General features: G+C 33.9%; 7 protein-coding genes and 1 pseudogene across 7 annotated transcripts in view; 5 read left to right on the forward strand and 3 right to left on the reverse strand.

Moving 5' to 3' along the window:
* The first annotated feature begins 3,130 nt into the window (after positions 1-3,130).
* LOC110701946 (GDSL esterase/lipase At4g26790-like) lies at positions 3,131-11,143 on the forward strand. The gene is made up of 4 exons (XM_021879565.1): positions 3,131-3,475; positions 6,366-7,084; positions 9,166-9,655; positions 10,579-11,143. Exons 2-4 carry the CDS (start codon positions 6,701-6,703, stop codon positions 10,770-10,772), a joined length of 1,068 nt encoding a protein of 355 aa, XP_021735257.1. The 5' UTR covers positions 3,131-3,475; positions 6,366-6,700; the 3' UTR covers positions 10,773-11,143.
* Positions 11,144-15,645: 4,502 nt separating this feature from the next.
* On the reverse strand, positions 15,646-17,831 carry LOC110701845 (annotated as a pseudogene).
* A 6,277-nt stretch (positions 17,832-24,108) lies between these two features.
* Positions 24,109-30,037, forward strand: LOC110701947 (centromere/kinetochore protein zw10 homolog). The gene is made up of 14 exons (XM_021879566.1): positions 24,109-24,786; positions 24,925-25,062; positions 25,319-25,492; positions 26,076-26,237; positions 26,342-26,575; positions 26,649-26,786; positions 27,173-27,265; positions 28,059-28,154; positions 28,378-28,506; positions 28,614-28,691; positions 28,780-28,938; positions 29,035-29,185; positions 29,458-29,540; positions 29,626-30,037. The coding sequence occupies exons 1-14, from the start codon at positions 24,226-24,228 to the stop codon at positions 29,707-29,709; spliced, it is 2,280 nt and encodes a 759-aa protein (XP_021735258.1). The 5' UTR covers positions 24,109-24,225; the 3' UTR covers positions 29,710-30,037.
* Positions 30,038-31,029: 992 nt separating this feature from the next.
* LOC110701948 (protein disulfide isomerase-like 2-3) lies at positions 31,030-35,848 on the forward strand. Its single transcript, XM_021879567.1, has 9 exons — positions 31,030-31,326; positions 31,683-31,841; positions 32,193-32,306; positions 33,148-33,305; positions 33,712-33,811; positions 34,512-34,688; positions 34,789-34,934; positions 35,193-35,339; positions 35,447-35,848. The coding sequence occupies exons 1-9, from the start codon at positions 31,210-31,212 to the stop codon at positions 35,601-35,603; spliced, it is 1,275 nt and encodes a 424-aa protein (XP_021735259.1). The 5' UTR covers positions 31,030-31,209; the 3' UTR covers positions 35,604-35,848.
* A 2,590-nt stretch (positions 35,849-38,438) lies between these two features.
* Positions 38,439-43,426, forward strand: LOC110701951 (ribosome biogenesis protein BRX1 homolog 1-like). The gene is made up of 8 exons (XM_021879569.1): positions 38,439-38,841; positions 38,962-39,103; positions 40,838-40,916; positions 41,094-41,218; positions 41,882-41,983; positions 42,541-42,609; positions 42,692-42,790; positions 42,956-43,426. The coding sequence occupies exons 1-8, from the start codon at positions 38,603-38,605 to the stop codon at positions 43,085-43,087; spliced, it is 987 nt and encodes a 328-aa protein (XP_021735261.1). The 5' UTR covers positions 38,439-38,602; the 3' UTR covers positions 43,088-43,426.
* Positions 43,427-44,907: 1,481 nt separating this feature from the next.
* LOC110701950 (uncharacterized protein ycf45-like) lies at positions 44,908-49,390 on the forward strand. Its single transcript, XM_021879568.1, has 9 exons — positions 44,908-45,548; positions 46,015-46,229; positions 46,666-46,816; positions 46,920-47,111; positions 47,219-47,381; positions 47,474-47,709; positions 48,091-48,267; positions 48,350-48,511; positions 48,980-49,390. The coding sequence occupies exons 1-9, from the start codon at positions 45,033-45,035 to the stop codon at positions 49,277-49,279; spliced, it is 2,112 nt and encodes a 703-aa protein (XP_021735260.1). The 5' UTR covers positions 44,908-45,032; the 3' UTR covers positions 49,280-49,390.
* Positions 49,391-50,412: 1,022 nt separating this feature from the next.
* On the reverse strand, positions 50,413-57,143 carry LOC110701952 (triacylglycerol lipase 2-like). The gene is made up of 7 exons (XM_021879570.1): positions 56,539-57,143; positions 56,343-56,415; positions 54,355-54,419; positions 51,908-51,948; positions 51,539-51,618; positions 51,333-51,428; positions 50,413-51,103 (listed from the first exon to the last, which is right to left on the reverse strand). The coding sequence occupies exons 1-7, from the start codon at positions 56,662-56,664 to the stop codon at positions 50,775-50,777; spliced, it is 810 nt and encodes a 269-aa protein (XP_021735262.1). The 5' UTR covers positions 56,665-57,143; the 3' UTR covers positions 50,413-50,774.
* A 12,153-nt stretch (positions 57,144-69,296) lies between these two features.
* LOC110701953 (protein argonaute 16-like) overlaps positions 69,297-70,900 on the reverse strand; it is a 10,802-nt gene continuing 9,198 nt past the window's right edge. The window contains exons 21-23 of the mRNA XM_021879572.1: positions 70,237-70,331; positions 70,113-70,144; positions 69,297-69,989 (exon numbers count right to left, since the gene is read on the reverse strand). Of these exons, the coding sequence (XP_021735264.1) occupies positions 69,814-69,989; positions 70,113-70,144; positions 70,237-70,331 (303 nt within the window). The 3' untranslated portion in view covers positions 69,297-69,813. The remainder of the gene's footprint in view (positions 69,990-70,112; positions 70,145-70,236; positions 70,332-70,900) is intronic.

Consider the following 70,900-nt stretch of genomic DNA (forward strand, 5'->3'; position numbering starts at 1 on the left):
CTGCATTTTTTTTGTTGCTGTTGTAGATAGTTAGATACTGCCATAATCAGTCCTATGTTCACGTGACTAACGGTCTAACATGTTGCAAACCAAATAAACATACACCAAACGTTATTCTTTGGAAATTATTATACGGCTAATTAGTTGGAGAATTTACACGTGTTATACTGTATAAGCTTAGCTTGTTGATCATGAATAAGCCTAGTCTAGTCTTCATTGTGAGATCGAGGGTTTTTTTTTACAAGTCATAATAGTTAAGGTTGTAGGTGGGATTCAATTTAAGGGTATGTTTTCTTTAGATTATTTTTAATTCAGTTCAGTTCAGTTCAGTTCTTAATTTCCTTCTCTCATAAAATATTTAGTTCAGTCTAATTCAGTTCAGTTCAGTTAATCAAAACAGGCCTAAGTCTTGGTTCATTGGATGATTTTGCTAGCTAGTCAATTAAGGAATTTGTAATTAATTTCATAAAAAAATATCAATCTTATTGTATTATGTACCTTTAATTTTATTTGTTCTATATAATGTGTGCAAAACTAATACAAAGTAGTTACATATACTATATACTATATCTGTTCTTTTTTTTTTTTTTTTTTTTTGCCCCGCTGTAAATAATTGGATCAAATTTCAAAAATTTGACCATAAATTCTTATTAATCAATACTCCGTAAGAGACAATATAGTTATATGGCGTTTAGTTAAATGCGTCTCATTGTATATTTTATTAATATCAACTTTTATAGTTTTTTTGCGTATGAAAATAAAGTTATATACATTGTAAGATGTGCCTTGGATACCGCGGGAAAAAAAATAGGATAGAGGGAGTATTTAAATTTTTAGAAAAAATTGTGATTGCAAAAAATAATTACATATATCATGATGTATATGAAATAGAAATAGTGATGATTTATAATTGGATTTTCAATCTCTACATAATTATTCTCTTTACAAAACGAGTAATGAGTAGTATACTAGTATGGTATGTTAGTATGTGGCTATGTCAATGTGATTATGATGCCACTAAGTTTCTAACTATCAAGCACTCATGATCACACAATAAGCCAACAAATCTCATATTAATAAGGTAGCAATATAATTATTATCATGTCTATTTCAAAAATATATATATTATTATTATTATTATTATTATTACTATTATTATTATGTCTTTATTAGATATTTGATTTTCGTAATTTGGTAGTAGATAGGTGTATTTATGAAGGAGGTATAATTAAATTAGTAATACCCATTCCTATCAATATTTGACATATATGGAGTACAATTTTATGAGCTAAGTCTACTTTATGGTCAGCTACACAATTTGACCACATTATTTTGCCAATTTTTATTCATTAGTAAGAGTAACATCGTTATTTATAAGAATAATCCTATTTTGTCCATAAATATAACCATATTTATTATATGAGTTATTATTTATTTAAAAAGTAACTCATTTTTTATTACGAGTAGTAACCCTTTATTCTTTTGTTTTTAACTTTTTTTTAACTAATCTGGAGTAATAAAAGGGACCATCAATGAAGTATATGTAGCCCTTATACACTACAAAAGTTTGGCCTTTTAGTCACCCGTATGTAATTTATAAAAATTCATTGATAGACATAGCTAGCTACGGATACATCGATAGACTAAGCTCTGTTGGGTAAAAATCTTGTTGATCGCTAAATAGATTTATAGAAGGAAAAATTGTCGCTAAATTTAGCAATGGAAAAAAAAATCCATCTCTAAATTTAGCAACGAAAAAAAAAAATCCGTCACTCATATCAGCAACCGGACAAAAAATAAAAAATAAAATAAAATCTATCTCATTATCTAGTTTAGCAACGACTTTGAAAATACCGTCTCTAGTTTAGTAACGGAGAAAAAAGTTGTCTCTAGTCTAGCAACGAGAAAAAAAAAACGGTTCTAAAGTAATAGATAATATTAAAAATCCGTCTCTAAATTAAGGAAGGAATTAAAAAAACCGCCGCTCATATCAACAACGGAATTAAAAATCCGATGTTCATATCATCAATGGAAAAAAATCCGTTTCTAAATTTAGCAACAGAAAAAAAATCGTCTCTAAATTTAGCAACGAAAAAAAAATCCCTAAATTAGAGACAGATTTTCAATTCCGTTTCTAATCTAGAGACGAATATTTAATTCCGTCTCCAAATAAATTTAGAGACATATTTTTTTTAATTTCGTCACTAATACTTTGTTTCTATTCGGACATTTTTTGTAGTGTTAGGTCTAAGAATAAAAACTAAGTGTAATATTAATTTAGGAATGTATGATAAAATCATACGCAAATCAATATAAGAAATGTTATGTTTTCAATTTTTTTTTCAATTTCATTTTTAGCTCCTTATATAAAGGTTATGTATAGTATTTCCCATAAATACACTTAGTTATGAAAGTAATCCCATTTTCTCATTGGAGTAACATCACACTCGTCAAGGTAACCTTGTAAAAAAAAAAGTAACTTCATTTGTTTACCCATCGATCACAATAACTCTTTTACTCAATTAATCGTCTTATCGTGAAATGGTCCCAGCAGTTAATTATAAATAAGAAATTTTAAAAAAAAAAATATTTACATGTTTCTTATAATTTAATTTGTATTGGTAGTATCCAAATTAGGGTTGGTAATCCCTGGCCCGACTCAATAACCGGACACGAAGTTACTGAGAGATACCTGCACTCAATCTGACCTGAACCCGAACAACTCGAATTCAAACCGATTTGACCCAAATTTCATATTTCGTAATAATACGAAGTTTTACACTACTTTTGATTGTTTCTAAGCATAACCAGAAATAGACTCGAAATATGATCCGAACCCGACCTGCTGACCCAAATTGCCACCCCTAAATCCCTAATACTAATCTTTATATTACTTTATATACGTCAAAAATGATGAAGAATATAAATTGAAGACATCTCTATCCTATAAGAGAAATCATGACTCATGAGTTGATGTTCAAGATCAGATAAGGGAATTTCTAAAACCCCATTTACTAATCTTAGCTTTAAAAAAGTGAAAAAGAAAGGCATTGACAGAATTAAATCGCTGTCTATTTAACACTAAAACATTGAAAAAAAAGAAGAGGTGATTATGAAATATATCTTGCGTAGATAGTTTATCTTTATCTGTTCTTAACAAATCTAATCACCAAAAATTTATGCGTAATTTATTATATATCATTATTTTTTTTCTAAAACCTCTTAAAACATTCTTTCTCCAAAAAAAAAAAACCTACTCCGTGCAATTGCTGCGTGCAAAAGTATTATATTTCCCTATATATTAATAGCATCTTAAGTTCAAAACAAAAAAAGAATTTACCTTTTCTAAAATCCAATATTCCATACTTGAAAAAAAAAAAAAAAAAGTACAATGACAATGGATAAAAGAGATATAAGCTTAGAATGCTCTTTCTTATTCCATGAAAATCATTAGCGACCTACAAAAAGTTAGAAGGTAATTTTGCTTACATTTACTGCTCCCTCATTTCCTTTTATGAATTACTTGCTTACATTTACAGCTCCCTCAATTCCTTTTATTAATTACGTTTAGATTTTTGACACTATTCATAATATGATAGAATCTTATAATTTATTGTAAAAAAAAAGACATAATATAGTTATGTATGGTTGTTTAAATTTGCTTGATTGGTCTCAACGAGTACTTTATTAATATTTAATCATTGTAATTTTTACAAGTGTGGAATAAAATATAGGAAAATTTACAAGAAAGAACTTTTATAGTGAGTTGTTTGTAAGAAAGGACATATGTATATATATATATACTAGATTTGTGCTCCGGCGATGCCCGGATAGTTTATGGACTTTTAAGATAAAATTATACTATTATGATTCAATTTGATTAAAAATAGATAGAATTCTAAATTAACTATTTTTGCTACAAAGTCAATTTATATTGATACTTGGCGAAAAATTAAAACACTAAATGATGTTATCTTGTGGCCCAATTATAAATTTATTATTTGGTATTTTATCGAAGAAATAACTCTAAACTAATAATCTTATTCTAAAATTCTATCCAAATTTGATTGAAAGTAAAATTCTTACCTAATTTTTTTTATCTTATGAAATCTATCCAAGGTGGCGCGACACTTGACGTTTTTAATCATATGAAGTCAATTTAAATCTATTCAAGGTGGCGCGACACTTGGCGAAAAGTTGGAATGCCAAGTGTCGATATTTCGTGACCTGGCTAAAAGTTTAGCTTTATATATATATATATATACATATATATATGTGTGTGTGTGTGTGGGGGGGGGGGGGAGATTGAGACCTTATTTCAAAAAAAAAAAAAAAAAAAAAAAAAAGAAGTGAGATGGGACCTTTTAACAAAAATCCAGCCATTGACCCTCGAAAACCACCTCCATCTAGTTGAATTTTCACCCTGCCCTCAAAAACCACATCCACCTTGCCTAAATCCCACATCGACCCCCGAAAACCAACTCCACCTCACTCAAATCCCACACCAAACCCCCCGAAAACCATCTACAGGCCACCAAACCGAAATCTCACCTCAACCCTCAAAAACCACCTTTATCTCGCCAAAATCCTACTCAAACCCCAAATAACACATCCACCTCGCTGAAATCCCACATCAACCCCCGAAAACCACCTCCGCCATGCCAAAATCCATCAAAAGGTCCTATATCGCAATGTTTTTTTTTAAATAAGATCACGTCTCACAACTTTTTTTTTTTGAAGTAAAGTCCTAATGTGCCACTTTTTTTTTTTTTTATATATATAAGGTCCTTTTTGACAAACAAATCATTTTAAAAGGTCATTTCTCACAAATTTTCCTAAAATATATTACTCCCTCCGTCCTAGAATAACTTAGACGTTGGACTTTCTTTTTAACCCTTATTCATATATTAAGTTTGACTTTATTTTTTATTAACACAATAAAAATATATTTTGTCATCAAATATGTTGTTGGATAGGTATTAATTAATATAAATTTTATACTCCGTAATATACTTTTACTAGATGAAGCCCGTGCGATGCACGGTTTGTTTGATTTTTTTTTAAATAATTTTTTTTTTTGTATTTATGAGCCTAAAATTTGTTATATATTTAGATAAAATTCCTAATATTAAAAGATAATATATAATATTTAATTAATTTAAACTTAAAAATCTCATTCGCCAATTTTGCTTACATGGCATTTAAATTATTTAATTCTAAAAGAAATTAATAATCTCTTATTTAATTGGCTACTACTAAGATTTATAATCCTACATGGCGCGCTGAGAAAATTAGATCCTACGTGGATCTCTAAAAACTCGGGAAAAAACTCCCCTTTATATATATATATATTAGATTATAATTTTCATCAACCAAAACGATGGGATAAAATTTTATAAGTAACTTTTATTATAATTTTCATTAACGTGTAAGTATAAATATAAGCTAAGGTCAAACTAGTGCATTTGTGTCAATTATTTTGGTACAGAGAAAATAATGGTCAAATAAGTGGATTGACAAACGTATAAAGTCAAAATGTAAACAAAAAGGAACGGAGGGAGTAGTAGGTATTTTTCCTTTGATGTGTGTTGTTTTCTTGTTACCCTGATTAGTTTAATTTACATAAATCAAACGTCCATACATACTATTCTTATAGGTGTACTTCATTAAGCAAATTACCATCCTTTTTCTTATACTTGTACTACTTATTACGCATATTTACATGTTCTAAGAAAATTACACGCATCGCTTGAATATGAATTAAATTATTAGCTAGACTCTTGAATAAAACCAGGATTAGTCTTGGACCATTTGAATTGGATTAATTATACTATTATTCAAGCTATTGTTAATTACTCTCCCGTCCTCAAAAGTTCAACCCTTATAACTAAAATTTAGTCTCAAAATGATCATCATCTTATTTGCATTAAAATATCATCCAATTTGCACTAATATTTGTGTAAAATTAGTTTCTCCTTATAAATTTTATGTTTTTATGTACTTTTATTAATTTCTCTTTCTAATTTTTTTCAAATCCCATGTAAATTTACCTTTTAATGTACTTTTACTACTCCGTACTTATTTAACTTTCTTAATACCCGTGAAAATTGTTCATAAAGGTCGAACTTCTGAGGACGGAGAGAGTAATTTTTATATCATGATAATTAATGAAATTAACCAAATCAATGTTGAACTTATTAAATTTATTTATTTGAATCAGGTTAGTTGTCATTAAATTTGTTATGAGGTTGGGTTTGACTTTGAAAAACAAAATTTTCATTATTACTGTTCGTATTTGTGTTAAGTAATTCAAGTCGAGTAAATATTAATAATAATAATAATTCATTTTCTTGATGTCGATCTAGACGAAATACTCCTCTTGGTACACTCTTCTTCAACGAGAAATTGAATTGCAAAAAAAGTGAAAAAATCAACACAATTAATACCAACCCAACCAACACCCTTTTTATCAACTCCTATCGAACACTTCCAACTCTTTAATTATTTCTATCACATTAACACAAACATCCCCCACGTTATACTAGTATATATATACATATTTTATAAACCAAGCTTCATTTTGCCTTCGCATTTTTCCCATTTTTTAATCCCCAAACATTACGTACTAATACTAATAAACGTACGTACCTACATTATATATTGTTACCAATTTCACATAAAATAATAACATTACACTAAAATGGCCAAGACCATATGCCACCACATTTGGTACCTCTCCTTCTTTTTCTTCTTCTTCTTGGGACGAGTTTACGTCGCGGCCGGTGGTAAGGTACCGGCTGTGATAGTATTCGGAGACTCCTCGGTCGATACGGGGAACAACAATGGGATAAAAACATTGCTTAAGAGCAACTTTGCCCCGTATGGACAGGACTTCGATGGCGGTCGACCCACGGGTCGATTCTCAAACGGGCGGGTGCCCGTGGATTTCTTTTCGGAATACTATGGACTCAAGAAAACTGTTCCGGCCTACTTGGATCCGAATTACAATATAACGGATTTTGCTACTGGAGTCAATTTTGCTTCTGCTGGTACCGGCTATGATAATACCACTTCTGCTGTTCTTGTAAGTACCATTATTATTCCTTTCTTTTTATCATTTCATCTATCTTTCAATTTTTATTTTTATTTTTTACAATTCTAAAAAAAAACTCCTTCTATCACGTATCAAATAATGTCATGTAATAAATTACGTAGTGTACGTTTGTATTTTTAACTTAACTATGTCTGTAATATATAAAATTATAGAATGATACCGAATATCGAATATAAGATAATATGAAATGAGAAATTAAATTCAGATGAAATGATGATTGATGAAATAATAATAAATAAAAATTAAGAAAAAAGTCATAAGTACACAATAATAAATAATGTTAAATATCTTTTTCTTTTTTTTTTCTTTACTTATTTATTTTAGCAATGATTTATTCTGATTCATAAACTTACAAGTAAGTTACACCATATTAAATGTTGTAATAATATGGACTTTTGATTTTAGGGTCCCCCACGGTTATTGTACGGCTATTTTGTATTTAACGGATAGTTTTAGTAATTATGTGATCTTCTTGCTTCTACGTTGCAGGCTTAAAAGTATATGCATGAATAAAATGATTTATGACCATAGCCTATATGAGTAATATAGCCAATATTATTTGGTGCATAGGTAGTATAACCAATATGAGTAGTTGAAGTATCTATTTTTGGGCCGACTTTTAATTTAAAGCCGAAAGCTGCATAATCTAAAAGTATTTAAAGTATAGTATATATTATCATTCTCGCTACCGGCCTGTCCTTATTTCCTATTCTTATTTGAAATCTTTTGAAAGCGTAAAAAAAAAGAAGGAATACATAGGCAGTAATATATCGTCATCATTAACAACACCTAATAAATAACCTTGTATCACACCTTTAGGAATCAACAAATAGATTATTTTTATAAGTATGTTTAAACTTTTATTTATTGATGAAGTATAGGAAGTATATTTTTGGTGTTTTTTTTTTTATTTTTTTAAAAAGTATATTTTTGGTGATAATTTATAAGAAGTATAAAAGTGTTGATCAAAAAAATGTGAGCGAATGTATGTATCCAATTTGAGTCAGTTTGAAATTATTTAAAAAAATGTGTGTTTTATAACTACGTAAATTGCATGCACACATATTAAAGTAAGATACTCCATAGTCTATATTATTATACATATGCAACCACAGAAAATAAATTGCTTGTAGAAATTTAGTTGCTTTTCAAGGCTAATAGATATACTCCCTTACTTTATTCGTTGCTACATTAAATATGATGTTAAGATGAAATCTCTTTGATCTTGTAAAGTATATAGAGTAAATAAAATAATAATAAGATGGTTGGAAAATTGATAGAAAGAGACATATTATCAAGAATCTTTCTCGAACAAAAAGAGTGTGGCTATGAATAACGTACAATACTAATGTTTTTATATATTTATCAATCTATGGTATAAAAAAATTAAATGGATCAAATTGTAGGTAGGATTTTTTATTTTTCATTTTTTACAAGTATTTTTTACTACAAGTGTTGTGGACCCACTTTAGAAGGTTCCAACAAACTATTTGAAGTTATTGGCATTTAACGTTCTCCTATCTATCACGCATATATATAGTCATAAAACTTGGAGTGTAGCCAGTGTACATAAAAACTTTACCCCGCCAAATATTAGAGTTCCCAAGTGTCACTAACTTAATTTACTTTATCTTGTTTCTCATTAAATTGTTTGCTTTTTGTTACAACAAATTTATTGGGTGAGCATTCTCTCCTACTTTTTGACTAGATTTTTCGTGATTTAGTATACTTTTTCATCTTGTAATCCTACAACTTTTTTGTGTTTGATTAATTGTTTTCACGAAGTACTAAAATTGGATTGATGACCTTTTTATTGTTGTAACAATAGTGAAAAAGTTTCCTATGTAGCATTATTGGTGAATATTTTCTACAAACATGTGACGTGCAAAATATAGTTGGACTCGATCATATAATTAAGGACGATATTGACATGTTATTATCCTTTAATTTGTTAACTACGTGATTGTTAGGTAATTACTAAATTTGTGATCCGATGAAGTACAAATTGACTAATGTCTAGCTTACTAAATGCAAACTTGTTTTCATGACAGAATGTGATACCCTTGTGGAAGGAAGTTGATTATTACAAGGAGTACCAAGAAAGATTACGAAGCTATCTTGGGGTGCAAAAGGCAAATGAGATCATATCCGAATCAGTGTACCTAGTAAGCATGGGAACAAACGATTTCCTAGAGAATTACTACTTATTACCCACGACGAGGTTGTGCTACACGGTCCAAGCGTTTGAGGATCATCTCATAGGCCTCGCGAAGCAATTTGTGGGGGAGATTTATAACCTTGGTGCTCGAAAGATTTCTTTGGCCGGAATTCCTCCTATGGGTTGCTTACCACTTGAGCGAACCATAAATCTTGGGGCAATATCAGAATGCAACGAAGAGTACAACAATGTGGCCGTTGAATTTAATGTTAAAATAAACAACTTGATAAACCAACTCAACAAGGAATTGCCTGGAATACAAGTTGTTTTTTCTAACCCTTATAACATCCTTCACCAAATGATTAAAAGGCCTACAATATTTGGTAAGTTTACATTCAGCTAGGATTTTAATTATTCCTTATTAAATTTTAATTTGAATTCTTTATGATTATTTTATTTATTTAGTCTACTTATGTTTAATGGGTTTTTTTTTCCCTACTTTTGGATGCTTATAAATGACCTTGTTACTTTGTTAGGATTAGATTTTAATAATTTTTCGAGTAGGTATAATTTAGTTGAGTGTTAATAGTGTTTTTATGATATTACACCCAAAGAAATAAGAAAATAATAATAGAAAAAATTAAAGGCTTTATAGGGCCAATTTTCTTTTATGGGGAGACAATTGACAAAAATGTCTAAGTGGGTGGATTGAATTGTCAAATGAAATATGTCCCCTAAGTATTATAAAAAGATATCATATCATTTTCAATATATTAAATATATACTTCCTCCGTTTTCTTTTACTTGCAACACACCTTTTAGGCACGCAGTTTTAGGAGATGATTAGTGAGGATAAACGAGCGATTTTATCAATATAATTTTTACACGAAGATTAGAATAGGGTTAAGTATCATTTGTAAAAATTATAATGAATAATTTATCCGTTTACATTACATAAACTCGACCTCAAAACACGTACCACAAGGCTGTGTCGCAAGTAAAAAGAAACGGAGGAAGTATGTTCTATTATTTCAATTTTAATTTTGGATAGTCCTAATTACAACGAAATTTATACTAGATAGCAAATCTGGTGATACTAAACATACCAATGAGATTGAAAAAGTTGTCAAATCGGGTAGATTTACTTATTATCATTCCTACTACTACTAGTAGTAGTTATTGCTAGAGTGATTGCTTTCAAAAATGCTCATTGATTTAGAATTGAGATGTATGATAGCATTTGTTGTAGTGAATTTTAATTTAATAGGGTAGTTGATTGACAAAATGAGAGTTGATTAAATGACAGGAATGGATGTGACATCTAAAGCATGCTGTGGCACTGGATTGGTGGAGATGAGTTATCTATGTGTTCTAGATAGTTCATTCTCTTGCTCTAATGCTGACAAATATGTTTTCTGGGATTCTTTCCACCCAACTGAGAAAACTAATGAAGTTATGGCTCAACATCTCTTCAAGAGTGTCTTGTACAAATTTCTTTGATGCCATACAATATATGTACTCATAATTTTTTTTCCCGATTTGAAAGAGTCAGAAGGGCATTACAAATTGCATATAGGGGAGGGGGATTTGAACGTGTGGCCTATCAGTTTTTCAAGACTGAATTGGTTGTCGTTATGTGTATTTTAAATTAACAGATTAAATCTTCTAATTTGTATGGAGATTCAACATTTTTTTTCATCTTTTGGGAAGGGGAGAGGGCAATTGAAATCTATAATGTCCATGCATTCTATTTTATGTGATAGTTTTATTTGATTTTCAATTTGTAACTTGGTATAGATGTTACTCATTGTAATCATTAATAAAACAATACAAAGTATTATTTATATATTTATAATAAAAGTATTTTTTGGATACAAACTTAACGATATTATAACATTTTATAGTAAACTTGTAAAGTTAATTTTAGAGGTGAAAGAAGGGGATACCACAAGAGCCCAAGGCAGGAACGATGATGGCCCAGTGAGAGCTAGCTCATACATACCCTAGTGTGTGGGGGCTAGTTAGGTGGCATTCACTAGTGTGTTACTCCCTAATCCTAATACTTCGTACATGTCATCAAATTAAATGATACTTCGTATTATTTTACAAATTATAAGAACACAAATTGTAGAGATGAGGTCATGAAGTAGTCAATGACGGATCCAGAAATTTTACATCCATGGGGCCGGGTTCTCATACTCTTTGTTTATGAATATAACTACTTAAGCTAAAAGAAAAGAGGGCAATAGGAAAAAAGGGGGGGGAGAAAAAGAAAATAAAAATAGCAATATGCTACGGAGCAGTAAAAACTTTTAAACACTAGGGAGAAAAAAAAACCCCATTTTGTTGTGTGGCAAGATTCGATCTTAAAACCCACTAAAAAAATGATGCAACTCATGCAACTAGCTTAGTCAAGGTATGTTTAATTTGTTATATTCATAAACAACTTAAATTACTTATACCTATTCTGGATCATAGGGCGAGCCATGGCCTAGGCTGGCCAGTGGCCACCCCCTAAATCAGTCTATGGAAGTAGTGTAAGCTAAGGGTACCCCGACCCACAAATGATACAATGATAAAGATTTGATCAACCAAAAGTTTATTCAATCAAAACGTGATTTAAATTTATAAATTCAAATAATAAAAATGTATAAATTAACACCATTATGATAAAAGTAAAAACAAAAAAACAAAAAAAAAAAAGCATTGTACTCTTTTAATACTAAGGCCCTGTTCTCGTCAAATTTTTTCAGTTCATTTCAGCTCAGCTGTAATCAGCTTAGTTCAATTCAGTTCATTTCAATTCAGCTCACTTCAATCAATGAGAACATGCCCTAAGTAGAATAAAATAAAATGTTGACCTCCAAACTTGGTCAAACAAACAATCAATCTCTAATACAATCTACATGTTTATTTTAAGTTATATTATCTGAAAGGAATGACAATAATAATAAGTTTGGAAAACCAAAAAAAAAAACTTCATAAAGATGAGATTTCAATTCATGACCTTAAAAGTTTAAACTAAAAAGAAGATTTATACGAAATTTACGTAAGAAATTCTGCGTAAATAAAGATAAATAAGTATTAGATTGTTGAAAACCCCTTAATGTGACGAATAGGAATAAGAAGTCCCAATACAATATAACATTCATATCTGTTAAATTTCGAAACAATATGAAATGGGTATGAGAAATTTAAACAAGGAGTAGGAGAGTTTAGTTAACAAACAAGGCTTAGGAGTTTCCATACTAAAACCAATTAACAATATTAGAGGTAACTCCTCAACCTCATAAAGTGAAACCAACAACTCTTCTTTTTCTCCAATATGGGACACTCACAAGTGGGATGCAATGGGTTTCAAGTTTTCAACAATATCTATCCATCTATTACTAACAAAATTAGTAAAAAGATGACCAACATTTACGAGTCAAATAATTAATATAGAATATTTGGTAATTGGTTTTTTAAAAACACAACCTCTAATTTTTTTGTACGCTGTAGGTTAACAATTTGACAGAGCAAATGGGAAATTGATTTTGGCATACCCTTTTGTTGATTTTGGCACACTCTTATGTGAGAAGAGCATAGAAAATTATACTCTCCCATAAGAATGTGCCAAAATCAATAAAAAATGTGCCAAAATTATTTCCCATACAAATGTGTGAAATTAAAGCGTCCTTTAGTTTTTGCCACCCCACATAATTAGATGTGTGCAATTGCAGTTGATGATTAACGTGTCATTCTCAAATGTGTAGTTGAGAACTATACAATTAAAGATACAACCACTCTACAAATTGGAGGTTTCTTTTATAAAGGTGGTAGTTTGTACTACCATCTTTAATACGATTATTTTTTGTGTTAATTTATCTAAGTTAAATCAATTCATCAGATTGAAATAATAATGTACAAGTCCCTTTCATATAAAGATAGCTTTATGAAGAAAGCAATGCAAGAGGTTAAATGATTGGCAATGTGAGGAAGAAATGTTAGTTATAGGCTATAAGTTATAGCACAGCAAAGTGGTTAGGTTTATTTAAAAACAAATCAAGAAAATCGAAAAAAAAAAAAAATTTGCAACTATATTTGACTTTTGTGGTTAAGCTGTAATATTGTTATTTTTCGGGTTTGTTTTATCCACTTGATTTTAAGTTATTTGAATTTATTTTATCTGAATTTATTATTCCTTATTTTATTTAAACTTATTAAATATGAAATAAGTAAAAATAAAGTGAACAAGACAGGGCTTTAATAAAGGTCAAAATTGATGGCCTTTGATTTAGCACAATATATATGTTCACTTCACCAATGCTATATAAACAAAATAATAATAAGTTTACATAAGAATCAATAAGCTCAAATAAGATTCACAAAAAAAAAAAAAAAAAAAAAAAAAAAAAAAAAAAAAAAAATCAATTAAGATAACCTATAGTTAACAACAGCAAGCTCAACTAACATTTTAAGGAGTAATAAATTCAAATAAGTTTAGCTAAATTAAATCATGTTGATAAAATGTATCTGTAGTACAAGTGTATGTAGAAGTAGAACATATATATAGATGGTGCAAGTTGTGGCTAAAGCTTACTCCCTCTGTCTCTAAATTACATTCCTAATTCTAGCATTTATTCCTCACATAATAGAGAGAAACAGAAATGTAATTTAGGAATGGAGGGAGTACTAATTTATCATTTTATGTAATTTGTAATTAAGAATTTTAAATCCACCCCCCAAAAGATTATTGTAGCCGTTGTAGGAGATTCCTCTATACATTCGTTTATCACCCGCTAACACATATGGATTATGGAGGGAGAGTGACGGTAATCAAGTGGACAAAACTTTCCTCCCAATTTTAAAAAATTCTAAGATCGATTCTCATCATCTACCTTTATGGCTTTTTGAACAGCAACAAATACATATATATACGTAGTATATATGGACTATGGATTACAAGCTTAATTAGTAACATCTCGTTGACTTATGTAATTGGCCTTGGAATCTTGTGTTAGTAGCTTTTTTGCATTGAGTCTGTTGGACAACATGATTCAGGCCCAATTAATGCAGTCTAGACTCTGGCCCAATATAGGTTATTATTATTATTATTATTATTATTATTATTATTAATGGAACTGGCCCAATATTGTTAGGAGTTCTATATGTCAGTTTTTATTTTTATTTTACTTTTATTTTTATTTTTTTATTTTTTTTTTGTTGGGAAAAAATGTTATGAAGTGATTAGCATATTCAGCAATATTGAAAATACAATTCATCGACCATGTATAACAAATACTTCGTATGAATCAATGAATGGCTTCTAGCCTTCTAGGCACGTACAAGTACGCTTTTCTAATAACTTTCTTTGCCCCTTAGCTTAGTTGTATCAGGCTTATAAATATGTCTTCGGAAGACAAAGAGAACTAATAGCGCTAACAATTAAGGGTCACTAGGTATCAGAACGATCAAGCATGTCATACATTCTTTGCAACACAATTAACTCCAAGTTATATAAAGAGATTGGGTTAGTTATGCAATAGGAGAGCACGGAACAATTATCGTTTGAAAACTTTCCAGCATTATCTACCCATTAGATATGTCACGCGTTCATTCTTTGAAACATAATTAATCTCATGTTCATGCACGCCCGTGCTATATGTTAAGACTAGCCTACTTACACAAAATCCTCGGAACATTAATCCCATATCATAACCTAATGACCTATATAAGATCCAATGGTTTTGATTTTTGAAACTCATTGAATAATGTTAAGATAGAAATATATTATGGAGTATATATGATTTGATTTCATATTATCTCATAGTTGGCATAGGATAGGAATTTGGTAACATTTGATCTTACCAAGATATTTACCTAAGGCCAACATAATTATCTTGTACGCTATATATTCATGGCATCTCAAGCTTTCTGCCAAATTATCTTGTTCATATTAATTTGATATGGTATCGGAGCCACGTTTTTTTTTAAAAAATCCTTATCAATGGCCAGCGATATTGCGGCTATGGTTGGTAATACTACGACGGATAATCGATTGACTGGTAAATTCGATAATAATTTGTGGATTGTCGATACAGGAGCCACTCATCATGTCACGGGCAATGCTTCTTGGTTATTTGATACAACTCTTATATTTGATTGTCCGGTTGGTTTGCCGAATGGTGAGACTTAGTAACCTTAGTAGCCAATAGCCATATATACTTCGTATGTTTTCATGTTTTGTATTTGTCGTTGGAATTGTCAACAAAAGGAACCAGATTAATGCAAAAAATGTTTGCTTACTAATTTATAAAAGGAATCATTGATCATTATATTAAAATTGTTTGCCTTCTAATTAAGGCCATTCACATCATTTGCACTAGCTAAAACAACCATGACAAGATTCTAATTAAAAGTTAAATAATGATGAAAAATCTACTCACTAATCAATCATTAATTTCTTTGTACACTTAATTCATTTTGGTCAACAAAAGTGCCATGAAAACCATAAGGAACCCTTGAAGGCATGCATACACTTGCAATTTGCTTCATATCCTTTGCCCTCAATATTACCAATTCTGAACTCTCCACATTTTCATCCCTCACAAAGCTCATTATCCACCCTTCATCTTCACAATCATCATCGCTAACACAATCAGCTTCACTTAAATCAAAATTAACTTCACCTAAATCGTAATTAATTTCTCCTAACTCGCGATTATTAGTAGATGTACTTGTTTTCTTAGCGGATACAAAGCATGGTTCCCCACCATATATTTCATACCCATAAATAAACTTGGTCATTTCACCGGTTGTAACATCAACCTTGGCTATGCCACTACATTTAGGCCACGGCTCCGCGATTGCCATGTACACGTACCTCGTCTTTTTCCCTAACAAACGCTTATTTACTTGTCCTATTTCTAAATTCACACCCGAAACTATCACCCGATGGGTTGATATGCCCGTTTCGAGGTCTAGTCGAATCTCGGTTAGTTCAATTTGGATCGGGTTCGTTGAAGATCGAGTCGGGTGGGCTCATGCATGACCCGAGTATGACCACGTGTTTTCCCTCATTTTCCTCCCATGCATTCATAAAATGGAAACAAAAGCTATTTGGAACCTCAATCCATTGGATCCTTGACCCGTTAGTATCGTCCTTCGGGAGGACCCCGAACCGGGCCCTCTTATTCGGATCAAACATTAGAGGTGACCCGCCCCGAACCATCTCAGATAATTTAAACACAATTTGATTATCAGGTATCACTATGAAATTTTGAGTCAATGCGAAGTCATGAATCATAGTAGGTTGAGGAAGCGACACGGGTACTTCACGTGACTTCCGGCCCCACTTATCAAACCTAAAGTACTTCAAATACGGCTTACTTAGAACGTCGTAGCTAAGTGTATGAAGATCACCCGTATTAGAGTCCACCTTAGGGTGTGCAATCAACGGGCAATTCACCTGCCCGTCGAAATCGAACCGTCCGATCGTCTCCAAATCATCACCACCGTTGATTTTCACGTGGTATGGCAAGTCATCCTCGGACATAGCAAGTAATCTCCCATTAAAATACACAAGACCAGCACTAGCCACTCCAACACCACGTGCCGGGTCAACTAAACCAAGAGCCGCACGTGCGTAAAATAAACCGATCCGAACCAACCCGGTCCGGCCGTGTAATTCACCAACCGGTTTAGGAAATAAATTCCTCCCGGCCGCGTATTCTTGAACCAACCGGTTCGCTTGAGTGAACCGGCAGCAGTAACTTGCTTGCTTTCCTGGTCCTAGTTTGACGGCGTGGATCATTCCATCGCCGTCAAACAAGTGATGAGCACCAGATGGTGGGATCATAGGATTAGCTCCATTCCTCACATAAACTCCATGTAAACCGGTTGGAATTTCACCAATAATTTCTAAACCGGTCTGAACCAGATGTTCCTGAACCGGTGCATAATTATCCGATAATTGAATTTCCGGGTCGACCGTTTTAGGTAAAGGGTGTTTATTTTCTTGTTCTAGGATAAGTGATTTCTCTATTTTGTTCAAGGCTGATGCCGCCAGCCTTTGGAGTGGGTTAAGGGTAGGTTGGCGATGCGGCGGCAACGTCGGTTGTGACGGCCGCCGCGAAGGAATGGGATGATCAAATGTAGGAGGAGGAGAAGGAGAAGGAGAAACAATCTTGGTTGTGTATTTGGAGGGGTTTATAAGTATGTTACATGAAATTTTTGAAGGTGATGAAGAATTGTGAGGATTATGAAATGGTATATTAGTTTTGTTTTTTGGTGTAATAATAATAGTAGTAGTATTACTAAGGAATTGGGTGGTAACATGCATGACTCTTAGAAAAATAAGATACTACTACAAGAATAAGTTGTAATTTTGAAGTAATGCGTTAAAGGGGATTATATAGGGGGGAAATATTATATGTTGCATGGTCGTATTATACTTGTATATCCAAATTCCAAAGTATGTATTTAATTGTGTTGAGTTTAATTTTGACATGTAGTGTAGTTAATGCATGCCAATTGAACCTATAAGCTGGCTAACCAAGTCGTGTCATTTTTGTAAGTATTGTATGTTCAATTTTGAATTTATCGTAATATTTGCATTTCATTTTTGTCACTCTTCTTACATAATTATTTCTTCTCTTCACCTACCTTAACAGCTCATAAAATATCGTACATTCCTAATACAGAGTGATAGAATAATAATAATGTAAAAAATTGCGATAAACATGTGTCGATGTGGCATGTGAACAGAAGATGATTTGAGTCGCGGATCCTCATCATAAGCTACACGTACCACAACATCTATAGAGATGACCCAATTACACTTTTAGACGAGTAGTACGCACGTAGTACAGAACAATTTGTATTATTCCGTTACAATACCTCATTGCGTATGTATAGGTTGTCGAATACGTGTACATTTAAGCTTCACTCGCTTGAGAAATCATCCATACATCACCATTTTGAAGTGGCGGCAATGTAGCATACTAGCATGGCAAACAATTTACTCTAAAAAAAGATCGAATATCAGTCCTTTTAATTTTATCGATCATTATCTGTTCTTTCGTTCTTGAGCTCTTTTTACGTTATTATTAGATATTTATGTTTTAAGACGTGTTTTGAGTCTTTAATAAACGAACAGATAGGAGTTATTTATTGTAGTGTCTTAGGAAGTATTACTTTACTAAACTAAACAAAGCGGAGTCCACTATGTCCGATTTCCCTTGTTTCTTTACACGTTAATAAGCATATATATTTGAATTCTAACTAATTAATTGACAGCATAAAACAGTGGGCAAATGAAGCAAAAAGCGGTAATTTGATACTACTCTACTCCTGCATGTCGCATGCGCTAGTAAAAATACTCCTTTGCATGCTGACATGCATGCACCAAAGCTAGATACTACTGCATGTTCATGCAAATACTGTTTTTTTAGTGCCCTACTATAATCGGCATGTATGTCCATACGATACTTTGATTATTGAAATAAATTTACCTTATACTCCTTGTCTCCTTGCATATACTTTGATTATCAAAGCCAATAAGGTGGTGTTTTAAAAAGTAATTACTTAGGGCTAGTTTAATTCACCTTATTTTCGTTTGACTTAACTTATCTCATCAGGTCTGATTTGATTTAATTTATCCGATATACTCTGATTTGATCAAGTTTGATTTAATCTTATCCAATATACTCTAATCTGATTTAACAGCTAACCATTAATTAAATTGTAAATCAACACTTTTTTGGTTCTTCCAATAGTTCTAACTCTAGTATATAATTTAATGTAAACATATTAAATTCCAACTAGTTTTGGGGACAGAAGGAGTATAATCTTTAGACCTTCATTGGTGCTTTATACATAAGATCAAACATTCAAACATATAGTTAGACATATGGGTACATATATAAATTAGTTAGAATCGTCTCATGAATATATAGTTTTTAATATCAACTTTTTGTAATTTATATCTATTGACATTTAGTCATTTACTTGTATAATGGGTCAAAGTTTCATGTTGAATTGGTAAATGTGTCAGTCAAATTAAAGTTAGGGAGTATTATCAGTGGTTAAAAAAAATTAATATTTAAATATTACAAAAGTGTAAATCAAGGTGAATCTAATAAAACCTTATCAACTATAAATCATTAAATATAGTCAAAGACAGGGGCGGAGCCAAGGGGGGGCTGGCGGGGGCCTTGGCCTCCCCCTTGGCTCAAGATATTAATTAAATTTGCTCTTAATTGTCATTAATTGTATAAACGAAATTTGTGTTTTTTTTTAAAGTAAATGTAATACGTAGGTATAATATTGGCCCCCTCACTTAGAAATTCTGGCTCTGCCACTGGTTAAAACATATCTACATACATATATGTGTGTGTGTATAATGTTTGATTCAAAGTGTTGAAAGTAAAATGAAATAGATTGATGTAGTTTATACAATTGATATTAATGAATTGATATTTTAAAAAAAAATACAAGTGATACCAACGTGAAACTTTGACCAATTACACAATATTAAGTATAGATCCATACCTAGTATAGTCCATACTCAATTTTTTATATTATTTTTAATGTTTATATACTATCTATCTATAATATTATTAAAACGCATAGAAACAACATGCTAACGCCATATGTCACCCTTCATTCAAGATAAGTTGGTACCACATGTGCGCCATGCGAAAACTCTCACAACATTGAATTGTAATGATGTTTAATTTAATTGAAAAACTCTTATTTGATGTGATTTAAATTCACTATAATAATGTTTAATTTAATTGAAAAAATCTTCATGTGTATAACCTCCCTATTTAAATTTAATATATTCTTATATATATATATTAATGAAAAATAATATAGATTATTATATTATATATTCACTTATTAATATTGTTTAACATTAACCTTTCGATTTTCGTAATTAATTTTGAACAAACTTATAGGTTTATGATGTACCAGGGCATCGCCCGGGCCAATAACTAGTTATTATTGATAAATATACTATTATTGTTGATCCTTAGTATGATCCATACGCGATAGCGGTCTATGCATCACGCCTCACCTTATAAAGTGTTTAAATCTTTTTTCTTTTGTCAATGTAAAATACTTACATATATGTTGTTAGGAAAGTTTATACTTCAACAAACACTTATTTCATTATAATTATATTTTGAGTATTAACTACATACACTATGTTTCAATAGCAATTATGAAGAAAAAGGGTAGCAATGAAAGTATAAAAGAAGGGAAATTAACTACAGAAATGAAGGGGATATGGATAGAACTTCCATATTTCAATGTAGGAAAGATTTGAGTTATTATAGAAGAAGAGAATTAATAGATATTTTAATTTTGTCTCATCCCCACTTTCTATATGTTATCCAACTGTTAGATATAAGTCTATAATTTCTCTTATAAGGCTAAGAGGCTACTCCTCCTATTGCCTTATAGTTTTTGGATATAATATCACTTTAGGACTTATGACGTGGACTCTTTCTCTCTTTAGTTGTGGGTGCGGCTCAAAATTGTATTTAACAAATAGAAAATGATTTCATCACTTTAAAAATCGATTTCACACATCTATTATTAGGTTTTTTTTTTCTTGGTGTTTAGAAAGCCACAAGAAGGGGTGATGAGAATCGATCCCAACCTATCCTGAAATTAAAAAGAGGAGCGACGAGCACTAACCACTTGAGTTATACCTCACTCTCATTTCACACCTCTATTATAAAAACACAATATAGTTTTTAGTGTTTTTCTCCCAAGATGTATTTAAATTAATCAAAGGTGTAGTGTTTCACACCTCTATTTTTATTTATTTATTTATTTATTTTTAATTTAATTTTATTTTATTTTTTTTGTAAGATGGATAGGTTGGAAGCCATGTATTGACACCTCCTATTAATCTTATCTCCAAAAGCTAGAAGTGAGTAAGCTAGATAGTGTGTCATCACACTAAGTTTCATGAGTTAGAAGTGAATTATTGTTGAGCCAATTGAGCAACAACACAATCAAGCCAAGGCCGAGAATGCAATGTCAAGGCACTGTGACCTCGCTTTGCCACGTGAATACGTGATCTCCCATGCATGCTAGTTAGACTCAGAAAACAATGTCCAATTTTTAGTCAATAGCTCTACATTTATTTGTTTTGTTTTTTAGTTTAAATGACTTTGAATTTAACTCAACCAATATCTTGTTTTAGAAGACAAACCATGTCCGTATATTATAAAATACTTCGTACATTGTATGTGTATCTATATACTACTGTAATTATTCTATAGTCATCCTCAAAATATGTAAGATATTATTTAAGTTGTTAAATAATAAAATGAACCATGAAAGCCTTTATATTTTATAAACATGTCACTTGATATGATAATTTTATTTTTAAATTAATGTCCCGGTCATTATATAGGCAAGTCGTATATATTAGATTGAATCTAGCTACTTCAATTCTCTAGAGTAATTTAATTATTTTATACTTTTTTATTCAATTTATGTTGTTAAATAATAAAATGAACCATGAAAGCCTTTATATTTTATAAACATGTCACTTGATATGAATAATTTTATTTTTAAATTAATGTCTCGGTCATTATATAGGCAAGTCGTATATATTGGATTGAATCTAAGCTACTTCAATTCTCTAAAGTAATTTAATTATTTTATACTTTTTTATTCAATTTATGTATCTTAGTTCTAATAAAGGAGCAAGCTCCGATTTTCCACTTCGATAAAAACTAAAATTGCAAATCAAATGGACTATCATGTAAATAAGTCAGCAAATTAAAATGCCTGATTTGTATGACAATTTTTGTTATTAAATCAATAAGTGTAAGCCTCACACCCACACCTTACCTTTAGTGAAAATTTGTTGATTCTTTTACAAGATTGAAATTTGATTTGTGTTTTAAGTTGCAAGGTGATAAATAGAATTTTGTCTCAAAAAAGTGTACAAATTATGGGTGTTGTTTGAAACTTCGAGTAAATCGAGTTTGTTTCCATTGCAGTATTATCCCATACAATTTTAGTTCAACCCAAGCTATAATAGTGGATCCAAAGCCCATATAATTTTAGTTCAACCCAAGAATTTAGTTAAAACTTAAAGACTTGTAGGTTGTACGACTCTTGTGCCAAATAAGGGAGCTATTAGATTTTCATGATAACAATCTTGAATGGAAACTATACATAAATATGCCCACATTCACTTACTTGCATTAAATGCACGCATAACTAATATTTGTGATTCATCTTGCATGTTCATACGCCGCGATCCAGAGTCTAGACGCATAGGTGCTTACATCATAATCAAGATCCTTCTTGTTTTAATCCGAAACAATAATCACTAGTGACTCGTCCATTACTATGTTGATAAGTGAGTCGGACTTTTTCTAATAAGAAGGTGGATTCCATTTTGAAATAAGAAGGGGGGATTCGTAAATGCCTTTTATTGAGTTGATGACTTATAGAGACTATCACGTTTAATTAAAATATTTTGAATGTCACATGAACTTGCGAACTGCTAATTGGACTTCTTAATGAAGAACTATAACTTTTACTATGTCTAAATGCTTTGGTAATGTAAAGATTGAACGTATATGTCTTAATTCCGCTACGTACTATCTTTGATGATAACACTTAGTTAGCTTGTTGTTATTGCATTGCTGCGAACCGAACCATCAAAATTGTCCGCAATATACTAATTGCCAATTTGAGGGCTTCAGGGTGCATATTATGCTTAAGGTTGTTGTAATAATCGAGTGCACCATGTGTGTTTAAAATTAAGTAAAATCGTCATCAAATAAAATTTATGATAATATATATTACTGAAAATTAAAGGACAAATTGCATCTTGTTAGGGCAAGGGTTCCATGGTGATATTGCCGAAATAACCTTGGCACTACAATGGTACTATTCATAAAAGACAATGGTAAAATGGTAAATTGATAAGTGGTACTATCGCCTACATCACAGCACTCCCATGGTAAAAAATTTCATATCAAAAAATGACCTCTCATCTTCGTATGAGACATTTGCAATGTCGTTCTAGCATTGGGCAACAATTGATATCAAGATTCATGAAGCAGCTCATGTTGAGGGTGGGCCGCTAAGAAGTCACCAGTGGCCGGCCCCAAGCAGAGGTGGTTTTGTGCTGTGGTGGCCATCTAGATTAGACAAGAGACAAGTCACGTACGGTAAAAAGAAAGAGGCTAAGGGACTATCCTTTTCAGCTTAATTTCAGTTAAATTCAGCTCAGCTCCAATTAGTTCAATTCAATTCACCTCCTAAGTTAGGATATTTAAGTCATTTAACCTCATAAATACGTGCATTCTCAAGTAAAAGCGAATGACAAATAGTGGGCCAGCTGACCAGATTGGTAAATAAAAAAAAACCCCTTAACTTACTTTGGTGACAATTTGATAAAAACAATAAACTCAAGACACGTTTAGACCAAAATTTTTATGTTTTTTTTCGACAAACTCTTAAAAGACCCTAATTTATTTCGTTTTTGCATTTTTAAATATTTTTTTTTTCATAAAATTTTGCTAAATTCAAATACCAAACTTCCAAGCCCTTTTTGTTAAAAAAATTGTTTATAAAGGGTTGGAAAATTAAGTAAAAAAATATTTAAATGTTTTTTTTTCTTCAGATTGTAAATTCTTTAAGAAAGGTAGGAAAATTAGGTGAAAAAATTATATTTTATTAAAAAAATCAAGAAAAATAAACTAAATTAAGCATTTGCGAATAGATTATCATAAATTTCTGTATAAATTATCGTTTAAAATTATTTTTTTATCAAATTATCGCCGGAGTTATATTTTTACTCCTTAAATTATCACCAAGGCTAAAAAATATCGAACTGATTCGAGTTTGTCTGTTTTAAGAAACAAAGTAAGAAACCGAGCAACAAGAATTGATCAATCACCGTCGTAAACCAGCAACTACGGCAGCCATGGACGCCGTATTCAAGTCCATCGATGTGCGCGATCTTCTCTCCGCATCAGACATCGACGACCCATCATCGCCGCTCTCTGCGCCGGACCTCCGCCTACTAATCCACCGCCTCGACGCCCATTCACACCACATCAAATCCAAAGTTCAATCCTACATTCTATCTCATCACACCCACTTCGCCGACCTCCTTTCTCTCTCCTCCTCCACTTTCTCCGACTCCCTTTCTCTCTCCTCCAATCTCCACTCCCTTCTCTCTCTTCTCTCCCACGACGATGATCATCGTCAGATTCTGTCGACTTTGAAGGAGATTCAATCTGGGGTTTCTGAGTTGGAAGCCACGAAGAAGAAAGCGTCGATTGTGAGGGTGATTGTGAGATTGAGTGGGAATTTGGGGGGGGTTAAGGAGTTGATGAGAAATGGGGATTTTGTTGAAGCGGCGAAAGGGGTTAGGGATTTGAAAATGGCGTTGAGGATTGGTGATGTTGATGAGGAGAGAGAAAATGAGGAGGTTGTTGTTTATGGGTTGCTCAGGAAGCAATGGTTGCTCTGCTTTGAGGAGGTAAAATTTGTGTAATTGATTGTAATTTTTGTTGATTAGGGTTTTGATTTTTATTTTGTTTGATTTTGGTTTTTGGGGTTTTTATTAGGTGTTGTGATGATTGGTCTTTTTATGGATGAATTGCATTTGGGTTTGTAGATTCAAGATTTGCTTGTCAAGTTTATGAGCAATGTAGTGAGTTTTGACCCTCAATTGGGTGGAATTCGGGTTGTTTATCGCTCTAGCGTTGGTGATGCTCATGGCGTCGAGCTTCGTACAGTATTGGAAGCCATGGATGTAAGTTGTTATTTTGTTGCAATGTAGTGAAATCTTAGTAAGCTTTGTAAATCCTCATTGTTGATTTGATTGAGTGTGATGATATTCGCGATAAAATTCATTATTTTCCTATAGTATAATGCAGTACTTTGTTTATAAATGTGTTGAATATAACTCCTATTTACATGAAGAATTGCTTAGTTGTCATGATAGCTTCAATTACTTATATTAATTTTTGTGGCAAATTACTAGTATATTATCTTGTTCTATCTTCCAGGTGTTGGGAATACTTGATTACGGGCTTGCAAAGACCGCTGACTTGTTTATCAAGCATGCCATTGCTCCTGCAGTGAATTTTAAGTCCCCAGTTTCATTTCTGGAGGAATCTAGTGGTAGCCAGGAAGAGAGCAGTGGTACAATCTTGAAGATAATCTCAAGTTTAGAGTTGAAGGTAATATCAGTGATATAGCTTTTACTATTGTGAATTTGGTCTCCTCTGGCTCCTCAAATTGTATTTTTGTTCTGTGCCAACTGCCAAGCAGTCACGCTTAGATATGAGAAAACAGAAAGTGTGTTAATGAACTTGGTATTGGTAAAACTCCCTCTGTTTCATAAAATAGTGCCCATTTCTATTTTTTCACGTGAATGAGGGTAGTGGAGGGTGTTTGTAATACTGTTAAAAGTAGAGGTATGTTTTATGAAAAAGTAAGAGAGTAAATATGACATGTTACGAACCTTTGGATATAGGGTTATTTTATATGGAAGAAATAATAAAGTAAATAATGACACAAAATTTTGGGGAAATGATAGGATTTATTTTACATAGGAAAGGTAAAAAAAGTTTGTGTATTACACAAAATTAGAAAGATTGAAAACAGGCAAAACATATTGGTACACCAAAAATGGAATATAGGCACTATATTATGGGACAGGGACTAGTAAGTTGATAATTCACTAGACATTAATATGCATTTTACAGGGTAAAGATCGCCACATGCTATACACTGTTAGACTGATCCTTCTTCTTGGTGTAGGCAGAAGACATGGATTGCAACGCTTTGTTTACAAGAATGACGAAAGTTGTCAAATTCATCTACCACAATGTATGTCTTGAAAATGGACCTTGGATGCGCTGTTTCGGCAAATTGACATGGCCGAGGATGTCCGAGCTTATTATTTCAAACTTCCTCTCGAAGGTTTGCTTACAAACACTTCACTTTTATTGGTCAGATTTATTTTTCTTTACATTTTGATCTGACTTCGGTTTGCTGTGCTGACTCTTTTGTATCTGTTTACCCAGGTTGTCCCTGATGATGCTTCAAAGTTGGCTGATTTTCAGAAAGTTATGAACTCTTCTTCTGAATTTGAGACTGTTTTGAAGGATATTATGTTCATTTCCGAGTCCGATAAGAATGATGAAAGACTCAGCAACTTTGCTGATAATGTGGAGGTGCACTTTGCTGTGAGGAAGAAGACGGAAATGTTGGCAAATGCTAGACAGTTGATTCTGAAATGTGACTTTACTGTTCCTGAAGTAAGTTTCATGAAAGCTATCTTGTATCCTTGTGTTCACCGGCTGGATTAACATACTAACAATTAGCTATCAGGAGTTTGGCAGCAAAGGACATAAATTCAGAAATAACAGACACAGCGAGTGCGCTGTCAATTTGCTTTTTTCGTCAGAGAGGTGTATAGTGTCTCATGCTTCTAGCCAGTTGATGAAGTTGGTGCATCAAACACTTAAAGTAAGATAATTATTTATGTAGACATTGCCTCACTCATTGCTCATTATTATGATTTTCATGGCACTAAGCTTTCTGTTTGGGCAACTTTTGAACTTATGATGGAATTATTTGTAGCTGTGGCTTGTATAATGTTAATGATATCACAACTATTTTGATTTTTCATGTTCAATTGGACCACGTGGATGATTCTGATTAGCTGATAAGCCCATTGAATTATCAAAACTGCCACACTTAGAGTAACTTTACATGAAACATTTGTTCCTCCATTATCTCAGTTATACCAACTCTCCAGAATTTTGAAATTTTGTCATTTCACTATTTGTTTGGCATGTTTGTGATTTCATGTTAATAGATAGAATTGATAACTTGTTTATGAATCTCTGTAGGATGTTTGTTTGTCATCCCCACGAGTGGCGTTGGAATTCTATCATGCGGCACGAGATGCTCTATTGCTTTATGAAGCTATTATTCCAATTAAGGTATTCATGTTGAGGAGTTTTTACATCAATATTTTGAATATGAATTCCTGTATTATTATTACATGCTTACTAGATACATAACTCATTGCCATTAGTATCTGGCACCTTTTCAATGTTAGAGAGATGTCTATGGTATTCTGAATTTAAATTTGCATGGTTGTTAATAACTTGTTCAGAAAGTAAGAGTTGCTGGCTTTTGATATTTACTTATTTACATTTTACTATGCCAAATGGTTAGTTATGCTATGCAAGATTTAGGTGCTTCTTTAATTAGTATTTACAATCAGGGTGATTTTGTACTCATAAAATGTTTTACTTACCCCACCAATTTATTTGGTTAGAAGACACTTTTTTTCCAAAACAGAATCATATACACACATTCTAATTCTAGATAATTTATGCGTCATCTGAAATTCCGCCATCTAAGTTATGGTCACACTTTATTTTGGTGTGAACATTAAGGAGTAACATTTGTTTAGAATAATTATTCATTGAGTCTAAAACTTTTTCCATTATATGCTGTTATTTTTTCCTTAAAACTGTTTTTCAGTAATTTTGATTTTATTTACCAATTTCTGGATTTCATTTCCAAGAAAAACCAGTAGGATTTTGGGAGTGTAGGTGGTGATGGAGGCAGCATCCTTAAATATTAGTGTGGGTGTTATTTTGACATTAGTTCATTGCATTAGTACTAAACATTTCATTTTTTTCATAAAGTGATGTATAATAATACCTGGTATACAGACTGTCAGATTCTAATTATCTTAACATAACTAGTTTCTCATTTGTGAAGTTAGAGCGACAGCGTGATAGCATCAACCAGGCGGCTGTTCTGATGCACAATGACTGTCTGTATCTCTCTCAAGAAATCCTGGGCCTGGCATTCGAGGTATGATGAATTGTTTGCTATTGTAAGTCCTGAGTATGTGCTCCTGGCCACCTGCTTAAAATCTGTAATTTCTGATTGATAAATTTTTGTGTGACAAAACCTGTTGTCTAGATTTAGCATTCAGAATAACCGTTTATTTGACCACCAGTCAACCGCTATGAACTGAGAATTGGAATATCTAAAATTCTTTTTTAGCTTACACGTCTATCATTATTGTATTCAGTACCGGCCAGATTTTCCTAGCTTCATAAAAGAGCATGCCATATTTGTTGATATAGCTCCTAGATTACAGCTGTTGGGAGAAGACATTCTTCAGCAGCACATTCAAGTTACTATATCCAACTTGAAGGAGGTATGGATTACTTTAATATTGATATGATTTATTTTGACATATTATGTATCTGCTTTCTATTGATGCTACCAATTTATGTTTTTTCTTTTCCACTATTATGAATTCAGGCTGTAGATGGCGCTGATGGATTTCAGAATACTCATCAAATGCCACAATACGAGTCTGTGAAGTTTAGTTTAGAGCGGGTGAACCATATAACTGTATCTTTTTGGTTGTAAAACACTTCTGCCTATGTTGGTGTTGTTGTGATGTCATATCACTTTTCTGTATCAGGTTATTTTTATCATTGAAAAAGTTCGAATTCTATGGGAGCCTGTCTTACTGCCTTCGACTTACAAAAGGTGTATGTGCATGTCTCTGGAATCAGTTTTTTTAAGAATCACGCAAGACATACTACTCTTAGATGATATAGCTGCTGAAGAGTCTCTCCAAGTGTGTAAAACCTTGATTATGTATATTATCCCCCCCCCCTTCTGCCGGAAATGACTGCGTTCAAATGTATTGATTCCTTTATCCTTGTATCTTCAGCTTCAAAGATTGATTCAATTGTTGCTGGAGAGTCTGGCACCATTGCTTGAGGCCCTGAGCACTATTCAAAATGATAAGAATTCTGATCAGAGCTTTTCACGTCCACTTGAAGCAGACATTCCATCTTTGGGAAAAATCAGAAAATTAGCAGGTATTATATCCCCCCCCCCCCACCTCCTTTTTCTTTGCAGAGATGGGCAATTATCCAATCGTGTGGGTTTTTATTCCAAGAATTTGCTCTATTGAATCAAATTGCTCCAGTTTATGTTGGGAATTTTGATAAAATGCCCATGGATTGGATTTTGCCTATCCCTGAGATGAATTATTATCCAACAATCCCCCCTGCCTCGAAACAACTTACATTCTAACAGGGTTAATTGAACTGTCTGGTCTGTTGTTTGATTGTTTTCTCTTTTATGGTAGAACTTCTTGACATGCCACTGAAGTCCATCACTGAAGCGTGGGAGTTTGGAGACTTGTATGGTTGTGGATTTATTTTAACAGAGGTATGCTAGTTCTTGTGAAATGGAAACTTAGAATTCGATATGTTTTTGGAGGTTTATAGGTTTTATAAGATGCTAATTGTTGCAGGTTGTAGATTTTATCAAAGCCCTATTTACCGACTCGCCATTGCGAAAAGATTGCCTGGCTAGAATATACAGAATCAACTTTTAGAAAGGATATCGTTTATGTCATCATGTACAAGCCACAGAGTTCCATTATTTCTTACAGTCTGCTCAATACCGGAACTACAGAGGATAGCAATCACAGCACTATAGTCTTCTCTTTTTCACCCCCCTTTTTTTTTTCTTAATAGTTCATTTCCTTCCAATTTCTAGGGCTCGTTTTAATGTAAATTCCCTGTAAAATGTGCATTTTGAAGAAAATTTTGTCCGAGGATGAAATGTCTAAAGCTTGCAGAAAGCACTAGTGTAATGTTGTTGCCTTTTCAACAAGTAATTAAATTTTTTTCCTTTTATTTATTTATTTATTTTTGACAAAATTAATTAATTTTTTTCCTAATGTTCCTTAAAAAAAATAAATAAATAAATAAACTAAGAAAATTTTTAAATACTGAAGCTAATAGATATTGTTATTACATAAATTACTCTGCATTATTATTGGATTTAATTCCATGTTTTTTGTTCACAAATAATACTTCGTATTAAGTTTTACTGAGTATGAGCTATACTACTCAAAGATCATTATTTGTAGCTATATATAATCAAAGTTGTGGTGAATGTTAATGCCAAAATGTTACGGGGTGGCCTCAAAAAATCTCAACATATCAAATGAAGACATTGCATGAAGAAAGCTAACCTAGCATTAGCATAATAGCATATGACATTATGACTTGAGTCTTAACATTTCCTGAATAAAATGCACCACAATTATTACAACAAAAATAATATATATATATATATATATATATATATATATATATATATATTGTAAAATTTAATTATGTATCAGAAGCTTGCCATGAAAGATAGAGAAAAATATTTTAAGCTTGTTGATTATTGAGGAAAAAAAAAGGGCCTTAGAAAGAGAATTAAATAAATTAATACTGTATTAAGAAAAATAATTTATGGATTAAACACATAGTTTTAAGATATTCATTTGATTAGCAAGAAGAAAATAATTCAGAGTAATTTTTTAGGTAAATAAAGAAGAAAATAATACTTTTTTTTTTTTTTTGAAACAAAAGAATGTATTATTTTGAAAAATATATATAAAAAATATACAATTGATTAGTAACAGTTTTTTTTCCTACCGTGTATTAATTTATTATATGAAATAGTAGTCATAGATGTATTTTTTTTTTTTAAGTAAAATTGAATGTTAATTTAAGAATAGTAATAAAAAATACTGTGAGCCGCATGAGACCTCTAGTTGTGTTATTTAAATTATGTCCAATTTGCAAAAAATTACCAATGAAAAACTAGATTAACAAAACGACCAGTCACTGGTCCGACGTGTAAAACTGTGATTGGGTATCACACGTATCTGTGGGTCCATCCGAAGGGTTTTTCTTCTTCTTCTTTCACAGCGTCGTGAAGCTTCTTCTTCCCCAGATCATCTTCTTCCACTCTCTGAAACATACACTCCCATCTCATTTTATTCTTAAGAGAGCAAAACTCTGAAAATTTTGAGAGAGAATTGTAAACAAATCAAATGCAGAAATCAACCATTATCTTGTTAACATTATGTTTATTTTGCGCGCATACTAATGCATTGTACAGCGCTTCATCACCCGTTCTTCAGCTCACTCCCTCCAATTTCAAGTCTAAGGTTTGTTCTTTTTTTGATTTTGGTGAAGATCTGATTTGGGAAATCATTATATTTCTGATTATATTTCGATTTTTCGAGTGATTATATCATGGGTATTGAGTAATTAGTTCAATTGTTTCTACTGTTTTCTGGGTTTTTGATGATTGTCGTAATTAGATTCTGGGTTTCTGGGTTAATAATTGCTAGCTCAATCCTCAATGCATTTATCTGGGTTTTGATTGAAATTTTGTTCTGATTGTTTGTGATTTAGATTGTGTTTTTCTCTGAAATGGGTTTTGATTGGTGTGGATGAATTTGGTTTGCAATTCAATTAGCAGATATTAGAAGAATTCTGAGATAACTGGTATTTATGGCAGGTTTTGAATGCAAATGGGGTTGTTTTAGTGGAGTTTTATGCGCCATGGTGTGGTCACTGTAAAGCTTTAACTCCGATATGGGAAAAGGCGGCCGGTGTCTTGAAAGGCGTGGCGACGGTAGCAGCACTTGATGCTGATGCCCACCAATCTTTGGCTCAGGTTGGCCTTTTGATACTAATCTCAGAGTTTATTGCCATGTAGTGTCAAGGAATTCGATGAAATGCTGATTAAACTTTGGTGTTCATTACTATTATTAAATGATGTGATCATTAGCAAGCCATCTTATCTGTGGGTTTAATCTGTTGCCTGAATGATCAAGGTTGGTTTGGTGTATACTAATCTCTTAGAGGTGAAGAGGAAATGTGAAAGATAGAAAAGATTGAAAACTATTGTTGTGTATTTGCAAGAAAGGTTGCTGATGATTTTGGTTGTTGTATCCACTCAGAATTGTCCATCTTTATTCTGGATGATTATTTAAACTTCTAATGTAGTGATTTTTGAATTGTGAAGGAATATGGCATCAAAGGATTCCCAACGATAAAGGTATTTGTACCTGGAAAGGGTCCTGTTGATTACATGGGAGCAAGGGATGTCAAACCTATTGCAGAATTTGCTCTCCAACAGGTTAGTGATTTTTGTTAGTAGTTCGTTCTCTGTTGTCTGCTATGTACACTCAGCTCTACTGCTCAGGGTTTATGTGTTTTGTGCTAATGGAGGAAAGAGAAACCTTCAAACTCAAAAGGATTTGTAATTTTACCTTTTGAATTCTTATACTTTTCTGTTTCCTTTGTACTTAATGTCGTGAGAGAATTGTCACCTAATCATCTATTTGTTCATAATTCATATATCAAAGTGAATATTTTTGTTGACATCAATTCAGGAAAATGTCATTTCTTAGCATGAGTTAATGTCAATGTAGGATGACTATTAATTTACCATTCGCTGTGCTCTAATGTATGATGAATCTTACCAAATGGTTGCCACCAATAATAATCTGATAATGAAAACATGGAATACAACATCCACAATCAATATGTTATAAATTAATGGTTAGTGTGTTGACGTAGGCTCATTCATATTTCTGCCTTAGGTGGTTTGTCTGTTGAAGGTCTCTACACTATCTATTTTTTTCATGGTATGTATGTACTTGAGAATTAAAAAAATTGTACTATTAAAGTGGCATCCAACTTGGTGGTTTAGCTAAAACTACATGTCCTAGGTTGTTTGACATAAGAGGTTTTCATACCAATTTATTAGGGATCTTGCCTTCATCCAGTACAGTGTCGATGTTAATACTTAGTGTCTTGGTTAGCAAGCTATTCTCATGAAGCAGTCTGAAACTATTTGCAAAGTGTGCTTTGATGTTTCTTTTTCTTTGATTGGCTTTGGCAGTTTGGCCAACATAGTCTGGCTTATTTTTTGGAAAGAGAATACACAAATGCTGAGATGTCTGAGTTGTGTGCAGGTAAAGGCACTTTTGAAGGATCGTTTGAATGGAAAAGCAGGAGGATCAAGTGAGAAGAAGTCTGAGCCTAGTGCATCAGTTGAACTGAACTCACGTAACTTTGATGAATTAGTGCTAAAAAGCAAAGATCTTTGGGTTGTTGAGTTCTTTGCACCTTGGTACGTTTTTGTACGGCTTTTTTGTTTGAATTGTCAATTTGTATTCTGATCCTCAAGATGTTTATACTATAGTGCATCAATTGTCACGGGTGAAAAATCATCATAGTGATCGGCTTCTACCTATTATATTATCTTGTCTTAATAAATACTGTGCTTGAAAATGTTTTTCAGGGAGGTGCATTGGATTATGTAAAAGTTTGTAGAACAGAATCACTATTCTTGTCAACCATGTCTCTTATTATTGGCTGTAGGACATTAGCTGCACTTAAAGATGAAATTCTCAAAATATAATGTTGTTATTTCTGATTAAAATCATTGCTGTTGCTAATATACTCCTCAATTGGCTTGGCGTTCTTTTTTTTTTTTTTTCCGGATTGTGTTTTGACCAATGCTTTTTTATTTTCAGGTGTGGTCATTGCAAAAAACTAGCCCCAGAATGGAAGAAAGCAGCAAGTAACTTGAAGGGTAAAGTTAAGCTTGGTCATGTCAACTGTGATGAAGATAAGGTAAATTTACCTTGCAAATACTGGTTTGTACCATGTTTATGTGTCTTGTTAGTCTCTTTTGGGATATAACATAAGGCTTATGTAGGCTGATGTGTTGGTCTTTTGTTCCTGTAGAAAATTAAACCCACCCCACTTTTTTTTTTTTTTTTTCCTTCTATTCATAATTTTATTTTAAGCCCACACTAGTTTTTTATGAACTGTATTGTTTTCCTTTGCTATAGTTTTCCCAAACCTCTATGTTTTTTACTCCAACATATAACCACTCCTTAAACACTTTCTTGAATTTTATTCTTGGTTCTCTTTAGAAATCCCTTAATTTTTCTTGAATGCTCTTTCGTTTTCTGTTCACCTTCTTCAAACTCTTTCAATGATTATTTTGTTATGTCCTTTTCTTTACATCGTATGATTCCTTATGACGATTCATGTTAGCCGACCCCAAATCATTTTGGGATTAAGGATTTGTTGTTGTAGTTGTTTAAACTTTAAATTTATCTCATGGGATATCAAACATTATTTTTTTTATTTTTTTTTTATAAAAAACGGTAACTCTCTTGTCCTGTATAAAAACAAAATGTTTTAGTTATTAAACCTAACTCGGTGTCCCTTGCTGGATAGAAAGGGTGCTGCTGAACTTTTTGTTTCTTTGTTGAACGTATATAACACAGCAGGTGGCTTAATTCTAATTTTGTTGGTTTTTCAGTCTTTGATGAGCAGGTTCAAAGTGCAAGGATTCCCAACCATCTTAGTGTTTGGTGCTGACAAAGACAGCCCATTCCCGTACGAAGGTGCACGAACTGCTTCTGGAATTGAGTCATTTGCTCTTGAACAGTTGGAAACAAATACAGCTCCTCCTGAGGTTATTGAGCTGACTAGCCCGGTATGTTTATTACTACCTAGTTGCTTGTGGACCTTTCCAGATTTCATGAAAGTATACCGTAGTACTATACTAATAATACTGACTTGTTCTTTTTGAGTAGGATGTCATGGAAGAGAAGTGTGGTACTGCTGCCATATGCTTTGTTTCTTTCCTACCAGACATCTTGGACTCCAAGGCTGAGGGAAGGAACAAGTACTTAGAGATGCTGCTAGCAGTAGCAGAGAAATTCAAAAGAAGTCCTTACAGGTAATGTATCATTTTTGCTTATTTTGTATAGATTCAGGATCTTTAGAAAGCTCCTTCTCAAAGCATTCTGTTATTTGGGAAAATCTAGGACACAAATTCCCTTACCTCTTTCTAAACCGCGGTACCCTGTGCGACTTAAGTTTGGTATTATATACTCTGTTGTACCCCCATGGATGAGTGAGTTAGGATATCTGGTGAATTCCTGATAGGATCCTACTACCATGCTGAGCCCAAACTGATAAAATTATTATCTTGCAGCTTTGTCTGGGCGGCTGCAGGTAAACAGCCAGATCTTGAGAAAAATGTCGGTGTTGGTGGGTATGGCTATCCCGCTATGGTGGCTCTAAATGCCAAGAAAGGGGCCTATGCTCCACTTAAGACTGCATTTGAGCTTGATCATATAGTGTAAGCCTATCTATATTCTGTAATTCTAAAATATGTTACTTTTCACCAAGCTATTCTATCCTGTCTTTGGTAAATCTATTTATAAAATCATGAATATGGTGATGCAGGGAATTTGTAAAGGAAGCAGGGCGTGGTGGAAAGGGTAATCTCCCAATGAGTAGCACTCCTAAGATTGAGAATGTTGAACCTTGGGATGGTAAAGATGGTGAAGTGATCGAAGAGGATGAGTTCTCTCTTGACGAACTCATGAAAGATGACCTGTGAACTGTTTAAATTTATAGAATAGGATACTCACTTTGGCCTAAGAGAGATTTTTTTTTTTTTTTTTCATTTCTCCTCTAAAATTAGCATTTTGGCCAGCCACATTAACGTTGTATTTTATGGAGAACCCCATGTACTGTCAAAGGGATGTCTAATGACTTCCTGAGTTTTATATAATGCTCCATTTGATGGTGTATTGGCGAATGGAAATGAATTGATCTACAGTTTATATCAACCAGCTTTATTTACATGCAGCTGAAACTATAAAATTTCTAATTATAGCCTACAGGTGACTACAGTTCATGGAAATGGATCAATCTAACTTGGTTAGAAGATGTCTTTGTTGAATTGAAATATTGATGAATTTCATGATTCTTAAACTTGGACACTCCTTTAGGTGTTAAGAGGATATCTTCTACGGCTTTGAGGCGAAGGACCCTTGGGTGATTGTACAAACTATGTAATTGAACTATATATCTGTACCTGTAAGATGATGTAAATCAGTTAAACAATCAATCTCCTGTATTTATACCCACGGCTGTCTCTAGTTCTGTGAGAATTGAGACTATTCTGAGGGTAGCTCGGGAAGCTCCAGATCTGTCACTGCGAGATCATACCCTGGTCCTTTTCGAAGATGTTACTCCCAATCACAAATAATAAGACCTTGCTGCAACAAAGAATTGCAGGGAAGAAAAGGCATGGGAGCTTAAAATAGGGCCTATGATATGCATGTAGAGATACACTTGTTATCTTAGAGCCTTGATAAGCGCAAATCTCAAAAGGAATATAGCAATATCAAGCATTCGTGCAAGAGAAGGGAGCAAAGGAATTGTGCTTGGCCATAATCGACAACCAAGTTTGAGTTTAGAGTGGCTAAGGGATGTTCCCTTGTAATAATTGACATTTTGGATAGGTCTTACTAACATACGAGTAAATTGTTAGTAAAAATTGACCTTTTTTCTAAGGAAAAAAAAGAAATAGAGAAGATTAATGGTTACAAAATTTTAACAAGAAACTCAAAATAACAAATGAACTGAAAAATATAAATTAAGTTATTAGGCTGAACAATTGTAGTATGACATGATAGAAATTACCTCCATCACCAATTTAATATCATATCATATAACTAATATATAAAGCTAAACTTTTAGCCATGCGATGAGGCAGCGACACTTGGCGTTCCAACTTTTCGCCAAGTGTCGTGCCACATAAGATAGAGTTATATCGAATTCAATTGGTAGAATAAAAAAGTTAGTTTAGAATTTTATTTTCAATCAAATTTGGATAGAATTTTAGGATAAAATTGTTGATTTAGAGTTTTATTTTTGATAAAGTACCAATATTTCATAGGTACAAATTGAATTATAATTTTATTCAAAAAATAATTAGATTATAACTCTCATAAATTATCATATAAATTTATTTTTTGTATCATAATATTTTTCTGGAGTGAAGGAATTAGTTCAAAATGTACCACATCCATTGTTTATAATATATTTTAATCAATTAAAATAATATACTTCACAATCTAATATAATTTTATTACTGTGTGTAGACCTGTAAATCAGGTCGGGTCACCGGCCATTTCAGGCAGGGTTACGGGTCAAGAAATATTTTTCACCAATATTATTATTATTATTATTAGTCATTACATGTCTACAAGTTTAAATAGTCACAAAAACACATCAATTCCTAACTAATTTTTTATCAATGATATGTTTTAAAATTTGACATATAGATTAAAAATATATTTTAAAATTCAATAAACAACCCGGGCATCGCACGGGCACAAAACTAGTATATGTTTAAAGGGGAGTTTTTTCCCGAGTTTTTAGAGAGCCACGTAGGATCTAATTTTCTCAGCGCACCGTGTAGGATTACAAATCTTAGTAGTAGCCAATTAAATAAGAGATTATTAATTTTTTTTAGAATTAAATAATTCAAATGCCACATAAGCAAAATTGGCGAATGAGATTTTTAAGTTTAAATTAATTAAATATTAAATATTATTTTTTAATATTAGGAATTTTATCTAAATATTTAACAAATTTTAGCTCATAAATACAAAAAAAAAAGCATAATAATAATAATAAAAAAATCAAACAAACCGTGCATCGCACGGGCTTCATCTAGTTCACTATATTACAATTGGAAATGGAGGATTCCAGATGCTTAAGTAGTTATGTCCAATTCATTCAACTCATGTCCTTTAAAATCTTTCTAACATATAAACCTTTTATTCCATTACACATCCATTATCAGTAAGAACTACTCTATGAATCTATGATAACCATAATTAGTAAGAGTTGCTCAAGTTACTTTGTTAAGGGTTACTAGAGCTACTCTTGACCGAGTAATCCCTCAAGTAACCCCTGACCGAGTAACCCCGGCCACATAAAATATAAAAAGAAAAAAGAAATTGTGTGTGCTTAACTTATTGTTGCCTTTTTTTAGGGGGGGGGGGGAATAAAATATAAAGAGATCCAAAATATTATGCCTGAATCTATATTTAGATGATATGTAAAGACTATTATACCCTCACTTTTTAAACTTTATTTATTGTACTTTCTAAATTATCCTTGAATTTTGCACATGCCATAAGCTATACCTTTTGTCTCTCTAACTTTATTTATTGGACTTCACTTTTACTCTCTAATTTTTGTCTATAATTGTACTTTTTACTTTTATTAACGTACTCCATCTATTTTCTCTTTCTATTTCATAAAAACCGTGGAAAAATACAAACAATAACTACATTACGAGAAGTAGTAATTAGTTTTTGCAAAGAAAAAAAAAAAGTTTACAAGCTAAAAGGCCCAGTAGCCCTTAATTTCTTACAATAGCCCATTACAACCCAATTCCATATCTGATATTTCTTTCATCTTACTTCGTAAAACCCTCGTCACCAAATTCTGCAAATCAAAATTAGGGTTTTAGCAAAACCCTAACTATACCTCAAAAACTCCATTAAAGGAGAGAGAAAAAGCTCTAAGAAATTGCAGATGGGTAAGAAGAGAAAGCATTCCGAAACCCAAGCTGCTGCCGCAGCAGCAGCCGCAGAGGCAGAAGCGAAGAAGAACGCCGTCGCACCAGAGCGGCCGAAGAGGACTTTGTTAGGGTGGAAGACCAAACCTCAGGAGGAAGATGGTGAGGAGAGAGAAAATGGTGACGCTGTTCATGTTCCTGTTTTCCGTAACAAAGAGAAGGTTCTTATTACTTGTTCTCGTCGGATTAATTTCAGGTATTTGATTGAAATTTTGTGAAAGGAATTTAGGTTTTTTGTTTTGTGTTTTGTTGATAAAATTTGTTTGATTTTTGGGGGAAATTGTTGGTTAAGGTTGTTTGATTGTTGAATTATTAGGTATCGGCATTTGATGTTGAATGTGGCGTCGCTTTTGCCGCATTCGAAAAGGGATAGTAAGGTCGAATCGAAGGAGAGTAAAGGTGCCACTTTGAATGAGCTTGTTGAGCTCAAGAACTGCTCTTCCTGCATGTTTTTTGAGGTATTATTAGCTATCAGTATTTGAGTGTACATTAGTGTGCTGTGTATATTGCAGAATTGAAATTGGTAACGTAAATTATTTGATTGAAATTTGTGCAGAACCGAAGCCGTCAATGATTATTTTTATTTTAATGCATAAGAACATGTGATGGAAATTGTAGAAATCAGAGCCGCCCCAATGATTATGGAGGCCCTTTTGTTAATGAAATGATATAGTAAGCTAATGGCTTATAAATATGTCATCCGATTAAGTTTGAACCCTCGTATAAATGCAACAATTTTGGGTAATGGATACTTCATATTAGGTAAATGGACACATCATTGGATTATAGGAAAAACGAATGATAGCACTTTTGTATAGTTTTTTTTCAACAAAGTTGTACTCAATTAATAGCATTTTTGCTTCAGAAATTGATTAATTACCTTATTTAAATTTTTAAATAACAAAGCGGAAAAAAGAAAAAATGGAGGTTGTGTTCAGATTCGATCTCACGACCTCCTCTAAGTGGATGAGCTGCTTACACAACTGACCCAAAGTTTATCTATTGACATCAATTCGCTGCAAATATTATATAAACATAGTTGCTCAGATGCCCTCAAACAAAGTTGGGCCCTGTGCCACCGCCCACCCTGCACTGGTTAAGGGCCGGGCCTGGTAGAAATGCAAAACTATCAATGATAGGTGTGTAATAATCTTAAATTATTGTATGGCTTTGATCCTAGAATTTTAAGCTGTCCATGATTTTCAGAATTGATATCAGCCTATTAGGACGGAATAAAATCATATACTATGTAGGATGGAAGGTATAATTCGTGTGGTGCATTATCATATTGAAAGAGCTTCCTTAATGCTTAGGCTTCTTGTTGGATGTAGGACTGTAGGAGTATGTTTTGGAGGCATAATTTGATTTCAATACTGTTATTATATAGCCAACTATGATCCCAAGATTCACAGTGTGGCCTATATGACTTTGCTGATTTACCAAATTCAGTTGTTCGCTTAATATGAAACATAGGCTTTTTCTTATATCTCTTTTTATTCATCTAAAGTCTTGTTCACTAGGGATTAAGAGACGATACTGTCACTCCCTCTGTCTCTACCTGTTTGCCCCATTTGGCTGTTCACTATCTTCGAGACTTAAAACATGAATACCTCCAATCTTGAATCATATGTAATGAATCTAACAAGATCTCACGTGACCATATTATTTCTTATTAATTAGTGAGAATTCGTGGTCTAAGATTTAGAATTTTGACCCCAAGGAATACAATGGGACAAACTAAAGGATGGAGGGAGTATTAAAAAGGCTGCAAACTTCTAATGTTCCATCACTCAAGTAATTATGGTGACTTAAAATGTAACAAAAATATAAAGAAAATTCTGCAAGTATATGGACTACTATCTTCTTAGTTCATCTGTATGTATCATATTTTGAAACCATCTGTTTCTTTTTGGCTTGTATTAATTCCATTAGGGATTTAAAAAATGTCTCATTATGCTTCTGGTTTCTCTTTTCAGCTGTTATAATCCATTAAAAATGAAAATTTTGTAAAAACATGCACATTTTGATATTACAAGTTATTTACCATCTGTTGTAAAAATATTGGTTTGATGCTAATCTGGCCATGCAACCATGAAATCTAAGCCAATTTGCTAAAGAAATTTATTCAAATTTATTTATTTATTTATTTTTGGTTCCCTTACTGATTGGTGGTTCTCTGTTATATCTGCCAGTGCAGAAAACATAAAGATCTTTACTTGTGGATGGCCAAGAGTCCAGATGGTCCATCAGTTAAATTTTTGGTTAATGCAGGTAATTTTAATTGAATAGTTTTCAATGTGCTTGTAAGATTCGTATTATATGCTACAGTTAAAGCGGTATGCTGTCAATCCCAAGTCCACATGTTAGTTCTATTTGCTATCCTTGCTGTTATGTTAGTAGAGAATGGTTGGGATTATCCTAATGAATTAATTTCATTTTTCTGCTCAGTGCATACAATGGAAGAATTAAAGCTCACTGGGAACCATTTGAAAGGTTCACGTCCTTTGTTGACATTCTCAGCTAATTTTGACAAGGAGCCACACTGGATGCTTTTGAAGGAGTTGATGTTGCAGGTATCTTGATTTGTTCAACCCATATATACGGTTCTAGACTTCTAGTAAATGTGTCTGCCTGTCTGTTAAAGATGATAAAAAGGTTTTTCATTAATGTTGAATTAATGTATCTTTTGTTGAACTATTGGTTTCATATTATCTACGTACTTTAATATTTTATGTCCTTGCTTTCATGAGGACAACCTTATATCAGATATTCTTCCCAGTATCACTTTTTTTTTTTTTTTTTCATTTTTGTCAAATAAAATATCTTGCAGAGTTGTTATAATAATTGTAAAGGTGATTATATAGCCTTTATAGCCTGCTCAAAGGTATATGACCTTTGTTAGCATGCTAAATTTGAGACAGACAAGGCAGAAAACCGTTCCTTTTTAAAAAAAAAAACCATTTGTGTACCTGCTTTGACTGGTAGTCTAGGCGTGTTTGTAATAATGTATGTGCGTGTGATTTTGTATTTCTCTCTGTAACTAGTGGGATGTTACATGTGGTTCAATTACTCTCTTGCAATCTTTTGGCCAGCTAATCTAATAATCAATACTTGTATATTACTGCTGGTTTGTTGTGCAATTGCTGTTTAATGATGATAAGCATTCTTACATTTGTATACCTTGGGTACTTCATCACTATATTGCCTTTGCTAATTAATTTCTTCCTTCATTTCAGATATTCCAGATTCCAAAGGATCACAGGAAATCAAAGCCTTTTCATGATCATGTCTTTGCCTTTTCAATTGTTGATGATCATATCTGGTTTAGAAACTATCAGGTTCGTATAATATAATTATCTACGAATGACTATCATACTTCTTGGTTATGCTTTAATATGGATTATCATTAAACAAGGGCACAAATGATTCCTTTGTAACTTGGTCCAGCAATTGTGATGGTTATTGTTAATTTGTAGCTGTTGCATTTGTACGACTCAGTAAAACGATTGGACTCATTTTGTTACTTCTGCTGCATTGATGATCCGGGTAGTGTTCTCTCTGCACTCGCTGTATAGTAGCGCATAATTAGCGAGTCTTTGCTACAAACTTATATTGTCCAATGCATATAGATGAATTTTCATTTGGACTTGTGATATGCTACAGCCAGCTTTTTGCATTGAAATCGAAGAGTGAATATGTTTTGTGTAACTGTAGGCTAATTTAGTTTAATGAAAAATTTGAATATACTTCCTGGTGACTGATATTCTTAACATCTGATTTCTACCTCAATAATCACTTGAATAACTTCGAGTGTGCTTTCAATGTCATTTTGTGCTCTGTTTCACTTGAATAACTATGTTTTTTCTTTTGTTGAAATTTTCCTCTTTCTCAACAGATTACTGTTCCGCATAATGAACCAACTAAAATGGACAGAGGTGGCTTGGACAAGATGACCCTTACAGAGGTTGAACTTCTGAACTACTTTGTTGATTAGATACTCTCTTTTCATGACTGTGTGATTAATTTTTGGCTTGGTTAATTGGTAGGTTGGCCCAAGGTTCTGTTTAAATCCCATCAAAATATTCGGTGGAAGCTTTGGCGGTCCAACTTTGTATGAGAATCCCTTCTATATTTCACCGAATCAGGTAGATGATTAATAGCCACTATTTTCTTTGACCTTGATATCTTTTATTTGTTCTTGTAAACCATACTTGCAATTCATTACAAAATCAAGCAAATAATTAGACTCTTGGATGCCTCCCATTTACACGTGTTTTCCTGAGATTTGATGATGTTTTTTGTCCTTGTAGATACGGTCTCTGCAAAAGAAAAAGAAGGCTGGCAAATACGTTAAGAAGGTTAAAGCAAAGACTAGGAGGAAAATGCATGAGTTGTCAAACCCAATGGAGCGTGATGAGTTGGCAGATATGTGGAAAGAGTGACAATCTGCTGCAGATCAGTTTTGATTTGGTCTTGGATAAGCAAATATCAACTTAAATACAGGCAATTAGCAATTCTTCCCTTGAATCTTTTTATTGGAGCATGTTGACATAGTTGGAAGCTCATAACCTTATTGTGTTGTATTGCCATTAGAAAGATGAGTGGGGTGAGTTTTTTCAGATTACAGTAATGAGGATAGAAAGCAGAGGTGTGCTGTTGAGTTAGCTTCTGCAATCTTTACCAAAATCACTACAGTTTTGTAACAAGATTTCAGTTTGTGTAGCAACTACTCTAGCAAGTGATATTATATTTTCTTTTGTCGTATGTTCAAAGTTTTTGTATTCCTATCTGTGCCAATATCATGACTAATCTCGCTATCTGCCTATTTGGGCCTCCCTCTCCTTTTCTTTCACACGTAAATAATTTTTGATTTTTTAAGCAGCAAGTAAAGGCATAATTTTGATGTTCATATGTTAGTTATCGCGCTCTTTACCTTTGTCGTGACACAGCCCATTAGACCTGGGCTTCTTTCTCTTTCTTTGTCACAAATATTGTGTGGAAGGTTGCTGAAACTTGTGAATTGGGCAAAGGCTCTGTTCAAAAAGTGTTTGTTTTTTATTTTTTGGCCAAAAGAGTACCAATTTTGAATGAGCTTCAGTTCATTTTGTCCTACCAAGTATAAACATAGTGCAGAAAGCCCTCTGAAGATGGTTGTGAAGTTCAATGAAGTGAGGAAGATGCTTACAAAAATGACGACTCGATTGACTCGAAAGATTGCTGATGATCAAGCAACTCAAGCAGTTGTGCTGTCCACGAATGATTTTGTTCGCTGTGATGATCTCTTCGAAAGTTTGGTTAAATAAAATGATACTGAAGCAGATGCCAGTCATTTTTAGCTGCTCATATGGTTGCTCAGAAGCATTTCTGTTACAGGCCGAATATCTCCACATGAATTCTAAAAGGTCTGTTATCAGATTTTGGTTGCTTCCTTTTTTTTTTGGCCAAAAGAAATACTACCAGTAAAATTTACTCACTCTTTCTAAATATTGTGAGTTGAGTGGGTTTTGATTTTTAAGGAAGCCATCATAGAATGCTTGCTTTGCTTGTACTCATCTTTTTACAGCTTAAACTATAATTTATCCTATTCCACATGTAATCTTTATATTTTACGATTTTTTTTTATATACATTCGGGTGTACGGTGCACCCAACTAACCCAAGATTAGCTTTTGTTTTTCATTTGATAATTGAATGAATATTAATCATCTAAATGAGAAATACCAGAGTGTATATATGATAAATAGGTTACTAACCTCTCAATCTCTCATGCATTTAGCTAAAAACAATATTGAATTATTCAATTTCCTATATGATATAATAGGACATAAACTTATACTGGTATAATACTGCTGATAATATACCAATTTTCTGATTAAATTGTCCTAATCAAAATGAGCCTTCTTCCAAAAAAAAAAAAAAAATAAAAATCAGTAAGTGCTCCAATGCCTCATGTTTGAATCCAAAAAGGTTGGAGACTTGGAGTGTAAAGAGAATCACACTCACATAATTAAATTCGTTAAGTGTACGTAATTACTTTTAATTTTTCTCAAATTAGGCAGGTAGTTAAAGAAAATACCGATTTTAGTCTTTTGGATTACTCAATTTCTACTTTTGAGCTTGTGTGGAACAAAGCCTCCACGTGTCTTCTCTTTAGAGTGTTTTTCAGGATGACAACTTCAGTTGACCCCACTTCTTCTCCAATCACAAGGAGATTCTTACGAATCTTCCATTTTTATTTTTAATTTTCTCTCTCCTCAAAATTTGATTTCTGGGTTGCCAAAAAAACCATAAAACTCAAGTAAAGAACAATTCTTTTTCAATATTTTCTAACAATTTTATTATTATTATTTTTTTTTACAAAAAAAAAAAAAAAAAAACCCAGAAAGATATGAAAGCATTAAATTATGGGTTTGAGCTGGTTGATCTTCAAATTTCATGGCAATCAGTAAATCAAACCCAAAAATCAACCTTTTCTTACTTAAACAATGCTAACTTTCTATCACCTGTCTCTGCGGCATTTCGTCGAACAGGTGGCGGGCGTAAAGGAATTGCTCCGTCTAGATCCGCCGTGTCATCCAACCGGTCGCCGGAGATCCGCCGGCCGGCCGACAGGCTGTTTCCCGGAAATGGGTTAACCCCAAATTCCCTTGTTCTAACTCCAACAACAACAAATTCTAACTTTAGTAATCATAGAGTGGAAGAATCAGCTTCAGAGCTGGAGTTGTTTCTTGAATTGGTTCCTTTTAGGATGAGAAACTCCTTGTCTTGTCATGATGAGATTGGGGATTTGATTGAAATTGTTCTTGATTTTGGAAGGAAACCTTTGGCGCGGTTTCCTTCTGGTGATTGGGTCATTTCTCAGGATCCTGTCAAGCTTGAGGATTTGCAGCATGCTATTTCTAAGGTAGTAGTTTGATTGAATTTTATGCATATAGTTTTATACAAATAGCTGGTTCATTTCTAATTCTATAAAATGTGATTATGTTATTGGTTAGCATGAAGTAGTGTTTGATCTGTTTGTTGATAAAATGATGGGATAGGAGAATTTTGCTTCTTCCAAATGATCATTACATGAGGTGCCATTAATTCAAACAAATCGGTTATTTGTTTATGTAATTAATGTAATCTATAATAAACTTGAAGAAGGAATTTAATGGAATATGATTCCACCAAGGGTGTATGGTTATGTTCTATTAATGTGTCTGAAACTTTGCTGTTATTGGTATGTTTTTGTGTGATAACAGCTAGATTTGAAGGCTTTTAAATTAGCAGGGTGTTTGGTGTGGTGGAAAGTGGTGGAAATCGGATTTTTTTTTTTTTTTTTTTTTTAATATATATATATATATATGTGAATTAGCTGCATTGTTCAGGTGGGTGATTTTTCGGATGACAATCGATCAGGAATTGATCGTTCACTGCATCGTATAAGTGCCATTCGGAATCGTAAGTTGCAAATAATTGGGCTTACTTGTCGGGTGGGTAGAGCAGTTTCTGGGAGTGCCGAGATCATCCATGATTTGATTGAGGGGGGAGGTTCTATCTTGGTTATAGGACCGCCTGGAGTTGGCAAAACCACCTTGATCAGGTAGATCCTTTAAAATGTTTCTATGGTTAGTGGCTTGTTATCAAAATTGTCCATTGATCAATACAAGTATCAATTTTTTTTTGACATAAAAGCTCAGATCTTTGCATGTTTTGCTCTAGAAGCTTCAAAAGCTTTCTTTGCTTTGCTTTGCTTTTCTTAGGTGGTCAGCATTATTCCTTCCTGCTAAGTGTAGTCATGTGAATGCATTTTCTATGCCTAAATAAAGTGAGGAAATGGAAAATGTAAAATTTACTTATTGCAAATTATATGTTTGACTACATTATAGTCATCAAATTACTTTTTAGAGAGAAGAGAGAAAGAGAGGTGGTACCAATGCTTCAACCCTGGTCCTAGACTTCAGAGGTCATCAAATTACTTCCTGTAAATAATAAATAAATAAAACAGAAGAATGAAAACTAAGTTGTTTTTCTTCCAGAGAAATTGCAAGAACACTAGCAGATGAGCACAACAAGCGAGTGGTAATTGTGGATACGTCGAATGAAATTGGAGGTGATGGTGATGTTCCACATTCAGGTATTGGTCGTGCAAGGAGGATGCAGGTGCCTAATGTCGATATGCAGCATAACGTGAGTATTACACATTGCTTCACTGTTAATTTAATAAACAAGAGATTATCGATATAACTTTTAATCTTAGTCTCTAATTTCCTCTCTTTCTAAAATCGTGTAGGTGATGATTGAGGCTGTTGAAAATCACATGCCTGAGACAATAATTATTGATGAAATCGGAACAGAGCTTGAAGCTTTGGCTGCCAGTACCATTGCTCAAAGGGGAGTACAACTTGTTGGGACTGCTCACGGCATGACCATAGATAATATAATGAAAAATCCTTCTCTTCAGCTGCTGGTTGGTGGTATAGAGGTACATCACTAAAATTCTTAACCCTATTGTTTTGCATTTCATAGTCATAAATTTTAATGAACAATAACTGATGTTTGGTTGCCTTTGAATTGTTATTTATTTGGTAGAGTGTTACCTTGGGTGATGAAGAAGCAAGGCGAAGAAAAGTGCAGAAGACAGTTCTTGAGAGAAAGGGACCTCCCACTTTTACATGTGCTGTTGAAATGATTTCTAGAACTGAATGTCGTGTCCATCACAGATTAGATGCAACAGTCGATGCTATACTTGCTGGTATCATATATAAATTTATTAAAATAGATTAACATCAAAGTCTTTGCTTCAGGATTTGAGGTGCTTACTTATGTTTATTCTTGATGTAATAGGAAAATCCCCTCTATTTGAAATCCGTCAGATGGAACCTGAGGTGAAAAGCTCTGATAATTTGGCCAAGGTTCCTGAAAAGCAGCAGCAAGAAGAATCTGAGTTCATTAAGCCTGCTAAGAGAAGCACTGAAATAGAGTCTGAAAATGAAGACATGGCTGTACCTCATCTTTCCAAGAGGAGAAACACCAAAGGTCCAAGAAAGAACAGCTTACCAATTTTTGTGTACACTTATAAGGTAAGATGAATGGAATGTTTATATGCCAATCTGCTTTGCACTATAGATTCCTTTGGCAAGCTGAACAAATGTGCATTAGTATTTCAGTGGGATTATCATTCCGGAAAGGAAATGAGAATATCCTGTTCCACAGCATGCTTTTTGTTCATGCGAATTTATTTACATTAGCTACCAAAGAATTGATCAACATGTCACAAATAATGTTTGATGGACAAATCTGGAAAAATTTAAGATAGCAATTGAAGTAAATATGGGTTCTGAGTCTTTTGACCATAATCATGATATCTATCTGAGTATGATGGCGATGATGCCATATGGCCTGTATATTTTAGAGGGAAAGTATGTTAAGTCCCCTTACTTAAATCAATGTATGTGCTTTAGATATTGGAAGCTGATTTACTACAAGTAGCAGAAGTAATGGGGCTTGAGGAGGTAATTGATGCTACAGATGATATTGGAATAGCGCATGCAATCTTAGCCTCTAGTTCAGAGATGAAGCAAAATCCATGGATCCGCGGTGTTGCTAAATTCCACCAAGTTCCTATTTTTGTTATCAAGGTAATTTTCTGATTTGACCAATAAATATCTTAAAATGTGTACTACAAGAATTATCTCTTAACTCCTCATCATGACACTGCAGTCAAATACCATGGCACAAATGGTAAAGGCAATTCGCATGATTCTTGGGATGGAAGCTTTTGGCCCAATGTCAAAGCTTCCTTCAAAAGATGTGCTTGACATTGAAATCGAAGATGATGCACCTGAACGGAAACCTTCGTTAGAAGAGCTTGATGCTTTAGAGGTAACGACATTCCATTCAAATTCATTTCTCAATTGTTAGCTGGTGATGAATGTGGACTTCAACTTGATAGTGCAACAATTAAGTCTTAGAGGAGGAGGATGTGGTAGTTTTGTACTTTGGCAGTACTAGTATGTTCAAGAATTCAATCTTTCCGGAAAATAATTTTCAATATCTTTACCTATCAGTACCAAGACAAAAAAATAATATTGGGATATGCTGAAAGTCATGAAACCCACTTGAGACCAATTACTACTCAAATGACTTATGTTTTGATTGAAATTCCTACCAAAGTATGTTTTTTTAACCTTTCTATTGAATCGATTTGAGGATGCTTGAAGTAGTTGGGTCATTTCATTTGCATATTTCATCAATGTTTTTGCCCCTGGTATATGCATGACTATGGGCATTGAATGCTTCTAGTTCTAGGCATTTCTAATCGACTTTACTAACCTTTGATTTTGTCAATAGGAAGTTCGACTTGCGATTGAGTATATTGTGATTCCAGGTGGGGAAGCAGTAGAACTTCTTCCTCGACGTTCAGATATAATTGCCCGGCAACTTAAGCTTGTGGAAAGTTACCAGCTGGCTGCAGAGAACTCAGGTACAGAACAGAACCCTCGATTACAAATTCTTCCGATTAAATCAAAGAAAACTTCCTCTAAACATGCCAAACATGGTTCATCAAATGATGATGAAATAACCTCTGTATCACTAAAGGGTGGCAAAGAAGGTGCCCCAGTTGCGCGGTTGCCTCTCCTGCCTGAATAGAATATATTTACACTCCTGTAGGACAATACCTGTATTATATGTATCCTGTACAGTGTAAATATGAATAATCACTCTTGTATCTTCAATGATCAACAAATTTTCCATATTAGTTCATTATCAGTAAAATTGTAATTATTTTACCCATAAACTATTGTTGTGAATACACATACTGTATTGTCCAGAAGGACCAGAACCACCCGCAGAAACTCCTAATCCTTGCCCAACCAATCGCCTGCTCCCTGCGTTTAATGTATTTCACACATAGTAGTTTCTTTTCATTGCGCATGTATCTTCAGACATGGCACCATCAAACATTAACCTGTAAATATGGTGTACTTCCATTAAGAATTTAAGGACAGGGAATGAGCAAAATAACCACTCTGATAATCTTTATTGATTGATCTATCATTATTGCATTTGTTATATACTACCTCCGTTTCTTTTTAGATGACACGTGTTCCTTTTTAGGAAGTTTTTTTTTAGTTGACACGAATCCTTTTGGGGTAACTTTTTTACCGTGTATTTACAAGCTACCCCACTTGTTTTTTCACTCTCTCACTCTCTCTCCTCTCCTTAATATATGTACCTAAATCAAACGCGTCAACTAAATAGAAACGGGGGAAATAGTAGGCTATATGATTTTGAGGAATCGAGGCTCTATTAAAGTACATATTGGTTGTCGAGGACTCGGGGGTAACATTTGGGGTTAGCTGATAGCTGGTGATCAAGTTCAAACAATATACAAAGTATATCACAAAAAGATTTCAAGAAGCAAAAACCTGGTCTTGAGATTATCTTAAACATAACACAACCACACTGATCCAACTAATGCTTTTTGTGATTATTTGTGAAACAAATTGTATATATACTAATTTTTGGGCCCTTGTTTTTTGTGGGCCCTGAGCTGTCGCCCACACTGCATCGGCCTAGCCTCGCCACTGTTAATAATAAAATACTCTCCCACTCATCTTTTATCTATATACGAAGTATTTAATTCTCAATTTAACCCACTCACATATTAAAATACTCAATTATTTCATTTGCATAAAACTTTGTACACAACCTAATGTTACATTTAAATAAGATACGAGGAAGTACGAAGTAAGCAACATTTACCACCATGACCTAAGGCATGCAAATGACACACTAGATTTGATCAGATAGAACGTTGCCGTAAGCCAGTAAGCACATTTATGACTTAGTGTCACGGTCCGGGAGTTTGGGCCCCAAAACGCAAGTTAAAATTGACAATATTACATGCTATGTAAGAAAGCCACTATGGATGTTGTAAAAAAAAAAAGCCACTATGCACTCTCGTACTAAGAAAATTACCAAACTAGAAAATATTTAGAGTGATCAAATACATCCACTGAGAGTGATTGAGCTTCCCTTCCGATTCAAGGAGACCCTGGGGTCAATTCTCACCCCGTTCTTGTGGCTCTCTAAACACCAAAAAAAAAATCAAATACATCCACTATAACACATATTTCCCTTGCTAAGATTTACTGTGTTTGTTAAAGAAATCAATGAGAAGATCATAAACGATTTCCTTAGCATTCATAGCCAGGACATAATCAGCATGCGCATAGTCTTCAACAAACTGAAGGAATAGCTTGTCTTTATCATGATTTTTGAGTTTATCCAGCAGGAACTTAACATCGTCAACATCAGCAAGCTCGTCCCTTCCTCCATGAGCTATGAACATTGGGAGGTTGTTTGGTATGTTTGTCAGGTCATATTCCGGAGGCTTAGTCTGCCCATAACGTTCCAAGTTCTTATCCGGGTCTAGATAGTCATATCTTGCTATTGTTCCATCCCTTGCCACTGATGACATATTCATAGACAAGAATTACTATGTTGTCCTAGATTGATCAACAAAGCTCTGCAATTACAGGTCAATTCAGTATAAACTCGTCTGAAACTTAATCTAAGTTTAAGTAATGTGTCAACTGTCAAGCAACTAAGCCTAAGAAGTAAGAACAACTTCAACTTGGCTCATATGACCCGGCCTATAATATAATGAAAGCAGTAGATTTAATCAATAAGCACATACTTTGGGAAAAATGGATCATGTTTTTGGTGGCTGTTGGCTGAGGTTCATGCTGCAGGAATGTAGAAACCGTTGCTGTGCTCAGGCAACAGTTTACACCTACATCCTAAATTTGTATTAGTGCTTATCATAATTGATGTGATAAAAAAAAAAATCCACTGCCATCTTTGAAAACCGATTAGCTCATGAATAAATTGCGTGTTTGATACCAGTAAAAGACGTCAAAAAGTCAGTGCAGTCAATTCCCTGCTTCCTGTATATATCTGTCAGAAGCTTCTTTACTGCCTGTCTGTTCAATCAGAAGCAGAATAGAAAATACTTCAACAAATATCTGGCTGTATAAGCTAGATATTTAAAATACGGGGATGATTAGACAATGTGTGTTAAATTGTCCTACACAATGAGTCATGAGGATGATTACAAGGTTACAGAATATGTCGATATATCTAGTTGCTACATGCTAGCTAACATAACACCTAACAATATGGAATGTAATTCAGAATGCCAAAAATAGGGAATTGAGAAAATTAAGAGCTGATCTAAAGCTCAGTACAGCAGAGAAGAAAAGGCATTCTCACCCACGTGGTACGAATTCATGTAGTCCAGACCAGTACATCAACTGTGGTCAAGGGAAAATAATAATCAGTAGGTGCTTTTCATCTGCCACAAGGAGATCGAATTAGTCTTACTATTAGACAAAAAAAATGTAGCTTACGAGTAGGAAATACTCCACATCATATATAGCACAAGTAGTATCATAGAGTTGTTCAGCCGACGAATTTCTATTGCTAACAAACAAGAAACCCTTTTTTCTTTTACTTTTGATACCATGAGTTTACTGATTGAGACAAAACACAATTCACACCTTTTCAGGAACTTCATTAGATTTTAGCAAATAGAAGAGGGGGGGGGGGATGGGGGTTATCAATTCGTGTACATTAAGATTTATTATAGTATATTAGTCCAAAAGACCATTTAAGTAATTGTTCATTACAAGACAGAATAAAATCTAAAACAGCCTCAACAATACAAGGAAAAGAAAGGACAAAATCAACAAAACATATCTCCAGTGAAGCTTATAAAGATCCATGTCAACTCGCCTAAATTAAAGAGCAAAATGATGTCTTTCTCTTTACGAAACATAAAAATAAAATAAAAATAAAAAATAAAATAAAATAAAAATAAAAAATAAAATAAAATAAAAATAAAATAAAATAAAAAGATAAAACCTTTGAAGTGCTCAGACAATTATTCTGATGAGCGTCATTTATGGCACTCATTTAGCTTCTTTTAGGATGATTTTTCATTACTTTTACTTCTCTTTTACCTCTTTTTCTTTAGCTTTACTTGTATTTTCTCTATTTTGCTTTTACCTTAGTTGTTTCCTTATATTCTTGCTTTTCTTAGTTTATTTTGCATTTTCTTCTTTACTTGTTTGCTTTCTTTGATTCTAGGGAGTTGGCGATGTTCGAGAGGCTCAATGGCATTCTCTCGGGGTATTCAAGGCCAAAGATGCATCCTAGTCCCTCCTTTTGAAGCCCAAAAGCAAAGGTGTGCAAGAGTCAGGTCTTTGAGGCCGCGCTCTTATGCCGCGTAGGCATGAAAAGGCGATGTTGAACCCACCGTAATGGCTCCTAGAGACTGCCTTTAACATCATGCATCATCCGGAGCTCACGGGGTCATCTTCGAGCGCACCAAAGGGAATCCCCCGCTCCCATGGCGCGGCCGCGCGCGAAAGGAGCAGCCGCGCAGCTGCTAGGAGCGGCTGCGCCTCTCTCCTCCCCCTGTTTCCGTACCCATTTTGTTGCGGCCGCGCTAAGGAGTGAGAGGCCGCACCTTTTAAGGTCTCTTTTGGACGTCTAACTAACTACTTCTTAGTTAGTTTTACTATTTATAGATTTCCTTCATATTCTAGAGAGAGAATTGATTAGGGAATCATAGATTAGAAATAGAATTGATTTTGATTAGAATTTTAGAGAGAGAAACCCTTGATTTTGTGATATTGTTCTTAGATTTTAGAGAGAGAAACTTGGTGTTTGATGATTGTGATCCTCATTCCTCTTTGATATTGATCAAAGTTTTGTAAGAATCCTTTCTTTTTCAATGCAATTTTATGTTTGATTTTGATATATTGTTGGATTTCTATTGTTTAGTTTGATTTTAATTGTTGATATTTGGATTACAATGTTGATGAAGAGATTGATGATTACTTTTGTTATGCTTTTCAATTTTACCATTAGTGAGTAGTTCCTTTGCTAGGGAATGTGATGAAGCATGTATTGGTGATAATCTATAGCTAATTTGGGGTTTTTGATTGATTTGATGATGTGATTAAATTGGTTGATAAAATTTGTGCATGTGTTTGATTTGAAGAGGAGTAGCTAACCTTGATGATCATGTTAGATTGCATAATAACTTTCAATGACACGAACAATTGATTTGGATGCTATTATTATCGATTGATCTTGATTAGCAATTTTCCTTTGAAATCATTCGTTTTCCCTCGCATTGCTTAATTGATCGAATTCCCTCGAATTAGCAAGTTTATTATAAATGCATGTGGATCCTAAATTCTCTAGTGTTTTGATAATTGATTTTCATTTGTTGATTGATTTGATTTTGTTAGTATAGACCAACCCATTCTCTTTAAGATTTCAGAATAGCTTAGCTTAGACTTTAGCAAAACCTTCTTACCTTGGGTTCGACCTGGACTTGCCCCTATACCTAGGGTTGGGTTTAGTTTTACAAATTTTGTTTTGACCGGGAAATCTAGTTTCCAACGACCTAGGTTCTATCGGTCTATCCTCGTGTCATATTCTCGGTATAATTTGTTCTTTGGCCATACTTTTTGAAATACTGAGTCAAAATGATGCACACATCATAATAGAGACTTTTAACTACAATGAATATTTCACTCGAAGTTTGAAACATCTACATATTGACAATAGAACACATCATCATCTTTTAAGAATTTTATTGGTGCATGATGTTTTCTGTGAAGTCAACTACAAATAAAATTACATACCGCTTGTTCAATTGAATCAAGTCTTCTATCAACTCTTGTATCATGAACATGACGAAAAGTGTATCCTGCATCATCACAACAAAATTTCAGGTAAAAACACTTTGTATGCCTCTAAGAACGAAACAGAATTATTATTTTCTTTGTAAGCATTAAAGTACATTAATAGGTTAAATAATTTCTAAGAAAAACTAGCTACAAATTACACCAGCAACTTAACAAGATCACAATAAGACCCAAAAAGTCCATGTAGCATTTACAGATTTACGTCATTTACTCATAGAAAGCCAATAATGTAACTTGTATATGATAGAAAAACGACCCCTCCCCCCCCCCCCCCAAACCCTGCCCCTGTCATCTTATACAAACACGGAAATTTCATTTCTGCCAAAAGCAACAAATTACAGCCAAAATAGCACATAATCTTAATGTCTCTTCTCCTTATTTTGCCTCAGGGCCACATAAATTCTTTGTAAGTTCTCCATAACCTCTATTGACACAGCCAGTACTTCACAATAAGCTCTCACCCCAGACACCATAGACATGCTTCCGTAATAATTATTCCATTTCATAGCACAACAGCACAAGAATAGATGTAAAGCATCCTCACAACTAATCATCTACATGGGTAAAGGACAACATGTTCTAAGAGTGTGATAGAGAGTAATCAAAGAAGAGAACTCCCTAATGCATACACAAGAAGGCCAAGTTACCATTCTCGAATAACAGGCTGAACCAGGACCTTCATGATGTAAAATATCTGACAAAACAAACTGACAGGCAAGATATAATGACCAAAAAAAAAGTTCCATAGAGCTTAAGGATCTTCTATCCTTCACATATGAAAGAATACTATGGCAGGGCGCTATTTCAGCGAATCAGCTAGCATGACCTCCAGGTCAATACTTAGAGGACTTCGCCCATATCTTGCAGCAGAGTCATTGATGTGTAAAACCATAGGATAGCAACATCAAGACTGTTTAAAACGAGACTAAACCAGTTCTCAAGGAATTTAAACTTTTACTCCAATTACCACAAGAATAAGACAACCCTAAGGGCTGAGATTTTTAAGTATCTCACATTCTAGCCTTAAGATTCAAATAAGTGATTGCCCAATAGAGATTCCAAGCTTAATAGATAATGATATCAAAAGGATAGCAACCTATTTCAAGCTACTCCCTCTGTCCTCAAAAGTTCGACCCTTTTTGGCCTAATTATAGTCCCAAAATGATCGACTCATTTGCATTAAATTACTCACCAATTTACAACAATATTTGTGCAAAATTAACTTCCCCATATAAAATTTTGTTTTTTCATGTATTTTTAATACTTTCTCTCTCTACTTTTTTACAAACCCCATGTAAATTTATCTTTCCAATATAATTTTACATCTTTTTATTTAACTTTCTTAATACCCGCGAAATCAACCCAAAAGAGTCGTTCTTTCGGGGACGGAGGGAGTATTATCTACTAACGATTTTAAATAAAAATATAGCCTCAAAAGCTTAAAATAGTAAACTCAATCATCTAAAGTAAACATTTCTTCTTGTTCTGCATATTTGAATAATTGAATTCATGATATGTTTCTGCACAGCTAATTTGGAATATAATAGTTCAGCGGAAACAGATTAAATAACAAGACATAAGCAATGAAGCACAAACAAGACGACAAATACCCAAAACCCAATCGAAGCTATATGCTCGAATTGTTATAAGAGTACTGTCAAGATGATATGTACTTCTCATTCATCAACATTGTAGAATTCAAGTTTTTGAATTGTTCTAGAGAATTCTTAACCTTTTCTCAGTTCCAAATGATGCCACAAACAAATTTGTGTGATTTACTAAACACTAAAACAAATTTACAGTCATTTAAGCAATCATCCTCCCTAATTTTTTTTTTCCCTCATAAATCCTCAAAACTTATTACAGACATAAAAATATCCATAAATAAATAAAATTTACAATTGCAAAGTAGTTAAATTACTCACCAAGCCAAGCAGTACCAACTGATGCTATAGAAGTACCAACTGTAAACACCACCTTGTGCCTCTCAAATGTATCCTAAAAACCCATAAAAAAAAATACAAAATTGCAAATTTATCAAAATATTGAAATACCCAATTGAAAATTTTAATCACCCAATTGAAAAGTAATTATTAATTAATAGGGAATGAAAAAAAAAACCTTGGTAGAAAAATAGGTGTCTTGAACAGCAGAAACCGTATTTGAAGCTCGTTTCTTTAACTCCGGCATACCCACCAACCTCCAAATTGAGGATTTTAAAGTTCGAAGTCTGTGCAATTTCTGCATTTGCCTTTTTAGATCAACACCAGAATTTTGAAGAGAGAATTGAGAAGAGAATCCAAAAGGATCGCTCTTTCTTTACGTTTTCCACAAACAACGAAGCTCCTGAATTATTTAGGGGCACTAAACGTCGCCCATGTTTTACTAAGTAACACTGATTTTGTTATTAATGAATGAATTTACCCTCAAATAGTCACATATGCTTATGTTTCTCACCCCTCACTTAAATAAGAAGTAGTGGAGCTAGGTAGGGACAAGGGGGACAGTTTTCTACCCACTTTAAAAAAAAATAAAATTAGTAATAGACATGTTTAGTATAATGAATTAAAGAAGTAGGTGGTGTTGGAAGTTCTTGATATAAAATAAGGGGGTTGGGAAAAAACAAGAGAGAGAGAAAAACAAATGAAAGGGAAAAATCCCACATTGGTTGGGGGGAAAGGTTTTTCCTTGGTTTTATATTGTAGTGTCTTAACACTACTTAGTTGAGTGAGTGAGAGTTAAGTGTTACTCCACACACACGCGCGCGCAGCCGGGCTGTGTCGGACTCGGGATGCGCGGGCGTGGGTCCTTGTTATCTTTTTGGAGAAATTTTATTTCCTTTTCTTTGTTAAACAGAATATTCTTTTTTTGTCTGTTAGGAATATTCTTTTCTGACTGTTGGGATTACGGAATTAAGTCATTCATTAATCCCTTGATTATAACTGACTAATTAATTCCTTGTTTCTTGCTTCCGTTGTTGACTGGTTGAATGAATCTGGTCGTTTTCTTAGCCAGATTCGTCCCTCGTTTTACGTTTCATGTCTCCCTTCTTCTGCCTATATATACTCGTTGCTTTTTCCAGTCAAAAACACACAACACAATCAGTTATCTCTCTTCTCTCAAATTATCTAAACACGGGTTTTCTTCTGTTCTGTTTTCTGGGCTTCTGACTGTTGGGATTACGGAATTAAGTCAGTCATTAATCCCTTGATTATAGCTGACTAATTAATTCCTTGTTTCTTGCTTCCGTTGTTGACTGGTTGAATGAATCTGGTCGTTTTCTTAGCCAGATTCGTCCCTCGTTTTACGTTTCATGTCTCCCTTCTTCTGCCTATATATACTCGTTGCTTTTACCAGTAAAAAACACACAACACAATCAGTTATCTCTCTTCTCTCAAATTATCTAAACACGGGTTTTCTTCTGTTCTGTTTTCTAGGCAAGTATTCTGAGTTTCAGTCGGGTTTGTGAGTGCACATAAACTCCGGCGCCGTGCTTATCCTGGAGGGCGACCGCTTCTAGTCTACTGCACCGGGAGGTAGCGCGGAATCGTCTTTTAGGTCAGTGGTTCTCCACGACGCGGCTATTGTCACTTTGGTTCACGCATCAAGAGATAAGTTATTTCTGTTTTATTGCTTAGTAGTATAACAATCTAAAAGACGATTATGGCTTCCAAGTTTCTAATTCCTGATATGTCTAAGTTAGAACCTCTAGATGGAAAAAATTATAAACGTTAGGCTGTTAGGATGCGTTTTTATTTGGAGCAAATTGATGTTGCATATGTTCTTGATGATATTGTTGAACCTGATGATAAGGATAGTTTGTCTGAAACTGATGTTAAGTTTGCTAAGGATGATAGAACCTGTAAGGGCATGTTGTTGCATTATATGTCAAATAGTCTGTTGGATATTTATATGGGTTTTTTATCATGCTAAGGATATTTGGGATGCTTTAGAGAAAAAATATGGGACTGATGATGCTGGTACTAAACGTTATTGTGTTAGTAAGTGGTTAAGTTTTTAAGTTGTTGATGATAAGCCTATTATTGATCAGATTCATGCTTATGAGAGTGTTTGTATTAATATGGCTCCTGAAGATCTGTCTATTTGTGATACTACCCTTGCTATTGTTTTGATTGAGAAACTCCCTCCCTCTTGGAAGGATTTTCGTAACCAACTCATGCACAAAAAGAAAGACCTAACCTTAGAGGAGCTTGCTGCTCACCTCAAAATTGAGGAGGAAAACCGTATCAAAGACAAAAACCCTTATGTTTTTCCTTCCTCTTCCTCTTCCTCTACCAAAGCCAATCTTGTTGAACCCAAACACAACAACCAGTCCAAAGCCAATAACAGTTCTCTTAAGCCTAAAGGGAAGGTTCAGAAGTACAAGTTTAAGGGTACTTGTTTTGAGTGTGGTTTGACTAGTCATAAGGCTAAGGATTGCAGGGTCAAGAAGTAGAACAATGGGCAAAGTCAAGCAAATCTTATTGAGGATTCTGACGTTATTGTTGCTGTTGTTTTAGAAGCTAACTTTACAGGTAATGCTGCTGAGTGGATTGTTGACACTGGAGCTACCAGACACATCTGTGCCAACAAGGACATGTTCACTACCTATGACAAGGTTGAAGGTGAAAATGTTTTCATGGGCAACTGACAGGGTAAAGTCGTATCCCCTAATCAAAAATAATTACCTAAATCACTAACTAAGGTAGAGAGGGAAGTAGGGTCGATCTCCACAGGGAAACCAGTCTTTTTACTCCTAATTTATTAATATAATCTAAACTATTTAAGTAACCAATATTTAAAGTTGAATAAGAAACTAAACTAAAAAGAGTAGGAATAGGGAGAAAATAATATATAAAGGATCTAGGGCATAGGTTCACCAATAAATAATACTCCAGGGTAAATCAGGGTAATCAATCATTGACAAGGCATAGATAACATGATTAACAGGCTCTCGCAATTTATTAATCAACATAGATCTAACAGGCTCTCGTAATTTACTAGATCTAAGTTCTTATTGAAAATAGCCTTTAATATCAAATTAACATCTGCTCAATTCATCAATTTAATATTGCTATACTTTTACAAGCCGCAATAGTAAAACATTAAAACAATCCAATAAGAAATTATCATGCAATACTAATAATCAATAATAGTCAATCATCAATGCATCAATTAAAGAGATTGTAAAGGGCTCTCGCTACTTATTACAATCACACAATTAATTTACCGGTATTAAATCTCATCTCTCGAATCTTGACTTAACCATTTACAAATTAACTTGCCTATTGAAACTAGACCTAAACATTAATTATCATCTCTCGATTCATGAATCAATATTGTCAAACTCATGCATAAAAGATAGGCCTAATCTAGTCACAGAGCATTAATTCAATCAATAGGAAATTAATCTAGCATTGATAATCAACAACAATAATTTACCCCTTCATATTATTTATTAGATCCCCATAAACCCTAGAAATTAAACTACTCACACATAATAAAAACTAAATTAATCAAAGTAATAAAATAAATCATGATCAAAGGAATAAAATAAATAAGATTAAAGGAAGAGAAATCGTTACCAAAATAAATCTGGAATTAATGAAAGAAATAAGAACAAAGGTTTAGAGAGAGAGTAAGAGAGAGAAAAACTAAGTAGAGAGAGAAAATCTAAGGGAGAAGATCTAAGAGAAGAGGTCGAAAAACTAATTATTTTGTACAAAAAACGTATTTAAAACTAAAACTAAAACAACTCCTAATTAGAAACTAATTGCTCGACAAAAGTGCTTCCCCATAAACACGCGCCCGATCGGGCTAGATGCCGCCCAATCGGGCGCGCCTTTTTCTCACATAGGTCTTCACACAGCACCGCCCGATCGTGCTAAGCCTCGCACGATCGGGCGCGCCTTGGGCCACGCACCAGCACACTGCGCATCTTGCCCGATCGAGCTAAGCTTGCCCGATCGGGTCCTTGTAGCTCCTCGAGGCTTTGGACTTCCGATTGGGCTCGACTCCTCAGCCCAATCCGGATCTCCTCTTCGGGTCTTGAATACTGGGTCCAAACCTCGGTATTTCAAATACCGAGCCCTTAATCACCGGCTCGATGGCTCTAGCCGGCCTTGGACTCCAAAAGTGGTCGTGTTCCTCCAATGCTCGTAGTTGCTTCATAAAAATCCCGGGAAAATGCTCCAAAGGTGCAATTCCCTGCAAAACTCAACCAAAACTACGAAAACACTAGAAAACACATATTAGTAATAAAAGTGGCCCTAAAGAGCCAAAAACACTACTAATTATGACCAAGGGACGGGGGTAAAATACTATATAAAATAGACATATCAGCAACTCAACTTCTGCTTCTATCCAAGGCAAAGGGAAGAATGTTCTCTCTCTCACTTCTGAAAAATTGCTTACTCTGACTAATGTTTTGCATGTTTCAGAAATGCGCAGGAATTTAATTTCTGGAAGTTTACTCATGAAAGCTGGACTGAAGCTCTCTTTTGATTCTGATAGATTAGTTCTTACTCGCAATGGGGAATTTGTGGGAAAAGGCTTTTGTAATGGGGGGCTTTTTACTCTTGATGTTAAAATTGACATTATGAATAAGAATGCTAGTACTTCTTCTGCTTATATTGCTAAGTCTATTGATTTATGGCATGCTAGATTACGTCACGTTAATATTGATTCTATTAAAAGGCTTAAAAACTTAAATTTGATTCCAAGTTTTTTCAACACTGATTTTTCGAAATGACAAATTTGTGTTTGATGTGTCTATTTTATATAGTATTTTACCCTTGTCCCTTGGTCATAATTAGTAGCATTTTTGGCTCTTTAGAGCCACTTTTATTACTAATTGGTGTTTTCTAGTGTTTTCGTAGATTTGGTTGACTTTTGCAGGGATTTATACTTTTGGAGTATTTTTCCGAGATATTTTGGAGCAATCACGAACATTGGAGAAGCACGACCAGAGTTTATAGCCCAGGGCCGGTTAGAGCCATCGAACCGGTGATTAAGGGCTTGGTATGTGTGATAGCGGGGCATTTGGACCGAGTATTCAAGACCCAAAGAGGAAACCCAGTTTGGCCCGGAGAATTGGAGCCCAATCGTAGTCCAAATAGTGGCCCAAGAGAGTCGCCCGGCCAAAAAGGCTGGCGCTCGGAGGCGCGCCCGGCCGGGCGGGAGAAGCAAAGGTCGGCGCCCGGCCAAAGAGGCTGGCGCTCGGAGGCGCGCCCGGCCGGGCGAGGGAAGCAAAGGCTGGCGCCCGAAGGCGCGCCCGATCGGGCGGTGCGGGCGCGTGTTATTGTTAGGAGACGATTAGCATCGTTTAAGATTGTTTTAGTTTAGGATTCTTAAGGAGTATAAATACTCCTCCGTAATACGTTTTTACCACCTCTTCTTCTCCTCTTTACTTTCTTTACTCTCTTAATTATTCTCTTAGAATTCTCTCTCTAAACCTTTGTTCTTAATTCTACTTTTAATTCCAGATTTATTTTGGTAACGATTCCTCTTCTCTTAATCTTAGTTATTTATTCTATTCCTTTAATCATGTCTTATTTTATTGCTTTTATTTGTTTAGTTTTTAATATGTGTGAGTAGTTTAATTTCTAGGGTTTATGGGGATCTAATAAATAATATGAAGGGGTAATTTATTGTTGTTAATTATCAATGTTAGATTAATTTCCTATTGATTGATTTAATGCTCTGTGACTAGATTAGGCCTATATTTTATGCATGAGTTTGACAATATTGATTCAAGAATCGAGAGATGAGAATTAATGTTTAGGTCTAGTTTCAATAGGCAAGTTAATTTATAAATGGTTAAGTCAAGATTCGAGAGATGAGATTTAATACCGGTAAATTAATTGTGTGATTGTAATACGTAGCGAGAGCCCTTTACAATCTAGTTAATTGATGCATTGATGATTGACTATTATTGATTTTTGGTATTGCATGATAATTTCTTATTGAATTGTTTTAATGTTTTACAATTGCGGCTTGTAAAAGTATAGCAATATTAAATTGATGAATCGAGCAGATGTTAATTTGATATTAAAGGCTATTTTCAATAAGAACTTAGATCTAGTAAATTGCGAGAGCCTGTTAGATCTATGTTGATTAATAAATTGCGATAGCCTGTTAATCATGTTATTTATGCAATGTCAATGATTGATTACTATGTTTTACCCTGAAGTATTATTTATTGGTGAACCTATGCCCTAGATCCTTTTATATGTTGTTTTCTCCCTATTCCTATTCTTTGTAGTTTACTTTCATACTCAATTATAAATATTGGTTACTTAGATAATTTAGATTATAATAATTAATTAGGAGTAAAAAGACTTGTTTCCCTGTGGAGATCGACCCTACTTCCCTATCTACTTTAGTTAGAGGACTTAGGTATTTACTTTTGATTAGGGGATACGACTTTACCCTGTCAGTGTTGAAGCCAAATTTACAAAGAAGCCATTTAAATCAGTAGATAGACAGACTGAAGTACTAGGGCTTGTTCATAGTGACTTGGGTGATTTTAACAATCACGAAAGTAGAGGGGGTAAAAAGTATTACATTACTTTTGTTGATGATTGCTCACGTTTTTGTATGGTTTATCTTCTCAGGTCTAAGGACGAAGCTGAGGAAATGTTCCTCAAATATAAAGCTGAGGTAGAAAACCAATTGGACAAAAAGATTAAGAGGGTTAGGAGTGACAGGGGTGGTGAGTACAACCCTGACACTCTTAAGGCTTTTTGTGAGCAACTTGGCATTGTTCATGAGACAACAACTCCCTATTCACCCGAACAAAACGGTATAGCTGAAAGGAAAAATAGAACTTTAAAGAATATGATGAATTCTATGCTTATTAGTTCTGGGCTTCCTAATAACATGTGGGGGGAGGCTATTCTTTCTGCTTGTCATGTTTTGAACAGGGTTCCTCACAAGAAGCTTGACAAGACTCCATAAGAAATATGGAAGGGTCGAGCGCCAAATCTGAAATACTTGAAAGTGTGGGGGTGCCTAGCAAAAGTAGGCATACCTAGTTTCAAGAGGGATAAAATTGGTCCCAAAACTGTTGATGCTATTTTTATTGGCTATGCTTATCAAAGTGCAGCTTATCGTTTCTTTGTTAAAGGTGCTAACGACTCTTATGCAGGTGGCCATATCATTGAAGCGAGAGATGCTGAGTTCTTTGAGAACATTTTTCCTTTGAAAATGTCTCCTTCTAATGATAGTGGATTACATGCTAGTAGTTCTGTTAGTTTACCTATTACTAACGATGATTCTGTTTTGGAGCCAAGGAGAAGCAAAAGGGCAAGAAAGGAAAACAGTTTTGGTCCTGATTTTATTACTTCCTATTTATCTGAATCTTCCTTATTTGATGATGATTTTGTGCATATATTTGTTTTGGAAGATGATCCAAGAACCTATGATGAGGCAATGAGGTCAGTTGATGTTGTTTTTTGGAAAGAAGCAATTGATAGTGAATTACAATCAATTCTCAATAATAACACTTGGGAATTGGTTGAACTTCCTAGAGGTTGTAAGCCCATTACTTGTAAATGGATCTTTCGGAAAAAATTAAAGGCCGATGGATCAATAAACAAGTATAAGGCAAGGATAGTAGTGAGGGGTTTTACTCAAAAGTTTGGCATTGATTATTTTGATACTTACTCCCCTGTTACTAAAATTGCAACCATTAGGACTTTAATTGCCCTTGCTTGCATTTTTGATCTTGTTGTTCATCAAATGGATGTCAAAACTGCGTTTTTGAATGGTGACTTGGATGAGGAGATTTATATGGTCCAACCTGAAGGGTTTGTTGTTCCAGGCCAAGAGAACAAGGTTTGTAAGTTAGTCAAGTCATTGTATGGGTTCAAGCAAGCTCCAAATCAATGGCATGACAAATTTGATAAGACTATGACTGGTAATGGTTTTCATGTTAATGAAGGTGACACTTGTGTTTATTTTAAGCATGATAGTCATGGTTGTGTAATTATTTGTATTTATGTGGATGATATGTTGATTTTTGGGACTGACTTGGATCGAGTAAATGAGACAAAACAGTTTTTGAGTTCGAATTTTGAAATGAAAGACATGGGTGAGGCAGATGTGATTTTGGGAGTAAAAATCAAAAGGACTCCAAAAGGCATCTGTCTTAATCAGACACACTATGTTGAAAAGCTTCTTAAGAAGTTTGACTCATTTAATGTCGATCCAGTTAAGACTCCATATGACCCAAGTTTCCACCTAAAGAAAAATAATGGTGATCCAGTTAATCAATCTGAGTATGCTCGAATTATTGGTAGTGTTATGTTTCTAATAAACTACACTAGACCTGACATTGCTTATTTTGTTAGTAGGTTGAGCAGGTACACTCATAACCCAAGCAGTGATCATAGATTGCTCTTAGGAGGTTGCTTAGGTACCTTAAGGGTACTGCGGATTGGGGTTTGCACTACTCCAAATTTTCTGGAGTTTTGGAAGGTTTTTGTGATGCCAACTGGGTATCCGATAAGGATGAAGTTAACTCCACTAGTGGCTATGTCTTCACCCTTGGTGGTGGAGCTGTATCCTGGAAATCTTGTAAGCAATCTTGTATTGCTATGTCTACTATGGAATCTGAGTTTATTGCTCTTGAATTGGTAGGTCATGAGGCAGAATGGTTGAGGAACATGCTTGCAGATATTCCGCTGTGGGGGAAGCCAGCTCCTTCAGTTGCACTTCATTGTGATTCGCAAGCTGCTATTGTTGTTTCTCACAACCATGCCTATAATGGGAAGAAGAGACACATCCATCTGAGGCATAAAGCCGTCAGAAATTTGTTGTCTGAAGGGGTGATATCACTGGACTATGTTAAGTCCGAAAAGAACATTGCGGATCCGTTAACTAAAGGCCTATGTAAAAAACTAGTTTTGGAAACATCGGAAGAGATGGGGCTAAAGCCCGTTGTATGAATTGTGAAATAGTGAACTCCTACTCACCATGAGTTCAAAGGGGAACATTATATAATAATTCGGAAGCACATTTTATTTTTATTGGACCATCTCTAGATGTTTGTTGTGCTTAGCTACAAATGAGAAGGAGGTTGGGCATATGGCTCTTAATGAACCCATATCCATATTTTTAGAGGTGTGTTATAGCTCACATTTGATGGAGTTCACCTACTTAGGTGTGGAAGTGCAGCCGCTTCCTATGAGTATTTCGTGGGCTTATACTCTAGAGCACCTATGAGCATCCAGGCTGGACGTATGGCCAGTATAATGCGTCATCTTTATTCGCGGAATTTCAGAATATTATACATGTTCAATTGTGTGGCTCAAAGTGACGGGTCCCTAACTCCCTATTGAGTTCAAGACGAAAGTCACTTGGTAGGTGAGGGATCATAGCTTGATGTCCACTATGTGTTAATTCAAGTCGCGAGAATTGACACTTATGCAATTGTTTTGTTTTGCCCAGAACTCATCTTTTCCTTCCTTTCTTTTTCATATCTTCGAACCTGTGGGGGATTGTTGGAAGTTCTTGATATAAAATAAGAGGGTTGGGGAAAAACAAGAGAGAGAGAAAAACAAATGAAAGGGAAAAATCCCACAATGGTTGGGGGGAAAGGTTTTTCCTTGTTTTTATATTGTAGTGTCTTAACACTACTTAGTTGAGTGAGTGGGAGTTAAGTGTTACTCCACACACACGCGCGCGCGCGCGCCGAGCCGGGCCGGCTCGGGCCTCGGGACTTGGGTCTTGGGGAATGCGATGCGCGGGCGTGGGTCCTAGTTATCTTTTTAGAGAAATTTTATTTCCTTTTCTTTGTTAAACATAATATTCTTCTTTGTCTGTTGGGAATATTCTTTTCTAACTGTTGGGATTACGAAATTAAGTCAGTAATTAATCCCTTGATTATAGCTGACTAATTAATTCCTTGTTTCTTGCTTCCGTTGTTGACTGGTTGAATGAATTTGGTCGTTTTCTTAGCCAGATTCGTCCCTCGTTTTACGTTTCATGTCTCCCTTCTTCTGCCTATATATACTTGTTGCTTTTTCCAGTCAAAAACACACAACACAATCAGTTATCTCTCTTCTCTCAAATTATCTAAACACGGGTTTTCTTCTGTTCTGTTTTCTGGGCAAGTATTCTGAGTTCCAGTCGGGTTTGTGAGTGCACATAAACTCTGGCGCCGTGCTTATCCTGGAGGGCGACTGCTTCTAGTCTACTGCACCGGGAGGTAGCGCGGAATTGTCTTTTAGGTCAGTGGTTCTCCACAACGCGGCTATTGTCACTTTGGTTCACACATCAAAGAGTTTATAAGTGTTCTTTAACGTTGTGAAATCGCATTTTTAAAAAATTTAATTATTGGTAATGGTTGCTTTAAGAAAAATGAATAATTAAAGATGTTTTGTGATTTAAATTGATTGTTTATTCAATTTTTTAGAATGGTATGACGGAGTATTTTAGATTTTTGAATTGTAAACTTATTATTAGTATTAAACAAACATAGAACTTATGTTTCAAGTAATTTTGTTAAAGCTTTTTGTTCAAGCATAGAGCAACATCGTTAGTCCGTCCACTAGTTGAAAATCTTAGCTTTGTCACTGCTAACAAGCAATTATTGTACGGAATATAAAACTATGTTTAATCTAATGTATAAGGCAAAAACTCAAGCCTATGATGATGAATAGTGTAAATTTAAAAATAAAGAGTGTGGTACGAGAGAATGGAGTTTTAATTGTAGTGTGTGGACACAGTTATTGGATTTGTTTGAAGTTTTGAACATGTTTATTGAATATAAATGGTTAAACAATTTTTTTTGTACATCATTAAAAAAAAAAAAAAAAATGATGCAAACAATAATGAATAGAGGGAGTATGTGTATTTATGACAAAATTATTTTGTATTGGTGTACTAATGCTTTATAATTCTTATAATTATTTCTAATTCTACCTTCTTATCATATTTTAATTTTAAATTTCCGGTGATAAGTTACATTTCACATGAAATAACTTCCTATTTATTGTCAAAATTTACAATGCCCTTTGTCGGGCTATGTTTTAGATAACCTTCCTATTTATGAACATTTTAGGAATTTGGTAAATTTGTTTAGTTGACATAAGACCTATGCCTTTCATGTGAATTGTGATTATTTGTGAAAGACTAAAAGTAGACTTAGGGCCTGTTCTCTTCCGTTGAAATTCAGTTCAGTTCAGCTCAGCTCAGCTCAGCTCAATTCAGTTCAGTTCAGTTCAGTTCAGTTCAGTTCAGTTCAGCTCTTAATTTATGTCTAATGATATTGCTAATGATATAAAGCCAAATTTCTTTCTTTTAAGCTCTTATTACAACGACGACAACAACAACAACAACAACAACAACAACAACAACAACAACAACAACAACAACAACAACAACAATAATAATAACAATAACAACAACAACAACAACAATAATAATAATAATAATAATAATAATAATAATAATCAATAAGTAATAAATAATAATAATAATAATAATCATCAATAAATAATAATAATAATAACAATAATAATTGAAATAATAATACTAATAATAATAATCAATAAATAATAATAATAATCATCAATAAATTATAATAATAATAACAATAATAATAATAATAATAATAATAATAATAATAATAATAATAATAATAATAATAATCAATAAATAATAATAATAATAATAATAATCAATATGTGTTTAAAATGTTTAGAGGTTTCAAGTTTTTAATATATTTTCCATAAATTTTATAATTATATTGTACTTCCTCCGTTCTTTTATTATTGCACCACTTGCCATTTTAGGAAGTTTCACAAATATTGCACCATTTCCTCTTTAGGAAAAAAATTATTTGTGTTCACACTACAAATACCCAACATACCCTTACTTTTTCACATTTACTTTTTAGTTTATTAATATGTCACATGGGAAATTTTGTATTTTTACCTTTCTCTCTCTTACTTTTTTCCACTACCAAACTATTTGTACCCAACCCCTATGGTGCAATAATAAAAAAACGGAGGAAATATATTTTTCGTAAATATTTTAATTATGTACATTTGTATATACACATATGTATAGTAATAAATAATCAATAAATAATCAAAGATCACTAATCCGTAGTTAAAAATCACTAATTAATAAGTTCAGTTCAGTTCAACTGAGTTCAATCAATCGAAACAGGCCCTTAATGTCCCATGGTATGTGGGAACTCAATATTCTTAGAAAGTTGCAATTCCATGTCAACTAAACAAGGTATAAAACTAAACAAGGTAGTAATTCCCAGGAATATCCAAAGAAGTGCCACTCTAGGTCGCGTCAAGATGATCTTCAAGCCCCCAAATTAATCCGGGATGATTTACGAAAGTATGGTTATTTTAAAACTTATTTACACTTTTGTGTCGGAATGAAACTAAATTACGAAATTACTGTCCACGTTGTTTTTATTTTATTTTTTTATATTTCAAAGTAAAACCGCTACCTCAAATAGCGGTTTATGTACTAAAACCGCTACTTGAGGTAGCGGTTTTACCCTTCATAAATTGATTAAATGTATCTTTACTTAGAGTACTAATGACAAACCGCTACCTCAGGTAGCTGTTTTAGACTATAACCGCTACTTAAGGTAGCGGTTTGTCTCTAAAGAAAAAATACCCCCAAATGTATCTCCAAGCCTACGTGGACTATATTTCGTAAATAAGTTTCATTCCAATGCAAAACTGTAAATAATTTTCTTAAAAAGCTATATTTTTGTAAATCATTCATTAATCCGTGAAGTGGAGCCTCCAACATCCAGATTAGAGCCTAAAAAAAAAGGGGGATAGTAATTAGGGTTTAGAGTGTTAAAAATAGATCTCTTTGGGGAAGAGAACTGGCTAGTATACTTCTGCTTCCAAGAGGTAATTATAGTAGTCTCATAGGCTCGTTAATGTTTTTAGGCCTTAATAGTGTAATAGAACTTTTAGTTACATCGGACCAAAACCGATGGTACATCTTGACCCCCAAACAGGAATTAGACGAAAAAAATAATACACGAGCTAAGAATAGGAAGAATTGAACAAGAGGGGGGAGAACAAAGAGCAATTTTTGTTTTTCTTGGTTTCAGCAACTCATGGAGATAGATAACAAGCACCAGCTTGAAATAGTTTTTAAAGGCAAAACTTTCTACCCACATCAATGTATCAGAAAATTTCCTAATAAGTTGAACCGTAACAAAGCAAAAAACTCCCTAACCCATCTGTACACAGCCAAAGTTTTAACCTGCAAGATTTACACGACGTCACCAGCATGTTAGACCCTCCTCAATCAGATCAGAATGTCACAGAATCCCTATGCATGGGCATATATACACAAATGGATATACACATGTCTGCCTCATATACTAAGAAAGACCATGACCAGTTAGCAGAAAAACATGGTATCCTTGACGTTTTTATGTAATCTGGGCAGTTCTGGGACAGGGATACTTCCTGTGGATGTGAAGCCATTGTTCTCAGTGCTGTTCTCAGGAAGCTCATCACATCTGACAATCTGTCCTACTTGTCGGGCTGCATGATGGGCGTAAGAGATAGGTGCCACTGCAAATAATAAAAAATAGAATTAAACATGATGAAATAAAACGCTAGCATAGATGGGAAATAGGCCATAATTTCAGGTCTGCAGTAGATAAAGCTGAACACACACAAACAACATTGACTCACCTACTGAGGTAGCATGAGAGCTCCTTTGATAACTGAAGTGAGGACAAAATTTCAGTATATAAGAAGCCAATTGATGCATAAAGTTTATTATTATTAGGAAAATGAATCAGTATTAGTAACTCACACATAGGATAAAGAGTGAATGAAATTTTGAAGCTCATTTGGTGAGAAACCGATCTCATCAAGCAATACATGATAGTGAACAGGCCGCAACGTACCCTTCATAGAAAACAAGGAGGAAACGAAATTCAATTAACCATATAAAGGAGAAGAAAACAAAGTGACAGAAACCTACCAAGTACCAAAACACACACTTGACCAGTTAACAAAGTGGCACACAGAATTTTGTTATCAGTGTGTGCACACATCTTAGTTTTAAAAGGCGCAAGGCGCAGATGGTCCTTGCAGCCTAGGCGCGAGGTGCAAGGCTAAGGTGCGCGCCTTTTGTATGCAAGGCGCATGTATTTATATTTATTTTTTACTTTGATTGTACTTAATACCAATTAAATAGATTCATAATAAATTAAATAATGATATATGTAAAGCTAAGGTAGTCTCAATTTGAAAAAATGTCCATCATTCTTCATTTTATAACTTAAATCTTAGTTGAGTTCCTTGAGATGCAAAGGCTCGCCTTACCAAAGGCACTTTGAGGCGCTCGAGGCGCGCGCCTTCCGTAGGTGATTGAGCCTCGCCTAGCTACAGCCCATTTCCCAGAGCCTCGGAGCAAGGCGCGCCCAAGGCGCGCTTTTTAAAACCAAGGCACACATTAGACACTCTGTGAACAT

The sequence above is a fragment of the Chenopodium quinoa genome, unplaced genomic scaffold, assembly GCF_001683475.1.
Source record: "Chenopodium quinoa cultivar QQ74 unplaced genomic scaffold, ASM168347v1, whole genome shotgun sequence".
In the NCBI taxonomy this organism is placed as follows: domain Eukaryota; kingdom Viridiplantae; phylum Streptophyta; class Magnoliopsida; order Caryophyllales; family Amaranthaceae; genus Chenopodium; species Chenopodium quinoa.

What these genes read in the sequence shown, in the direction of transcription:
- LOC110701947 (XM_021879566.1), top strand. Translation starts at nt 24,226, where the DNA reads ATGGACGCCGTATTCAAGTCCATCGATGTGCGCGATCTTCTCTCCGCA. An exon ending in CAGTATTGGAAGCCATGGAT is followed by an intron (nt 25,063 to 25,318) that starts GTAAGTTGTTAT and finishes TCTATCTTCCAG; the next exon opens with GTGTTGGGAATACTTGATTA. An exon ending in AAAAATCAGAAAATTAGCAG is followed by an intron (nt 29,186 to 29,457) that starts GTATTATATCCC and finishes CTTTTATGGTAG; the next exon opens with AACTTCTTGACATGCCACTG.
- LOC110701946 (XM_021879565.1), top strand. Translation starts at nt 6,701, where the DNA reads ATGGCCAAGACCATATGCCACCACATTTGGTACCTCTCCTTCTTTTTC. An exon ending in ATACCACTTCTGCTGTTCTT is followed by an intron (nt 7,085 to 9,165) that starts GTAAGTACCATT and finishes TTTTCATGACAG; the next exon opens with AATGTGATACCCTTGTGGAA. An exon ending in TAAAAGGCCTACAATATTTG is followed by an intron (nt 9,656 to 10,578) that starts GTAAGTTTACAT and finishes ATTAAATGACAG; the next exon opens with GAATGGATGTGACATCTAAA.
- LOC110701952 (XM_021879570.1), bottom strand. Translation starts at nt 56,664, where the DNA reads ATGCAGAAATTGCACAGACTTCGAACTTTAAAATCCTCAATTTGGAGG. An exon ending in AGTTGGTACTGCTTGGCTTG is followed by an intron (nt 54,420 to 56,342) that starts GTGAGTAATTTA and finishes GTGATGATGCAG; the next exon opens with GATACACTTTTCGTCATGTT. An exon ending in CATGATCCATTTTTCCCAAA is followed by an intron (nt 51,104 to 51,332) that starts GTATGTGCTTAT and finishes ATATGTCATCAG; the next exon opens with TGGCAAGGGATGGAACAATA.
- LOC110701948 (XM_021879567.1), top strand. Translation starts at nt 31,210, where the DNA reads ATGCAGAAATCAACCATTATCTTGTTAACATTATGTTTATTTTGCGCG. An exon ending in CCCACCAATCTTTGGCTCAG is followed by an intron (nt 31,842 to 32,192) that starts GTTGGCCTTTTG and finishes TGAATTGTGAAG; the next exon opens with GAATATGGCATCAAAGGATT. An exon ending in TCAACTGTGATGAAGATAAG is followed by an intron (nt 33,812 to 34,511) that starts GTAAATTTACCT and finishes TTGGTTTTTCAG; the next exon opens with TCTTTGATGAGCAGGTTCAA.
- LOC110701950 (XM_021879568.1), top strand. Translation starts at nt 45,033, where the DNA reads ATGAAAGCATTAAATTATGGGTTTGAGCTGGTTGATCTTCAAATTTCA. An exon ending in ATGTCGATATGCAGCATAAC is followed by an intron (nt 46,817 to 46,919) that starts GTGAGTATTACA and finishes AAAATCGTGTAG; the next exon opens with GTGATGATTGAGGCTGTTGA. An exon ending in AGTCGATGCTATACTTGCTG is followed by an intron (nt 47,382 to 47,473) that starts GTATCATATATA and finishes TTGATGTAATAG; the next exon opens with GAAAATCCCCTCTATTTGAA.
- LOC110701951 (XM_021879569.1), top strand. Translation starts at nt 38,603, where the DNA reads ATGGGTAAGAAGAGAAAGCATTCCGAAACCCAAGCTGCTGCCGCAGCA. An exon ending in TCTCGTCGGATTAATTTCAG is followed by an intron (nt 38,842 to 38,961) that starts GTATTTGATTGA and finishes TTGAATTATTAG; the next exon opens with GTATCGGCATTTGATGTTGA. An exon ending in ACAAGATGACCCTTACAGAG is followed by an intron (nt 42,610 to 42,691) that starts GTTGAACTTCTG and finishes GTTAATTGGTAG; the next exon opens with GTTGGCCCAAGGTTCTGTTT.